This window comes from Panthera uncia, chromosome D1, assembly GCF_023721935.1.
Source record: "Panthera uncia isolate 11264 chromosome D1, Puncia_PCG_1.0, whole genome shotgun sequence".
Taxonomy (NCBI): Eukaryota; Metazoa; Chordata; class Mammalia; order Carnivora; family Felidae; genus Panthera; species Panthera uncia.
Window position 1 is genome coordinate 9,942,011 of NC_064808.1, and position 71,184 is coordinate 10,013,194.

General features: G+C 39.8%; 4 protein-coding genes, 2 long non-coding RNA genes and 1 pseudogene across 11 annotated transcripts in view; 4 read left to right on the top strand and 3 right to left on the bottom strand.

Moving 5' to 3' along the window:
* Positions 1-5,284: 5,284 nt before the first annotated feature.
* LOC125917382 (uncharacterized) lies at positions 5,285-5,397 on the top strand (annotated as a pseudogene).
* Positions 5,398-6,150: 753 nt separating this feature from the next.
* On the top strand, positions 6,151-10,137 carry LOC125933072 (uncharacterized). 2 transcript variants are annotated; one of them, XR_007460866.1, is made up of 3 exons: positions 6,151-9,331; positions 9,672-9,806; positions 9,987-10,137. It is a non-coding gene; the product is annotated as an uncharacterized LOC125933072 (long non-coding RNA). The 2 variants fall into 2 exon arrangements; XR_007460865.1 differs by having other exon boundaries at positions 6,151-6,475; positions 9,162-9,331; positions 9,672-10,137.
* Positions 10,138-10,179: 42 nt separating this feature from the next.
* On the top strand, positions 10,180-12,526 carry LOC125933032 (membrane-spanning 4-domains subfamily A member 4D-like). The gene is made up of 3 exons (XM_049645892.1): positions 10,180-10,759; positions 11,793-11,894; positions 12,357-12,526. The coding sequence occupies exons 1-3, from the start codon at positions 10,520-10,522 to the stop codon at positions 12,444-12,446; spliced, it is 432 nt and encodes a 143-aa protein (XP_049501849.1). The 5' UTR covers positions 10,180-10,519; the 3' UTR covers positions 12,447-12,526.
* A 7,245-nt stretch (positions 12,527-19,771) lies between these two features.
* LOC125933079 (uncharacterized) lies at positions 19,772-27,904 on the top strand. The gene is made up of 3 exons (XR_007460867.1): positions 19,772-20,758; positions 22,128-22,229; positions 26,557-27,904. It is a non-coding gene; the product is annotated as an uncharacterized LOC125933079 (long non-coding RNA).
* Positions 27,905-31,125: 3,221 nt separating this feature from the next.
* Positions 31,126-37,391, bottom strand: LOC125932998 (membrane-spanning 4-domains subfamily A member 4A-like). 5 transcript variants are annotated; one of them, XM_049645835.1, is made up of 7 exons: positions 37,116-37,391; positions 34,098-34,207; positions 33,243-33,491; positions 33,091-33,147; positions 32,588-32,704; positions 31,708-31,809; positions 31,126-31,327 (listed from the first exon to the last, which is right to left on the bottom strand). In XM_049645835.1, exons 1-7 carry the CDS (start codon positions 37,231-37,233, stop codon positions 31,241-31,243), a joined length of 840 nt encoding a protein of 279 aa, XP_049501792.1. In that variant the 5' UTR covers positions 37,234-37,391; the 3' UTR covers positions 31,126-31,240. The 5 variants fall into 5 exon arrangements, with proteins under 5 accessions (XP_049501792.1, XP_049501801.1, XP_049501783.1 ...); XM_049645844.1 differs by having other exon boundaries at positions 34,098-34,236; XM_049645826.1 differs by lacking the exon at positions 37,116-37,391 and having other exon boundaries at positions 34,098-34,499.
* An 11,799-nt stretch (positions 37,392-49,190) lies between these two features.
* Positions 49,191-57,105, bottom strand: MS4A2 (membrane spanning 4-domains A2). Its single transcript, XM_049645873.1, has 7 exons — positions 56,941-57,105; positions 55,763-55,886; positions 55,093-55,227; positions 53,008-53,064; positions 51,900-52,055; positions 51,456-51,554; positions 49,191-50,593 (listed from the first exon to the last, which is right to left on the bottom strand). Exons 1-7 carry the CDS (start codon positions 57,000-57,002, stop codon positions 50,495-50,497), a joined length of 732 nt encoding a protein of 243 aa, XP_049501830.1. The 5' UTR covers positions 57,003-57,105; the 3' UTR covers positions 49,191-50,494.
* Positions 57,106-62,813: 5,708 nt separating this feature from the next.
* The window catches only part of MS4A3 (membrane spanning 4-domains A3), a 15,705-nt gene continuing 7,334 nt past the window's right edge, over positions 62,814-71,184 (bottom strand). Inside the window, exons 4-8 of the mRNA XM_049645886.1 lie at positions 70,895-71,029; positions 68,381-68,437; positions 66,310-66,468; positions 63,974-64,075; positions 62,814-63,350 (exon numbers count right to left, since the gene is read on the bottom strand). Coding sequence (XP_049501843.1) covers positions 63,321-63,350; positions 63,974-64,075; positions 66,310-66,468; positions 68,381-68,437; positions 70,895-71,029 — 483 coding nt within the window. The 3' untranslated portion in view covers positions 62,814-63,320. The remainder of the gene's footprint in view (positions 63,351-63,973; positions 64,076-66,309; positions 66,469-68,380; positions 68,438-70,894; positions 71,030-71,184) is intronic.

A 71,184-nucleotide genomic window follows, 5' to 3' on the forward strand; every position in this document is an offset into this window, starting at 1 on the left:
TAAAGCCAGAAAATCATGGGATAATTCTTATCAGATTATTAGCCTGCATTAGACACAATGCCACCTGGGTCCTTTTACAAATTCAGTATCTAGGGACACCTGGGTGGCTCAGTGGGTTAAGCAGCCGACTTCAGCTCAGGTCATGATCTCCCAGTCCGTGGGTTCAAGCCCTGCATCAGGCTCTGTGCTGACAGCTAGAGCCTGGAGCCTGCTTCGAATTCTGTGTCTCCCTGTCTCTCAGCACCTCCTTTGTTCACGCTCTGTCTCTCCCTCTCAAAAATTAATAAACATAAAAAAGTAAAAAAAAAACCACCACAACAAATTCAGCATCTAAATACTAACTTCTATGTGTTTATGCCTTGTCTTTCCTACTTATTCTTCTCATTGAAAATAACAACAGTGATTTTTTTTTCCCCCTTGGATATTCTCCTGGAAAAAAAAAAAAGACATTAAATTTCTATAAAAGGATGAATAGGTTTTACAGGATGTAACTGAGTCAGAAAAAATATTTCTGTTTTCCTTTATTGTTTCTAGGTATTTTCTTCATATAGCATGCTTCACAAAATTTTTATAGTGCACTCTAGAACTGGAGTTGGAGCTCCAGTAAAAACATCTTTGTGGGGCAGGAACACCAAAACTAATGGCTAATGTGTCATTTCAGCCTCATTGATGGGGTTCAACATATTTTAAGGCAAAGTATCCAAATGGAGCAAGCTTGCAGGCTAGGACCTTCTGTTTCCTCTCAGAGTGATTTGACGTTACTTATTACGTTACGTACTAGCCTTTCTAACTCGCCTTAATAAGACAGAGGTCACAACGTTCTTCAGTAGCCAAGACACAATGTTAAACGCTTATTAATATCATGTCTTTCCTGGTCAAGGTTTAAAACAGTTCCATTGTCTAATGTCTTTCATTTGGCATAGCGCCCATGTTTTACTTTGAAGCTTTATGGGTGGGAATTGCCTATGGAATCATAAAGATTCGTCCTTCTACCTGATCTTCCTGGCCAACACACCCTCTGTCAGCAAGGGAAGTGCCAGGTTGTAAAGAACAATAGTATCAGGGGACACAACTATGGATGTTCAAGGAGGAAATCCAGACACCTACCAGGGCCAGTCGGGGCCAATGCCTTTCCCTCAGGAGGCACAGACCAATCTGCAGAACTTCCTACGGGGGAGCCAGTCGTCCTGGGGTGGTTCATGTTCCCCTAAATTAGCTGTAGGTCAAAGTTACAGGAAGACCTAAGAGAAGAGTGTGGAGTGATCACAGTCATTCCCGTATCCAGAGGACAATGGGGGCGTCATCAATAAGAGGCTGCGTGTACCATTTAGTCCAGTCTCCAAAATGTCCTGGATTTGAGAGCTCTGAATTTAAAATTTAGACGCTTACACAAAAGTTTCTCCAAATTATAAGGAGCTCCTTCAAACAGGAGGCAATTAATTTGCAAAGAGTAAAGTTTATTTCTCCTCAGAGGCACTTTCTCATTTGCTGGTTGAGCCAAATCATGATTGGCTTGATGATCATTTGCATGTGCATTATGGCCAAAGCCTCCTTTTCTGTGTTCTGCCTCTATGCCTGCAATTGAAAATTCCTCCATTTTCCTTGGGGAACCAATCTTTGTAATCACTTCGATTTTTCTAGCAGTTAGACTATGTACATGTTCTTAATATCTGTTTCATGTGTTGTTTTTGAGCACAGAATTTGGGGAAGCCTATTGAGAATTAAGAACCATTCAATGCTAGGAGAGAAGACTACAGATATATTCATAGGCTGACTCGCTTCACTCTATTCTTATATGAAGTTAATTATATCTAGAACTCTGTCTAATATGTCGGGAAAGAAAATTACAAAAAAAAAAAAAGAAAAAGAAAAAGAAGATGACTAGTTCCTCTATGGTTTTGGAAAATTAAGAGTCACAGAATAGGTCAATCTATGTTTCCAAAAAGACCAAGCTGTCTCAACTTCTCAGGTGTCTCTTTGCACTGAGTTGAGGTTCCGGAATGATTCTTTCCCCCCAAACTCCCTAGAATTCTTTTCTGCCTTATACAGGAAAAATTCCATAGTGGAAGATAGCAAATTCTTCCACAACTTTTCAGAATGTCAATTCACGGTGCTTAGTTCTATTTTAAATGTAGGGCACACATGTGTAATCATTTGTCAGTTTAAAGAATGTGAAGTAAGAACGTGCTTTCGGAATCTCTTTCAGATATATGTCAGCCTAGGATGAACACTGTGAATGCCATATTAACAGGAGTATGGCTCATAGTCTTTGCTGCCAGTTTGGGCAGATTCATTTATGACATGCAAAACATATTAGATGATTTGTTCATTGTTATAAGGATTTCCTGGTCCAGTGAAATAATTTCCTGGTATTTTTCCACATACACAAAATGACTTCCAGAATGTATTCTCAATACAGGTGGCAGAAATGCACAGATTATCACTGAAAGGCCACTTGAAGTAAAAAAATCAGGGCCTTGACCCTGAATGAATAAATTTCTCTGTGCTCTAAGTTATTGTCATGCGAAGGCATGCGTACCAGGTAAAGCTAACTAAAACCTTTTTTTTAGGCGAGAGCAGAATGAATGTCAATGAATTCATTCAGTGAATTTGATGCTTGTCCCTGGAAGGTAAACAATGAAAAGTCTAGATGTTTTGTTCCTTTCAGAACGATGATAGACAAAGCCCACGATTCTCTCTACAGACATCACATGGAGCCTATGCTGCCCTGATACACTGAGGACATAGTCAAGATTACTATGAAGTTCAAAAGCGTTGTTAAGATACCCCAAATTACATAAGCTTCAATAAAGCAATCTTTGCAAATCAACAGGCTTTCTTTCATGTTAGTGATGTCAGGAAAAACACGTAATAGGAGCTCGTGTCACTGTGTGAGTGTAACTACAAATTTGAGTGTCTGTATGATATAGTAGTTAATTATGCTGCATAGTCACTTAAGTTTGCTCTGTAGAGGAAGTCAGGGTGGGACATTTTATCACTGATGAGAGTAGGTCAATCATTTATGAATGAGAGCAAGCACGGTCAATGGCAAAGCTCATTTTGCTCAATCCTGTAAACTTTTTCTTCTTTTTAATGTTTTTTTTTTAATTTATTTATTTTGAAAGACAGAGCACGAGCAGGGGAGGGGTGGGGAGAGAGGGAGAGAGAGAGAATCCCAAGCAGGCTCCACGCCGTCAGCACAGAGCCCAATGCGGGGCTCACACTCGTGAACCGTGAGATCATGACCTGAGCCGAAATCAAGAGTTGGACACTCAGCCGACTGAGCAACCCAGGTGCCCCCCGTAACCTTTTTCTATGCAGGATTTTAATTGGCAGGGGATTATTATTCTAAGGCTCATCTCCTTTGTGCTTGAACTTGCCATCTGGGGGCCTCTGCATCTAGTTACCAGGGCTGTCGCTATGATGTGACCTCAGTGAAGGTCTGTGGTCCAGAGACTTGGAATGTTTTCTGGGACATTCTCTGCCATTTTTATATTTACCTCGTTGTTGTTAGCCATATAAAGCATATTAAAGTCCTGAGCCCCTGTGTCGTGTTACACATCTGTGTGAGAAGCCCCTCGTGTTCAGTTTTGCCCCTAGGATCCACGTGCATAAGATTAGACTGGGTACACATTGAGGAAGTGTCTAGGTAGGTGTAGGTGTTTGTATCAGAACAAGACAAAAGTAACCCCAAGAAGGATCCACAGGACATTGGGAGACCTAAGGCCACGGGCAAAAGACATACCATATGCTCCTCTGTTGTATGTCTTGATTTCTCCACAGATGGCAGTTGACTTGTCCTCCAGTGAGCGTGGACCCTCTATAACATCTCCATATCATGATTATGATGATGTGGCTTCCCAACCCACTTAAGTTGTTTCATTTATCTCTTCAATGAACAAGTCTTGGATTTGTTCTAGTTTGTGTTCTTGAAAATATATCCACATCTCCATAGCAAAGAGGGCCTAAAGTGTCCTCAGAAATATGGGGGGTCACAGGTTTTTTAAAGCTGACTTTGTTACAGTCGCCTACTCTTTCCATCAGTGGATGACCATTGAACATAAAAAATTAAGTATACAATGCTTATGCCATCAGGACTGTCATCATGTCAGAGCCTTCTTAACAAGAAGAAAGAGACTGTTGGAAGTCTGTTGGAGATTTAAGACGCTGGTCTGCTCCTGCAGAGCATGTCTCAGGACCACTGATCCGTACAATTTCTGGAAAGTCATTCACTTCAGACCACACTGTGATGCTATTTGGAATTATGCAATAGGCCATCTGTGCCACAGTGTGATTTTTCTGATGCTTTCTCCACAGAATATAAATAGCAATGAACTATAAATAATTAAAAATAAACCCTGTCCTTAACATCTTACCTTGTAGTAGGCTCCCCAGTTTCCTGGGTCTTTGGACTTGGACCCAAATTATACATTGGCTCTCTGGGCTCCAATTGGCCGATTGTGGAACTTGGGACTTCTCAGCTTCCATAATCACCCATGCCAAACCTTTGTAATAAATGCCATTGCCATATCAGTGCATCCTATTGGTTCTGCTTCTCTAGAGAACCCCGATTAATACAAATAGGTCTGTATCATGAAAAGAAACTGAATTCGTAATTGAAAGGCTTGTCACACAGAGAAGACTGGGGGGAGATGGCTTTGCTCCTGAATTCTATCAAACGTTCAATGAAGAAATAATACCAATATTACACAAATCCTTTCTGAAAACAGAAGAGGAAGAAAACCAATAGAGCTTTTTAAAAAATGTTTATTTTTCAGAGGGAGAGAGAGCACACAAGTGGGGGAGTGGCAGAGAGGGGTGGGGGGACAGAGTATCTGAAACAGATTCTGTGCTGACAGCCCGATGTAGGGCTTGAACCCACAGACCATGAGATCGTGACCTTAGCCGAAGGCAGGCACTTTAGAGGTTATTTTTGAGGCAAGCAGTAACCAGCTCTCCCACCCCCCCCAAAAGGATTTAAAATATCATAGGAAAATAAAATATGGATATATTTACATGAGCTTAGACCCATATATCCTTACCAATATTAATAAATTAATCCCAGAAATATGTATAAAAAAAGATACTTCATAACCAAACTGGTTTATGCCAGGTGCATAAGATAGTTTTACACCTTTGAATACAGCATAAAGGAGAGAAACCGTATGGTCATTACAATAGGTGGAAAAAAAGCTGTTGAAAGAGGTGAACTCCTTTCATAATAGAGCTTTTCAGCAAATTAAGAATATATTGAAAAATCTTCAGGTTAAGAAAAGGCAGAGCAGGGCTCACTTCAGCAGCACAGGTACTAAAATTGAAACCATTTACAGAAGATTAGCATGACCACTGCGCAAGAATGACATGCAAATTCACGAAGAAAAGGCAGAGCATTCCTTTTGATGGATTCAAAACAAAAGCTAACAAGAACAGTGACACTTAACTCTTTTATACAGCTGTTGCCAGACCCAAGGATGGGAAAAGAGCATCTTTTCTTCCCCTTAGAAGCTTTACCTCAAATGCTTATGCCTTGCAGGAAGGGGGGTGGTGGTGAGGAACAGTGAGATTCTCCATCATTCATGATGGGAACCCATGGGCAAGTCCCATGCAAGAACCCAGAGAAACCATAGAGTCAAAAGGATGCCATATTTCTTCTTTCTTTCTAAGTTAAAGGATAATTTAGCCAAGGCTATAGAATATGCAAAATCTCCCTTATATTTTTTGGATAATATAATTCCAGAGATATGGGCAAATAGCACATTACTCCCATCTCTGGGTTTCCTGGCTTAGGCTCTATAAATATTGAGTGCTATTTTCCCATAATGATTTGTCAGGCAGTAGAAATGGGAGTAAGAAAGCTAAAGTGACTATAGAAGAACTATCATTGTTAACCAAACATACAAAGTATAATCTGGAAGCAAAGAGGGTAAAAATCCCATATTTATGTAAAAATCTCATATTTTTTATCCAAGGTGAGGACTTCTATGGACAAATTAAGATTTAATTGTAAATCAAAATATCGCCCCAAACAGAGAGCACATGCTTCTTTCAAAAGGTCTTTGGGAGGGGGTGGGTAAATACGGATTGAGATTTGCCCTCACAATGAGAAAAGAGTGTGCAAAGCTTTGGCACTCAAAACTGTGGCTATCTGAACAGCAGAGATAAAGGATTATCTCTGTCAACATGATGCAATTTACCCCATCAGAGAAACCCATCTGCAAAAAATACAGCACAGAAAGACGCCTTTTAGGGTGAGGCTTCATTATCTCTTCATACAACAGGGAGTTATGTCTTGTTGAGGAAAACCTACGTATACCAAATTCCCACAGCTTGTAGTCCCTGATAGGGACACAGATCATATACTGCTTGATGCTCTGGGGAACTTCCTTGGAAAGACTCTGAAAATGACTCTTTGGACTGATGTTTCCAGGTCCTGTACGGATATCTAGTTAAGACGCAATGCAGTTTGGGGACAGAGGTATGTATTTCTCTTTTATTCTTATTTTAGTGGCTATTCCATTGGCCTGTAAGGGGGCACTAGTTATCTGAGAAGGACATAAATGTCTAAGGGGATTTTTTTCCCATAAAAAAAAAAAAAATGCTTGACTTTCTAGTAGCAAACTTAATGGTACAATTTTATTTTTAATTTTTTTAATGTTTATTTTTGAGAGAGAGAGCACAAGGGCATGTGAGGGGGAGGGGCAGAGAGAGAGGGGACAGAGGATCCAAAGCAGGTTCTGTGCTGAAAGCACAGAGCCTGATGTGGGAATCGAACTCACAAACCATGAGATCGTGACCTTGAGCTGAAGTCAGACACTTAACCGACTGAGCCACCCGGGGGTTCCTTAATGTTATAATTTTAAAGACCCATAGAACCTTTTCAGATTGTGCTTTGAAATTATCTCAGCCATGTAATCATTTTCAAAAGAGAGAAAACAAGTGGTCTAAAAATCATATTCTATCTAGAATTTGCAACACAGACTACTTTTCCAGTGTTCCCCAAGTCTAGCTAGCTAGTTCTTTTCATGCTGCATTATCCAATTTTTTGTTACAAATGATTACTTTTGATATTTTTGGTGAATAAAAGAACTTTGATCCAAAAAGGAGATATTCTTGATCTGGAATGATCTTATAATCTTTACTCTTGCTGAGAAGAAGTATATGGCATTGAGTGGGCAATCAGTTCTAAAGACTGCTTTGTAAATCAGGAATCATTGAAAAAATATTTTTAAAAATGTTGACTTTACCATCATGAACAGTGAGTCACAGTCTGTTCAGAGAAACATGATATTTTTGCTTCAGATATGATTAATAATAAGGAACAGGATTAAAGCTTTTGTAAAAAGCAAATTAGTGAAGACAGTATCATACTATTTATAATGTTACAAGATGTAAGAAAAAATACACATTTATTTCCATACTTAACATAGATACTCTGTTGGTAATAACAACAGAGATGATCAGTGTGAGAAGACAGTGTTCAGTAACTATCATTGAAACAAGGGTAGGAATAAAGTCAGAATATCATGGAACAATTCTATATAAAAGATTATTGGTCTGCATTAAACACAAATACTTCTATTTCCACTTGGATCCTTAGGCAAATCTAGTGTCTAAATACTAGTTTTCTTTGTGCGTGGCTTTTCCCCATCCATTTTCCATTTGAAAGTAATTATTCAGGATGCCCCCCAATAGTAGAAAATCTCCCCAAACTCAACTGTTTAAAGCCTAGTGTTGAATGGAAGCCTTACCAATAACATAAACAGTCAATTAACAAATATATTTTATGTTACATGTACTACGTACTACATTCTTACAGTAAACTAAGGGAAATGTTACTAAGAAAATCGTAAGGGATAGAAAATACACTTACAGTACTGTACTGTAAAAATCCACATTTAAGTGGATCTGTGTGGCTCAAAACTGTGCCATTCAAGAGTCAACTTTATAGTGTTTTTTTTTTTTCTTGGTCAATCTCCTAAGAATAAAAGGCATTAATTTCTGTAAAAGAACCATCAGATTTTATAGAACTTAATAAAGGTAGGTAGAAGAAATATCAGTTTTATCACTACTGTTTTAATATATTTTCCTGATAAGTCTGAACATACCTGTACACCATGCAGCTAAAACTTTTTATAGTGAATTCTAGAGGTGACGTGAAATTGTGGCTGCATGGACCATATATCAAGATTCCCATGATCTCATTTCGAAAAGATCTGTACACAAGACAGAGTATCCATTGCCGTCATGATGAAGATAGCAAAGATGATACTATTTTTTGTTTATACTCAGGATGGTCCCTGTGTTCAAATAAAGAAAGATTTCTTGGTGTCAGAGAAGGAAAGCCTTCCGAACGTGAGCATTTTTGCTTAACATTTCTGTAAGCAGATCACGGGTGAAAAAGTGAGGATTTGGGCTTAGGCAGACACTGTTCCAAGCCACCTAGCTGGCTATGCCAGTGCGGAGCCATATGGTCCCTTCCGGACTTTCTGTGAGTTGTGCCTAGTTTGTATGGTGACTTAGAGGTAGGAAGAGGAAGCAAACTCGGAGTCTAAGAACACGCATGCTGCATTGTGGCTTCTTGAGTCAAATGCCGTTTGTTCTCAAACTTCAGAAAGAACTTCCTGAACCCAGAGACCAGGCAATAATAGCTCTGTCAGATACTACCTAGGAACAGAGGTGTAAATGAAAGAATTCTGCACAGCAAAATAAGGAATCAAAGTAACAAATATCGTCTCTCCATGGGGCCGGAACACCAGGACTAGTGGGCGATATGTATTTTCAGCTTCAGGGCTGAGACGGCCAACATTGTTTCAAGACAGAGGACCCATAAGACACACGCACCCAAGCTAAGATTCTCAGCTTCCTATAACGTAAGCGTACATTACTTACACAGCCTTCCTGAAACTCAATATAATAGAGAGTATGTCAATCTGAACCGCCTGAGGTACATCGTTAAATACTTAATAAGTGTCAGATTTCCCACCCTTGAGAACTGAAAAAATTACAAGTGTCCTAATTTCTTACATTTAGCACCGTACCTGTCTTTTACTTTAAAATATTTATGTGCGTTAACTATCGCATGGAATCAAAGAGACTAATCCTTTTACCTGATCTTTCTGGCCAACACATGCTCCACTTGTGTTGTGACTCAACACCCCCAGCGGGGTGAGCAACAGGGTTGTGAAGAACAACGGTACCAAGGGACACAACTATGGATCTTCAACGAAGAGATCCAGCCATCTACCTGGGCCAGTCGGGGCCAATGCGTCTCCCTCAGGAGGCACAGAGCAATGTGCAGAATTTCCTAAAGGGGGAGCCAGTTATTCTTGGGGTAAGTACAATGAAGGTCATCTAAGGATTCTGAGGTGGCTCACATTCTCCTAAATTCGCTCTGGGCCAAAGCCACATGATTACTTAAAAGTGTGGAGTGGTCACAGTGATTCCTATAACGAGAGGGCTATGGGACTTTTAAATAAGGGACCGCATATACCATTTAGCCAAATCACCAAAGTGTTTTATATTTGGGAACACTGAATGTAAATTTAGGTACTGATCATGGAATCCCCAAATGAAAGTAGTCCTGAGTCATTTACAACCTCCAAATGCGGGGCAAGTAATTCAAAGAGTAAAGCAAATTCCTCCTAACTCGAAGGTACTTTCTCACTTTCTAGGTGAGCCAGATCATGATTGGCCTAATGAATATTTGCCTGTGGATCATGGTAAAGGTCTTTCTTTCATTCCACAAACTACATCTATTCCTAGAGAACACGGTATATACCTTCATTTTCCTTTTGGGACCAATCTTTGTAAGTAAATTGGAATCACTTTGATTTCTGTATTAGTTAGAGCTTACGTAAAATCCTTAATAGTTATCTATCAGCACAAAATTTAGGGGAAAGTATTGAGAAATATTTGGTGTTAGGAAAAAATACTATAGAATGAGAATACATTCACAGACTAACTCATTGAACTTTATCTTTGTACAGTTAATTATATCTGGAACTATGTCTATTGCGTCTGGAAAGAAAACAACAAAAAAAATGGTGCGTTTACCTACAATTTCAGAAAATCAAAAGAGGCATAGCATAAATCAGCCTTCATTTCCTGGGGTGCCTAGGTAGGTCAGTTGGTTAAGCATCCAACTTCAGCTCAGGTCATGATCTCAGGTTTGTGATTTTGAGCCCTGCATTGGGCTCTGTGCTGACAGCTCAGACAGAGCCTGGAGCCTGCTGCAGGGAGATTCTGTGTCTCCCTCTCTCTCTGCTCCTCCCACTCTCTCTGCCCCTCCCCTTCTCTGCTGATGCTCTCTTTCTCTCATTAATAAATAAACATTAAAAAAATGTTAAATCAACCTTTGTTTCCAGAATGATCAAGCTGTCTCAGACTCCCAGGTTTTTCTTTGCCTTGAGTTAAGATTCCAGAATGATTCCTTCCCTATTCCCCCATAGGTCATGCTGTCTCTGTCTGGCTCAGATGAGAAATTATCCAATAGTGGGTAACAACCCTGGGCATAATTTTGATGAATTCCAACTTTACTTACATTTTAAATATAATGCATACATATGTACAATCATTTGCCAGAGTCAAGAGGGTAAGAACAGGGACTCCGTTTCTGATTCTCTTTCAGATCTGTAGCAGCCTTGGAACGAACACGCTGGCTGCCATATTGGCTGGAGTGTCGCTAATAATCCTTGCAATCAGAACGGAAGTCTCCAGTCACTTCTTATCAGAAACAGTCTTAGCTCGTTATTTCTTAATTGTAAGTATTGAAAGACCTAGTGGAAAAAATATCTCCTGATATCTATCCACATATATAAAATTCCTTGCAGATGTCATTTTCATCCCAAGGGAGCAAGGGGGGGAGGGGCGTGTGACGCCTGGGTGGCTCAGTCAGTTAAGTGTCTGACTTTGGCTCAGGTCATGATCCTATGGGTCGTGGGTTCCAGTCCCACGTTGGGTTCCTCACTGACAGTGTGTACCTGCTTGGAATTCTCTCTCTCTCTCTCTCTCTCTCCCTCTCTCTCTGGCCCTCCCCAACTCATGCTCTTTCTCTCAAAATAAATAATAAAATAAGCTTAACAAAATTTTGAAAACAAAACCAAAAAACACAAGTGGGTAATAGGGCATAGCTTAAAACTGACAAATCACCTGAAGAAAGATGGTCAGGGCCTTGACCCTGAGTGAATAAATATCTCTGTACTACACATTATTGGTGATGTTAGGATCTAAGTACATCAGGTGAAGCTAAGTAAAACCCTTAGTTTAGATAAAACCAGAATGGGTGCCAATGAATTCAGTCAATGATTGTGATTGCTGTCTTCATCAAGGTAAAGAGGAGTCTAGTTGTTGAGTCCATTCAGCACAATGACAGACAAAGTCCAGGATCCTTTCAAGAAAATACGTTCAACAAAACCGACACTGATCTACTGATCATATGATGAAAATCACTATGAGCTACAAAGGGATCTTAAACCATTCCAATTTGTAGACACCTCAAGAAAGCATGGTTTGCAAATGAGCAGGCTTTTTATCAGTGGGTTATGTCGAGGAAGAAAGTGGATAACGGGATCTCACTTCATCTGTGTGAAAATTATAAAGGAATGAAATTGCAAATTTAGGAGTCTGTAAATTAGAGTCATTACGGGTATCTCTGCCCAGATTTTATCTGAAGGTGGGGCCAGACTGGGATATTTTCCTACCCTGGGTTATGAAGGAGAGTGTGCAGGGTCCACGGCAGGCCTTCTCTTTCTCAGGCCTTTAATCTTTTCTCTCCGCATGATTTTAATTTGCAGGGGATTATGATTATGAAACTGATCCTCATAATCCTGGGACTCATCGTCTCGGTGTTGCTGTCTGCATTTGGATGCAGTGCTGTCTGCTGTGATGTGACCTCAGTGAGTTTCTGTTATCCCGAGGACTCAGAATGTGTTTTAGGGTATTCTCCGCCATTTGTACATTTACCTCTTTAAGTTTTACTGAACAGTTCAAACCGTAAAAAACTCTTAAGCCCCTCTTTCATGTTCAGAGCCCCTTGCACTCTGTTTTGCCACTAAGAGCCGCCAGCGTTAAGATTGACCCAACACCTATACTGACAGGGCGGAGCTTGCCTGGGATTTTCATTCTGTCCCTCTCTCTCTCTCAAGATAAATGAATAAACTTAAAAAAAAGAAGAAGAAGAAGTAGATTGGACCAGGCATTAGTGGAAGGTTGCTTGGCTGGACGTAGACGTTCATGTCAGAAAGAGTGGCCCCAAAGAAGGTCTGCACGTTAGGAGAACTAGGACCAGGGACAAGTGAAATGTCATATCATATCATGAAATGCCATCTACTGTGTTGTTTTTTTTTTCTCCTCCACAGGTGGTTGTCGACTTATCCTCGAATGACTGTGGAGTTGCCGTAGCCTCTCTTTATCATTATTATGATGACGTGGCTTTCCAACATGCTTAGTTGTTGGAGATATCAACTTTTGAACCATTCCTGGACTTCCTCTAATTGTATCATTAAAAGTAAATCAGTAATCAGGTAGTAAATAGAGTCTTAAGTGTCTGGGGTGGGGCGGGGGGGGGGGGATCCAAGGTCATAGATTTGCTGATGTTGACTCTGCTGGAGCCCCCTACTCTATCCTCAATTATGATTCCATTTGGACGTGATCAATGAAGTACGTGATCCCTCCGCATCGGCACTGGCATCGTCTCATACCGTTGGCGGTATGAAGAAAAGGAACACACCAGAAAGGTTGTAGGTATTTGGGGATTCTGGTCTGGCCTTGGAGGATGTGTGCCAGAACAGCTGATCCCCACAATTTCTGAGAAGCCCTTCACTTTGGACTATAATGCTAATGCTATACTGGGAGCTGTGCAATAGGCCAGCTAGGTAGATCATGTGCTTCCTGACACTTTCCCTAAAATGTACAATTTTCTATGACATAAATGAATTAAAATAAACCCTGCTTTTATCCTTTAACCTTGAAGTAGCCATAATTTTCCTTTATTTTCCATTTTGGTGTTCTCTGTCCCATTACGATTATACATCATGAAGTCAGTGATGGCCTTTTCAATTCAGGGTCCTGTAAAAGCAACCCAATGAGTAAAGTGTGACTGATGTTTGAAAATAGGGAAATACACACACTTTCTGCACACAGGTTCTGCTTTTTCAGTGATTGAGCCCCTGCAGGTCCTTATTCTCCTTTGCGTCGTGGATCCTGACTCAGCCTGAAGTAACCCACACACTGTGTGGCAAGGGAATAGTGATCATCACATTTCGACTTTTTGGAAAGGCCTGGAACACTATCAGTTTGTAATCTATAGTCAAAAGACACATGTGGCCTCTCTTAATATATGGCTAATCACAATTTAAGGAAGTGCTAGCAGATGGCTTAATGCAATTCTGCCTGTACCGCCTATAATAAGATCAGAAACTGGCAACTCGCTGTGTGATTCTGGCTGAGCTGTTGCCACAGTCTGATAGCATTTCGTCAACTACAATATCTTACTGGCACTCAACACTGTCTTAAACACTAGACTAAGTCTATGGAAACAAACAAAAAAATGTAGAAAAAACATCCAAAGCAAACCTTATCTCTTCTTTTAATGCTTTTTCACAGGAAGGAAAGTCTGCTATACTCATTTACTAGTTCTAGATTTTTTAAAAGATTCTATAGGATTTTCTACATAAACAACAATGTCTTCAATAGGGACATTTATATTTCTTACTTTCCGAACTTTAGGTCTTTCTTTTCTTGCCATATGACCCTGGCTATGACTTCCAGTAGATGTTGAACAGGAGTGGTGAGCACATATACGCTAGTATTGGGGAATAAGTAGTCAGTATCTCACTGCTGGGTATGTTGTAACTGTAGGTTTTTGTATATGACTTTTTCCAGATAATGGGAATCCACATCTTTTCCTAGTTTTTTGAGAGTTTTTTCTTTATCATGAATAAATAAATTTCGTCAGACACGTTTCCTGTATATTGAGAAGATCATGTGAGTTTTTGTATTTATTCTGTCAATATGATGAATTTTACGCATTGATTTTTTTGTTAAACCACTGTTGCCTTCCTGAAATAAACTCTGTTGGCTGTGGTGTGGTATCTTTTGATATACTTTTGGATTTGATGTGATAACATTTTGCTGTGGATTTCTGGACCTATGTTGAGAGTTATTGCCACATAGTTCTTATATCTTTGTCTCGTTATGGTATTGGAGCAATGTTGACCTCGTAACATAGAAGGGATTACGTCCAACTTTTTTTCCCTTAAATATTTGGTAGAATTAGCGATATATGATGGAGTTGGTTTTGTTATTGTTGTTGTTGTAATGGTTTTTGTCTATTCACTCAATTGTTTAATAGATATTAAACTAAGGAGATCATCTATTACTGAGTCAATGTTCATAATTTATGTCTTTCATGTAATTATTCCATTTCCTTCAAGATGTCAAATTTACTTCCTAAATTTATTCACGGTATTTCTTTATTATCCTTTGAATATCTCTGGATTCTGCAGGGATGTCCCTTCTTTTATTCCTTACATTGATAATTTTTGTCTTCTCTCTTTTTCCCTTGGTCAAGCTGAAGAAAGTTTAATAATTTTTATTGATTTTTACTGTAATGTTACTGTAATACAGTTATATATTAATACTTTGCTTGGTATACTTGAGCCTGGCCATTGAAATAGATGATAGATAGGTAGATAGATAGATAGATAGATAGATATAGCTAGCTAGATATAAATTTAAGTGTCATTGGAAATATAATTATTTTTTGTTTTTGCTCATGTTTATGTTTATTTTATTTTAGTGAAGTTAGAGTTAATAAGGTGCTAACACAAAGACCAAGAAAAGTTTGTTGAAAATATGAATTTCCTAGAAATTTCTCCAAAGGAAAGAAGTTTATTTAGTAAGTTAAAAGAAAAAATATAGTCTTTGTCAGATTAATGGAAAGAAATGCGAAGAAAGTGAGCACAAAAAAAAAGTATAAATTGGTATTGAGGATTACAGTGCTAATGCTTGTAAAAAAATTTATTTATTTTTGAGAGAGAGACAGAACACGAGGAGGGGAGGGAAGGAGAGAGAGGGAGACACAGAATCTGAAGCAGGCTCCAGGCTCTGAGCTGTCAGCACAGAGCCCAACATGGGGCTCAAACCCATGAACTGTGAGATCATGACCAGAGCCAAAGTCAGACACTTAATTGACTGGGCCACCAGGCACCCCACAGTGATAATGCTTCTAATTTTGAGCAACAAAACATGATTTATATCGATTTTATTGATGTACATCAAAACTGCTTATCTAGAGTTCTAGGTGTGGAAATATAGCAAATGAGGAAACACAGAGATCTGAGCATAGATTTCTCTCCCCTACATGTTGGCACAGTCTTTGATACACATACAAGACACATAAGCTTAAGAAGAGGACAGGCTCCCACATTTGTGTGGTGGAACAACACTAGGTAGGTAGAACTTTTTTTTCCCCCATTATCCAGAGCACCAGAAAGTACTTTTGTCTATGTTCTGAGAGGGAAAGCCGTGGAACCTGACAGAGACTGAACAGAATGTGGGCTCAAGGCAGAGACAGTTTTTCCTTTCTTTCCACTGGTAGATATTCAACGTCATATATTTTAGGAAATTTTTAAAGATAATGCAGAAAGTTTCAGTGACGTAGACACATCTGATCTTGTCTACATTCCTGCTTTCTGACTTTCTGATTATGCAAACAACTTTACCCATCAGCGGGTAGATAGTAAGGCTTAGCTTACCAAGGAAGTTTGTCTCCAGCCCTATTTTCTAGAAGACCCAATGTAAGATACAGGGGAATAATTTGGTTAGAATTGTGACGCAGAAACTTTTCTGTCTACGATCTGCAAATGAAATTCAGAACATCAAGAATGGACATGGGTGAGTCAGCTAAGTTCATAATAATATTTTTAGAATCATGAGAGTTTTATAACTAATCTGGTAGAGACACGACGAGGAGGATTAGGTAGGTCTGAAGCTATATTAACACATAAAGTGTCATTGGGCTTTGAAGTCAATACTTAAGGTGAGGACATCGTGGTAAACAAGGCTAATTTTTGTATTGTTGAGTAACCAAGAAATACTGCAACGTCATTCTCTAAGTAGGCAACAGAGGTGGAGAGCAGCATTCGTTAGAAAGAGGACGGCTGTAAATGTGAAAGTCCTACTCAAAATACTGACCGTTTGGATGGTAGCTTCAAGGAGCACTAACAGGTTCAACTACAGGCTTACAATTTGATAGAATATTACAGATGATAATCACATAGCTGCAATAAAATATCATTAAAGGCATTAGTGAATAAAAATGTGCCCGGTATTATGGTCAGCATTTTTAATCTAAAAATACATACTTGTTGAGTGAATGGATGAATACATAGTGACATTTGCAGTGAGGCGTGATAGGGGATACTTTGGGGGGTCAATAGTGTGTTTCCCCCCCCCCAAAAAAAGTTACGTTGGGAGCAATGGCTCCCTCAAACACTCAAACCTGTTACGTGTGGGCTTCGGGAGGCTAAAAAAAGGATGTGTTAGTTTGAGGCAGGCTTCGCCTAAAGAGCGGATTTTTACTTATCAGACCCATAGCTCTTTGGTCCCACATCTATAAATATGTCTGAATTTGGGCAAGTTATTCACCATCTTTAGATATAAGGGTCACATTTTAAAAACATAGAACAACTGATTGATGAGATCCTCTCTATTTATGAAATATTAATGAACGAGATTCATCCACCAAAGAAATTGAAAAAAAAATCTCTCTCGTTTGCACTTCCAGTGTGATCATACAAAATAAATTCCTTGTTTCAGCTCTTTAATGAAAAGCAACTACTGGGAATAGAAACATCGAATACTTATGATTAATCTTAAGTGTCCCATAGGAGTTCCATGTCATGATATCTTAATCTTTTCATGGAGACTGCAAAGAAATTTACACACTCAAAGAGTGTTGGAACTGATATACACTAACTCTTTGTTTTTTTTTTAAAGACATTGAGCATGGATCTCAAGAGCCAGAAACTATGTTTCCACTTTGATTCAGGAAATCTAAACATAAATAGCTATATAAAGGGTCTAATCCCATATCATTAGCATAATAAGAGGAGAAAACATAAGAAGGAATTGTACAAATTGTAAGCAAAGCTAAACTGAAACCTAATAGGGAGAGTGATAGCATCACAAATACCAACGTAATAAGGAACAAAGTCTGCCCCTATTTCCCCAACTTAATTTAATGGTACAAAATAGTCCTAAAATTGATAGAGTAAATGATGACATAGAAATAAAAAGCGAATATTTGGTAAAAAAAAAAAAAAAAAAGGTTCAAAATGAGTTAGTTTATGAAGGAAACCCCTCTTGGGTTTGTTCTACAATGGAAATCCATCATTGTTTTTGACGAGTACCAAAGCACACCCTACCTTCTTGAGAAGATAATACTAGAATTTATGCAACGTTACATCTCTGATGATACTAAAAAAATTGGATACATCATTTCCAGTGTCACACCTATGAAGCATAAGCATGATTATATTTTATGTTGACAAACCTAGGGTTTCAACTAAATACACCTCTCATTGCCACACAGTGATCAAAGTTAAGGTGGCTTTTACATAGTGTATCCCCAGGTCTCTCCTATAATTATGGATACCACTCCTATTCTCTTTCATTCCTAAGATTATCTTGGATGATAAGTTACATGATATATTTAATTCAATTAAAGGGAAATGTCTTTCATTCAAAACTCTTTGCGTTTAAATCTCAGGTGATTTTTACTCCACCAGGGATAAGGCTAAATAGATATATCACCATTCCCATTGGGGGTTCTTTATACAAGTCTGTGGCCACATGCAATGTTAAAAAGAAAAAAAAATCTTGGAGGCTATCTTACAGTTACATAGGATTTGGTATTTCTCAACCTCTGTCATGTCTCTCCATGCTGACCACATCAGTGATATCAGAGTCAGCAGCATGGACACATAAGTATCACTTGGCCAATGCCTTCCCTTCATACGATAAAGACTTCAGATAAAAGAAGCCCACTATCTACTTCCATTATAATAGCATTAACAGTATTGGGCATATGACGGTGCATATCTGATGCCATCTATTACAGAATGAGCAAAACTTCGGATTCTGATGGGAAGACTGTGGACATTCCTCCAAACCCAAACCAAAGTACCCCATTAGGAAAGACTGAAAAGCCTGGTACCCTGAAACATTTGCTCAACAAGCTGCAGAAATTCCTGAAGGGGAATCTAAAAGCTCTGGGGGTAAGTAAGTAAACACTATAGAGAATTTTGAACCAGAAGCTGGGGCATATCCTGAGGGTAGAGGGTTATTCTGGCTAATTATCCTGACATAGAGGCATCAGGTTATTATCCCTGTCGACCATTCTGTGGTGTGGAAGAAAGACACTTCAATTAAAAGCAAAGGACCACATTTGTAGGAGGATGGGAGGGATGCATTAAGAGGAGACCATAGAAGTCCTAATCTCTTAGATGAGCCTAATAGTGACTATATCTTATTGGAGCAAGGTTGACCCCCACGGGCAGACCTCCGGGAAAAAAGAAAAAGCAGACTTTCCAGGAACTGACTCTTCTTAGTAGATCTTTTCATAATATTCAAGGGATTCAAACCTTGAAAATGGGTGACCGTGATGTTTGGACCGAGGGCTTCTCTCTCTCCTGAGAAATGCTCACCATTGTCTTTAAGACATTGTTTTTGTTTTGTTAATTTGAATGGTTGGTAATTTGGTTTGTTTTGTCTCTTACCCAGGTGGCTCAGATTATGATTGGTGTGAAATGCATCTTTTATGGGATAATTGGATATTTTGCTTTTGATTCTGAAATGTACCCAACTATTTTCTTCTCAATTTACACAGGCTTCCCTTTATGGGGGGCATTGTCTGTGAGTATCTCACTTATATCTCAAATTATTATTATTTAATCCGTTATTCATTCATTCATCAACTCAACACACAATTTTTGTGACAACTTGCCAATTCTAGAGTACTTGCAATGACACTTAGTTAAGATTTAACTTTCAACCTGAACTTTATTTTACATTTTTTTATTTTTGAGAGAGAGAGAGAGAGAAACAAAGTGTGAGCAGGGGAGGGGCAGAGAGAGAAGGAGACACAGAATCTGAAGCAGGCTCCAGGCTCTGAGCTGTCAGCACAGAGCCTGTTGGGGGCGGGGGGGGGGGGGGGTGCGCCAACTTGAAGACTTGACTGTGAGATCATGACCAGAGCTGAAGCCCGATGCTTAACTGACTGAGTCACCCAGGCGCCCCTCCCAACCTGAACTTTAATATATATTCTAATATAATAATACCCTTAAGTTCTATTCATTGCTGTATAGCCTGAAGCTATTCAGTAACGATCTTGCCATTTTGCTGAGAAGAAAATCCTGGGTTTGACACATGGGAGAAGCATCTCTGAAATGTAATAATATTTGGATTAGGGAATTTGCTGGGTGGGAAGGGTAAGCAGGTGTTACTCTTCTTAAGTCATCACCCTTCTTGGCCAAACACATTGAGAAAAGCGCCATGTAATTTGAGTTCACATGTTCCCTTTTCTGCACCCCAAAGTGTGTCTTTGGGTTATATTTATTTATTTTGTTCTCTCCACATTGAATAAGTCATTTCACCCTGTGGTTTTTACGTCCCCTTCTCTGATTTAGCTAAGGGAATTTTACTGGTCAGAAGAATAAATTATAACTGTGGTACTTTAATTGTGTGGTGCACACACTTTAATCATCTGCTTTCCTCTGAGTTCTGAAGGGATGGCCCTGGCAGGTGGGGGGTAGAGGGGGGAGGTACTAGATATGAAGAAAGATATGCATCTGGCAACAGGGTGGAAAGGCGACTTGGAAGAAGCCACTGCTCTGTAGATACCTTTCTTATCTTCTAAACAGTTTATCGTGTCTGGATCTCTGACTGTTGTGTCTGCCAAGAAGCAAACAAAATCACTGGTAAGCTAACAACCTTCCCCTTCGTCATTCAGGGAGAAAATGAGCACTTATAACACTCTGAGTTTCCCACGTGAAGCCCAGTCACCCTGGGGATTCATTATTTTGTAGTACATTTCATCGTGTAACTGTCCCTTTGGCCCAATGAATCACGTGACCATCCTATGTCTAGACACAGACAGGCTGGATCTCCCTGGATTTTAGAATTCTGATCCCCATATCTCGTCACCATAAGAAGAGTGAGTAAAGATTTATGTAGCTATTCAAGCCTCGTTATGGTAATGGGGTGGGGTGACGTTTAATAAAGAGAAAAACATGGCTTAGGCTTGAGCAAGGCAGATTTTTATCTTTGGTGGAGGGAGGAGCTAATAGGAGGAGAAAACAAGAGATGCTGACAAAAACGCACGTAATATTTTTATCCTATCCACGGTATGTGTTCATGAAAAATCAATCTTATCTAACTCTTCTTCTCGCAATTGTGATTTATCATTGAACCAAATTGGCACTATAAGGATGATGAATGCCTGTAGATCTCATGGATAAGTCAATGAAATCAGAATTCTCTCCCCAACATGTAGGGTCTAGAAACCCTTGGTCCTTAACTTATAAGCTAGTTATGTCTTTTTTTTTTTTTCCAGCTGAGGAAGAATATAGGTGCTAACACTCTTAGCACATTAGTCTCGATTGTTGGGATCTGTATTCTGTCATATAATTTAACAAAAAATTTCTGCTATGATTGCAAGAAGGAAACTCTCTGTTTGGGCATCAAATCAATTGCAATTGTAAGTATTATCCCCCTGAATTTGGAGAAGACTGAACGCTTATCTGAGCATGATGAAGATGAAACCTGATCATTGGTATATTTCAAGAACATGACAAAAATTCTTGCTTCCAGAGTCCTTCCAAATGCCTCTCTACAGGTGCAACAATTAGAAAGAGAAAAAAACTATTTCTTTTCAATGGCAGAGAGCCCCAATTCTGTGGTCTAAATTTTATTTTTTCTGGAAAAACTAGAATGATATTAAAATCTGAGTCAAAGATTGGGGAAATTTTTACTTTATCCTTTATTTTTAAAAATTATTTTCTATTATAATATTCATTACTGCTAGGATTTTAAAAATAAGTTATTACCCAAAGCTACCTGGAGAATGAATGTTTATTCCGACTTGCCACTATTTGAGCATAATCCTTTTTTTTTTTTTTTTTTTTTTGCAATAAAGCCATGTGAAAGAAATGCAGACGAATGGTCTGAAATAGAGGAGAAAGAAATCAGGAAGAAAGCGGTAAAAGAAACCAGGAACACTGGAGTGTGGGAAGACACATTTTACTTATGAGGACAATGACAAAAATTTTCACAACTGTTATTTAATTTTTACCCTAAAGCGTGTTCCAAATTTAGGAGACATTCTGGGGTTTTTTTTTTTAATTTTTTTTAATGTTTATTTCTTATTGAGAGACAGAGAGACACAAAGCATGAGCAGGGGAGGGGTAGAGAGAGGGGGAGACACAGAATCTGAAGTAGGCTCCAGGCTCTGAGCTGTCAGCACAGAGCGCAACGCAGGGCTTGAATTCACAAACTGTGAGATCATGACCTGAGCCAAAGTCAGTCACCTAACCAACTGAGCCACCCAGGCACCCCGGAGACATTCTGGTTTTAATTAGAATTGAGTCCAGTGGAAAACTGGGAAATTTTAGTATTTCACTGGGGAGATCTTAACCCTTACCATTTCTGCCCTGTTTATTGAGAAAAGTCAGCTTTGCAAGCCTTGGCAACATTTCTGATCTCCATGACTGAGTAACAATAACTTCAATAGTAATATTACTAATAACCTACCCTACCACCAATAATAATAATAATAATAATGATTTTAATAAAAATCAAAAGTGGAGTAGTTATTGTGAATTCTGTAATGTCATCAAGTTTTACTTCCCATCTTGTATTAGTATGTTCAAGAATGTTTAATATCATCCCTAACTCTTGCTTTTCTGTAACAGCACATAGATTTGTGGGTTCAGACCCAACTTCATTGCACCATTTTTATAATGTGATGTGTCCCCTTTTGATGGCCTGATGTGGGGCTCTGACATAAAACTTTCTAAACTATCATCAAAGTGGAAGGTAATGCATGACATTTTATTTTCTTTTAACAGGGACTTGTGATTGTCCTAATGATCCTAACTTGTCTGCAAATTTTAATTTCACTCCCTCTCTCCATGCTCGTCTATAATGTGGATGACAGGAATATTCACTGGGTATGTACAATTCTTAGAAGAAAGAGGATGATTTCAACTGTTTCGTTAAACAATGTGGTCGATGACTCTTTTCACCATTGGTAAAATGAACAAAAGCATAAACTAGAAGTGATTCTGTGGACAACCTGGAAGCTACTAGCTGTGTGTTGAGCACACTTGGAATACACAGTGTGCAATTCTCTTTTCCGTACAGAAACTCTCACCCATGGGTATCTATCCATGACTTCAAACATCTGTCCATCCATCCATCCATCCATCTATTAATTTACTATATGAAGTACACTCTTTAGTGTGATGAATATGCAACGTATATATCATCCAAAAATAATAAAATCAAGGTATAACTAATTTAAAAGCCTGAAAGAGATGAAATATATTATTGCAGGTATATAAAGTTGACAATACAGCTGACTGGAAACACAGATATAGTTAGAATTTTATGTTTTATTATTACAGGTAACAGATGTAGGTAAGAGCTAGCAGCATATTTTTCTCAACTTCATTACCTGGTTCTTTTTTGTGTGTTGAAATTATTGCCACAACTGTGTGTCAATTAGGGTTAATTCAGACAGAAAATGGAAAGGTTTCTGGTATTGAAATCCCCCTCATTTCAAGCGTATAACATTATCACAAGCAATTGGATTACATGAGTCTAAGGGCTGGTAAGCAAGTCTGAATTCCTCAGGGCAGGCAGTCAAGAAAGGAAGGCAATGGATGGGATGGACCCATGGGCACGGCAAAGGTAGATCAGAAGTCCCGGTGGACCTGAGTGGATTCTTTACTCAGAATCCAGTCATCTCATAAGGCTGAAGTCCATGTACTGGATGCCTGGACTCCCAGAAAGTCTGGGGATGGTCTGATAGTTCTCTGCTGTTGTTGGCAGAATCCAGCGGCCTGTGTTATGGAACTGGGATTGTTGGCCAGGAGTCATTCATGCTCAGCTCCTAGAAGCTGCTCTTGGATCTGTTCAAGAGGTTCCCTCCATTTCAGTAACAGAGAGCTTCCTCTTTGTCAAACAGTTCTCATGCTTTGAATCACTCTGACTTCCTTTTCTACCATCCAGAGAGCACTCTGCCTTGAAAGGACTCCTGTACTTAGATTAGGCTCATCCGGATAACGTTTTGTTTTGTTTTGTTTTTCTGCCATATGATATAACACAATCACGGAAATGACACCATAATATTCTTCCCACCACAGAATACTTGTGCAGCACCCAATGAGAAAAGACACAGAGAAGGGGAAGACATATTTATTCTTGTAAGGCCATGGGTCTGAAGGAAAATGCGGATCTTCTCTCACATTACACTGGACAACATGTGTTGCATGACCACACTGAGCTGTAATGGAGGCCACAGAGTTCCATTAGGCTCAAATCTAGCTCAAATATACAGAATTTCTATTCTTAAAGGAAGATGAGGAACATTCCCAATCACATTCTTCTCTATAGGCACCAAATAGGCACATCTACCTTCTTCCCCACACCTAAAATACAACTCACCAGCTCACGAAGGACAATAATCCAAACCATTTGTTGCTCTGGAGTTACTGTATCTTTGTCGTTCTCTACAACAAAAACAGAAGTAGTTCATTGCAGTGAGGGCCGAAAGACAAATTATTTGCCCTATTTCTACTTACATTATATAAATGTGGACTTGACCAAAGACAATGATAAAACTTCAACCTGGAGATAAAAAGAGAAATGTGAAATCACTGATCTATGGCAATTACAATATGTTCTAAGGCAGGAATTATGGAGACACCCTGCCCCCCAAAAGCCATAAAATACTTAAGTTATGTCATAGTTCCCTTCTCGGGGAGGTATTAACTTATCCATTTTCCTCTCTGGCTCTTTGTATGCTAATTTTCATGGCCCTCGCTAGAGTAGACATTGGAGAGTATGCTCTTTTTAGGTATTCTTAGATATTTCTCAGTATTTGCATCTACTCTCTACTGGTATACATGGCTTTTATATGTCAAATATTCTCTGGCTACTGTAAGTCAGGTTTTTGCCTTCTATGACAACATAGTTGCACCAAAAACAGGGATGGAAAGGTAGATTCTTTATTGCCAAAATGTGGCTTTCACCTCTGGATCCACGAAGGGCCTCCTGCTGTGACATCCACATCCCAATCAGCAGAAAGGAAAAGGGAAATGAGAATACATACCCTTCTTCTTAAGTGTGTAACTCCAAAGTGAGATTTACTACTTACTCTCACGTTTTGTCGGCTAGTACTTAAATATTTTCCCATACTTAGCCGCAAGAGAGCCTAGGAAATATAGTCCCAATTTTATCTCCATTTTCCAGTTTAGAAACATGTTATATTGTTAAGAGAAGAAGGGAAATGTCAGCAACAGCTCTATGGGTTAAGCATTAGTTAAAAATTATGAAAACACAATAACCATCCTTTATTTATAAAACCTTACATTATTTTCTCTCATCAAATAATCGTTCATTATAAGAGACAGACATCAAATCACAAATACAAAATACAAAAATACTTAAAATTTTCTATGCGTAATCACACAAAACATGTTCAGACACTCAAAAACTTATGTTCTATTAGCAACTCATTATTTTCCAGCCCATCAGCAATGCATCACATGTAATGTCCCAATATTAGCTGGGTTGGCATTCTTCATACCAAAATGATTAAAGAAGTCCCTACTATCTCTCCCTATTTCTGTTGTTCAAGAATGATTTTAATGGATATGTTTATAGTTTCCTTTATCTTCCTCAAAACTAAATACTAGTAACCCAAGTAGATTGATACTCACCTGGCTTAATATCTGGAAAAAATTAACCATTGGGTAGGGTTTTTTTTCAAGTTTCATTTAAATTATAGTTCATTAATGTACAGTGTAATATCAGCTTCAGGTTAAAATATACAGTGATTCATTGGTAACATACAACACTCAGTGATCATCATGACAAGTACATTCCTTAATCCCCATCAACTATTCCACCCATCCTCCTTCGACCTTCCCTCTAGTAACCCTCAGTTTGTTCTCTATAGTTAAGAGTCTGTTCCTTGGTTTGCCTCTCTCTCTTTTTCCTTTGCTCATTTGTTTTGTTTCTTAAATTCCACATGTGAGTGAAATCATATGGTATTTGTCTTTCTCAGACTAACTTATTTCACTTAGCAAAATACTCTCCAGCTCCACCCACGTTTTTGCAAATGGCAAGATTCCATTCTTTTTTATGGCTGAGTAATATTCCATTGTGTATATATACCATACCTCCTTTATCCATTCATCAGTGGGTGGACACTTGAGCTGTTTCCACAATTTAGCTATTGCAGATAGTGCTGTTATAAACATTGGAATGCATGTGTCCCTTTGAATTCGTATTTTTGTATCCTGTGAGTAAATACCTACTAGTGCAACTGCTGGATTGTAAGGTGGTTCTATTTTTAACTTTTTGAGGAAACTCCATACTGTTTTGCAGAGTTACTGCACCAGTTTGCATTTCCACCAACAGTGCAGGAGGGTTCCTCTTTCTCCCCATCCTCATCAACACCTGTTGTTTCTTGTGTTGTTGATTTTAGCCATTCTGACTGGGGTAAGGTGATATCTCATTGTAGTTTTGATTTGCATTTCCCTGATGATCAGTGATGTTGAGCATCTTTTCATGTGTCTGTTGGCCATCTGGACACCTTCTTTGGAAAAATGCCTATTCAAGACTTCTTCCCATTTTTTAATTAGATTATTTATTTTTCGAGTGTTGAGTTTGATAAATTATAGATTTTGGATACTAACTCTTTATCAGATATGTCGTTTGCAAGTATCTTCTCCCATTCCATAGATTGCTTTTTAGTTTTGTTGATTGTTTCCTTCACTCAGAAGCTTTTTATTTTAGTAAAGTCCCAATAGTTTATTTTTGCTTTTGTTTCTCTTGCCTCAGGAGAAATATTTAGAAACAAATTGCTACAGACGATGTCAAAGAAGTTACTGCCTGTGTTCTCCTCCAGGATTTTTATGGTTTCATGCCTCATATTTAGGTCTTTTATCCATTTTGAATTTATTTTTGTGTGTGGTATAAGAAAGTGGTCCAGGTTCATTCTTCTGCATGTTGATGTCCAGTTTTCCCAACACCATTTGTTGAATCATTGGGTAGTTTTAGTCATGATTGAAACTGAACTCACCCTCTACCTTTTTTGGAGAGCAGCCATTAAGTTACTCTGGCCCCAAATCCACACAATTAATCTTTAGAGTAAGAGAGCATATATTTGGAGACAAATCATTGAGGACTTAGATTATATTATTCTTTATGGCTTATTTTACAGACTTTACAGATTATTTTATGGATTATTCTTTGACTTCTTTACAGATTTCTGTATTTTTTTGCTGGAAATCACCTTCTGAAAGTCCTTATCAAGACTTGTTGCCTCAAACTTCAATCTATCAAGAACTTGAATGTAAATAAGAAACACCTTCATGTTATCCCACAGATACTAGTAAACAAATATGGAGCTATACTTCTGTATTTTGGATCCACAGTGATAGCAAGAAGATCATACTGTGACCACTGAGTCATAAATATACACGTGTGAGAATACAACTGTGTGGTTCAAAGTCATAAAGAGAGCAACTAGCATCTATAGCATCAAGAATTTGGTTGTCACTATTCTTTTGGTTGGATGTTATCACAGGCTAGGTGTATGCTCTGTAACAAAACTTAACTTTGAAATATTGGTGGCTTAACACATCAGAAGTTCATTTACTGCATACTTTACATGTTCATTGTTAGTTGGCTGTTTAGACCCACACTGATATGGATTCTACAAAATAGAATAATATCTCAAAAAGTTTTTTTTATTTTGCCGAGGTAGGGAAAAAAAAAGTTAGAAGTTGGACCTCTGGCAATGAGATACTGTGGTCGAGAAGCATGTGTCATTCTGGCCACAGCTCATTAAATGGTGACCTTCCCAGTGCTGTGTGGGAGACAGGAAATGTAGAGGGACAGAAAATATCAGTGAATAATATTATCTCCACCCCAGTGTTCTTCATCAGCTAGGATATATTTTCTGAGATCACAATTCATTTTCCTTATTCATTCATTACTACATGTTAGAAAAAAATCTCAATTCCTCCAACTCTCAAATGTATGAACATAAAGCTCCATTCCTTTCTTAAAGCTCTGAAGTTTAACCTTTCTTTGATGAAGCACAGTGAAGTCAATGGAGACTTTCCTGGACCAGTCGTGAACATTTTGCATGAAGTCTTTGGTCCGTCATTTTTACACTCTGTGACTTTGGATGTGTTTCTTTCCTGACTAAAGATCAGTTTTCTTATCTTTCAAATGGCCTCACTTGTGCTTACTCAGTTCCGATTGGGATATACATCAAGGAAAAGAGTAAATATACGCAAAAAATACTTTTAATCATACAAAATACTATAGATTATACTATTTCATTGGTCTAGTGTTAGGTTAATTAATTATATTGCATCATTCAGAGTACATTAGGCTTTTGTGATGATATTTTACATATGTAAGCTTATATATAAAAGCTTGGGTTGCTTCGTTGGCTCACTGACAATTAATCAAAGTGTTACCCATTCCCCTAGAATATACAACCAGAATGTTTCAAAGTCTAGTAAAATTAATAGTGTGTCCATGAGATCCAACAATTCCATTCCTGTTCTATACAGTATCATAGCTACTATACATGTATGGCAATTAAAATTTAAGTTCTTTAAAATGAAAAAAAGATTCAAAGCCTATTTTCTTAGCGTCACTATCCATGTTACAAGCATTCAATGTCCACTTGTAGCTAGTCCAAAATATATGAGGGAAAGGGCTGATAAAACTAAAAGGAGAAATCGACAAATATCCTATTATATTTGGAGACCTCAACCCCCTCTTTGACAGCTGATATATCACCCAGGTAGAGAAGCAGAAAGGATATAGATGACCTGAGCAGCAGTATCAATCAAGTTGACCTAATTGACATTTATAGACCTCTCCATCCAACAACAACAGAACATACATTGTTCTCCAATGTGCGTGGAATATTTGCCAATATTGGTCGCTTCATGTGTTAGGCAACACAGCTCAACAAATGTAAAACAATATAAATCATACAGTTGTCAGACAATAGCAGAATTGTGATAGGTGGAAAATTCAAAATTTTTGGAAATCAAACAGCATATTTCGAAACAGTCCGTGAGCCACAGGAAAGTTTTTAAAACAGGTAGAAATATGGGGTTTCTTTTGCTTTTGGGGGACAATTCTTGTGATTTTTTTTTCAAAGCCAGATGTGATACATCATATAATAGATGGCTAAAAATAGAAATATTTACAGATACGTGTATAAACATGGTGCAGTGGACTGTCTGTGTCTCCCCTTCCCAAATTCATATGTTGAAACTCTAGCCCTCAATATGATGGTATTTGGAGATGGGGCCTTTGGGAGGGAATGAGGTAGCAAGGGTGGATCTGTCGTGATGGAATTAGTACCTTATAAGAAACAACATGAGGGAACTTACTTCCTCTCTTTGCTCTCTACTATGTGAGGATACAATGAGAAAATGGCTATCTGGAAGCCAGGGGGGAAAACTGAGCATGCTGACATCTGGATCTCAGATGTCCACCCTCCAGAATTGTGAGAAATAAATATTTTCTAAGTTACCCACTATATAGTGTCTTGTTAGAATAGCTCAACTAAGACACATGAATTAGCAGACAGATGTATGTTTTCCTCTGTTAGCTAAGAGAACCTAAAAGAAATGACATCCCAATAGTAACAAGCACGCCTAGAGCCCAGATCTTTATTTCTAGTATGGTTCTCCAATAAGAAGAAATGGGCTGCGTGATGAAACGGCTGATTCTAAGACGTGGGCAAGAAGTATGTAAGATGAGGGGCGCCTGGGTGGCTCAGTCGGTTGAGCATCTGACTTCGGCTCAGGTTATGGTCTCACAGTTCGTGAGTTCGAGCCCTGCGTTGGGCTCTGTGCTGACAGCTCAGAGCCTGGAGCCTGCTTCAGATTCTGTGTCTCCCTCTCTCTGCCCCTTCCCTGCTCATGCTGTGTCTCTCTCTCTCTGTCTCTCAAAAATGAATAAATGTTAAAAAAAATTTAAAAAAAAAGATGTAAGATGAACCTGAGAACATGGTCATGTCATAAAAAGAAGCAAGTGCCCCAAATGAGACACAATGATAGGGTCCATCAAAGGGACACAGGAGCCACTGAACAATCTCCCAGTGATCAAAACAGAAACAATTTGAGCAATAAGATAAACTGGTATTAGATTAAAACCCCAAGAATGTATAAATATTCATAAATTCATACAAATACTTGAATGCATAAATAAGTGGGAGAAAATTGACAAAACCCCAGGGCAGAATATCAAATAACTTATGAGGTTACTCTACCCTCAAAGCAATAGATCTTAACTCCAAGACTCCTTGAGTATCCAGCCCAGCACACGGTGGCTGGATAGTGACAACCTTCTGAAGAGTACAGTATAAAAAGTCGGGGAAAAGCTAACTTTAGAGTGGAAAAAACTGAAAAACTGTACTCAGTGAGGTGATTAAAGCCAACGTCAACAGCGTAAGTCATGTTGATAATATGTACCCTTGATTGGATGTGATAAGGATCATATTGTACTTCTGACGTCTTCCTCCCCAAACCTCAAAACACTAGTCTGATCATGAGAAAAATATCAGATAAGTTCCAGGTGAGGGACATTCTGCAAAATACTTGATCAGTATTCCACAAAACTATCAAGGTCATCAAAAACAAAGGAAGTCTCAGAAATAGTCACAGCCAAGAGGAGGCTAAGAAAACATGGAAGCTAAGTCTAATGTCGTGTCTTGGGTGGGGATCTTGAAAGAGGAAAAGGGCACTAACTAAAAACTAAAGACATCTGAATAATAATAATGCTGTAGTTAATGATAATGTATCAATATTGGTTCATCCCATACTAAGGTAAGATGCCAACTGATTTGGGGTATATGGGAACTCTTTTAATATTTTCTCAATTTTTTAAAATAAATCTAAAGCTGTCGTAAAAAGAAATAGTATTCAAATTATTGCAATGTGATACAAAGACATCAAAATGGTTAGAATGAAAATCACATGATATCAGGGTACAGATGTACAATACCTGGAATTCAGGCATTGCTAGAAGGCAGGTGCATATGCCATATGCACTTTGGACACGGCCCAGCAGTTCCACAGCTATACGTAGACCCAATGGAATTTTACACACGCACGTACCAAAATATACGGATACATTTTGCACGCACGGCATGATTCGTCCCAAATCGAAGCATCCCAAATATTCATCAATATTTACATATGTAATAGATTGTCCTGCAAGTCTTACAATAGAATATCTTGCAGCGGTATGAACATAGTATTACCACTGGCAATGGCGGGAATGAAGTTCACAAACATGCTAGAAGAAAGGAGCCATAGCCAGTGCATATATTTCACAAGACTCCATTTTATGAAATTCAAAGATGCAACTCATATTGGTGGTAAAAGTCAAGACAGCAGTTAAGCTGGGGATCTTAGTGAGTGAAAAGGGGAATTCACCATTGTCTGAAACTGGTAGTGTTTACTCATGGATTCGGATGCTGCTTACACGAGGATGTCCACCTTCTATATAACTAAAAATTGGGGGCACCCGGCTGGCTCAGTCAGTAGAACATGTGACTCTTGATCCCTAGGTTGTAAATGTGAGCCCCATGTTGGGGGTAGAGATTACTCAAAAATTAAGATCTTAAAAAATATTAGGCAGCTGTTAACAACCATGATCTATTCAGTTTTCTGTATGTGTGGTATAGGGCCTTTACAAGTTATGAGAAATGACACTGTGCATCCTAGTCATTTGAGTGACAATAGGATGAAGTGGGAGATTGGGACTCAAAACCACAATCAGCAGCAATAGAGGAGAAAATGCACTTTATTTGGTTGTGTAATAACTATGCTCCTGTGCACAGATGAGAACACTTCCTGGCAGGCAAAGAGATACACAATGAATAATATTTTCAAAAGCAGGAATTATTCTATTCAAACTCCAGCTCCTCATAAATATGTTCATGGGGGGCTATTGCTGAAGACACCTTGTCATTGGTTGACTGGATAATCACCACCTGTGGATATTGAGAATAATATATACCATTATTCACATCGTCTTTCAGCTAGAGGGATTCGCATTTATCCTGGTGATGCCTACCTTTTTTGTGTATTCTAGGACCTGAAAATTAAATGTCCCTTCCTTCAGGGCCTTACATCCCTCACTCGATAAAAATTGATATCCCGCAAGACCTATGAGGTTCCTGGAAACATACACCATAGCTCTATCCGTGTATTCCTCTGTCTCCTTCAGTTTCAAGAATGACTCATGTACATAACTATCTTTCCATCACTCTGCTTCCTTACCCTTCTCATTGGTCCAGAGAGGAGGAGAGAGACAGTGAGAGAAACAAAAACGTGACAAATTTGAACCCTCCATCAGGTCCTCAACACTCACCTGAGTGACAAAGCAGGTCACCTTGCACCCAAATACAGAGAGAGAGATAGCGATGCTGACTTCCAGCAGGGAGAGGACTAATATCACAATCTCAAACATCCTCTAGAAAGGAGGAGCAGATTCCATGAGGAGACAGAAGAGGAAAAGGAAAGGAATATTAATAACAGATGGATACTTCCCCTGGCTCTGGATCCTCTGATTCCAATCTGACTCCTTCTCCCCTACGGAAACAGGTAAATTCCCTCTCATAACAAACCAAAAAAGAAAAATTGAAAAGCAAATCCTAAAATAGCGGAGGGGAGTTCTATTCTGGAACTTCATTAAGTGCAAGGAAATTCAGATGAAATCACATGTGTCTGCATAGTTTTCTGGGCTTAGCGATTCTCTGTGTTGTCCACTTCAGGTTATTTTCATCCCTGTATGAATTTATACCTTTTTCTCATCTAAAGAGCAGAGAACCTCCGGGTCTGTGAAAGCGATATCATTGCCCTTTCCTTGTACATATACACACCCCCAGAGGCTCTGAGCATCTTGGCCTGGTGTCCTGACTCTCCTCAACCCACCCACAAATGACACAAAGCCTGCTGAGCCAGCCCAGCGGTCCACCCCCATCGTAACTTGACCCTGGAGACTAAAGAAAGAGCCTAATGATCAATTCTCTAACATAACTGCATTCAGAGAAGAATGAGAGAAAAAAAGGTAACTGTCCTGGTAGGTCCTAGCAGCAAGGGGCTGAAAATTCTCCCCGTGAGCTCAAAGTCCCAGATCTTACTTATGGTGATAAGCCAGGATTAACTGGGAGACAGTCATCTCACACTAGTATGCATTTAGATAATATAAATATAATTGCAGAAAATAAAAGCAGCTCAGAAACACTTACAAGAATAAGACACTTTTTCTCCGGTGCAAATAGGACAGTCAGTTCTATTATTAACACGATTATCCCTATCACTCCTGCAACAGCACTGAGCAAGTTCACTCCCAGGCTGCCTTTGATCTGGAAGAGAATGATCAGTGTCCCCTACAACCCTCTGTTTCTTCTCCTTCCTCCCTTCAGAGAACACAAAAACATTCATTCATTTGGAAGGGGTTGAAGACACATTCTCAAATAATTTTCCTAAGTCTGAGGGAGAAAAGAGAATACTGCTGAAGCATTGGATTCTATATTCACAGATTAATCCCAAGGATGGAGTTTCAGACAGTAGGGGCAAAAAACAAAAACAAAAACAAAAAGGTAAGTCAAACCCCAGTTTCCTTATGGAAGAATTTGCCATGACCCCCATAGAGCCCAGATGATTCAGAGAATCAGAGAGCATTTCTTCTGCCTTGAGATACAGCACTTCTGATTTTACTTGTTGCTTCTGGGCCCAGGGACATACTTACCAGGTTCAATGTCATTTTTCTTCCAGCTGCAATAGACACAGCTCCAGATAAGAAGAACTGAAAATGGAAGAAACCGCTCAGCCTGGTGAGCCCACACCTGTCCTTCCCCCTACCCTGGAGGTCATCAGAACCCCAGTCTTTAGGCCACATACTTTGCTCGAAGAAGTAAAATCCCAGGTCACATCATTGGTTTGTAAGAGGGAAGGCTGGAAGGAATGTTTGTGAATTCTACCGCGGAGGAAGCTGAGATATTCCAACATACTCACAAATAAGGATCCCCATACAGGATATCCTGAGACCATGGTAAGAGGATAACACCAGTAGGGAAAGTCAGAAGAATAAAAACACAGACCTATAACAAACAGGCACACTTTCATCAGACCAATCAGGATCTGAGTCACCTGGGGAGTGAAAAAGAAGATACGTTCAGAGTATGAAGCATGCGGGCTTCTAGGAAGACGATTTTGTGGTCTCTACACAGAACTCCCATCCCCTGGTTTTGAAAGGGTTCCCGGAATGAAATCCTTAGGAATCCATGGCGTTTTCTCAAGTTCAAGACTGTTTAGAAAGGTTTTATGGTGCGGTGCCTGGGTGGCTCAGTCAGTTAAGCATACAACTTCAGCTCAGGTCATGATCTCACTGTGAGTGAGTTCTGACAGCTCAGAGCCTGGAGCCTGCTTCGGGTTCTGTGTTTCCCTCTCTATCTGCCACTCACAGTCTGTCTGTCTGTCTGTCTGTCTCTCTCTCAAAAATAAATAAACATAATAATAATTAAAAAAAAAACTAAAGGTCTTATGGTAACCTTCTTCCCCACCCCCCTCACTAGGGAAACACATTTTCCTTTCAGATTCTGGATCTCTAGTTTTGAAAAAATCTATTTCCTGCCACTAGGAAGGTCAGTTTATGACACAGCTAATCACACCTCAGGAGCCACAAGGGACAACTCTTCCCCTCTCTGGAAATGGCTATTTCCCCAAATGCGACGCTTGGAGGTCAAGCTCACTCACCCCCAGTATTTGGGGCTCCCCCTTCAAGAAGATCTTCAGGTTGTCTGTCTGGTGTACTTGGATGATGTTGTCTTTCTGGAGAGGATTTGGGCCAAACCCTCCAGTTGTTCCTTTGGGTGTATCAACATAGTCTTTAGTGCTGTAAAATGTAAATATTTTACAGAGAACAGATCCACTCTCCAACCCCTTTATTCTAGGTATGAAGAACAGCCTTTGGAAAAATGGTATCATAAGGCAAGTTTGGTGTGAAATTAAGTTATAATTTCACTCACACACTGTGTAAACTTGGGCAAGTCTTTTTTTACCATCTCCGTGCCCTAGGCTTGGAAACTATAAAAACGGTGTGCATGGGGTACCCACCTCCTGTTGTTTGCCATACATCCATATGATTTCAAAAGATTCGTACATATACGATTAGAATTGGTATATTCTAATATTTATTTATTTTTGAGAGACAGAGAGAGACAGAGCGCGAGCAGGGGAGGGGCACAGAGAGGAAGACACAGAATCCAAAGCAGGCTCCAGGCCCTGAGCTGTCAGCACAGAGCCCGTTGCAAGACTTGAACTCATGAACCGCGAGATCATGACATGAGCTGAAGTCGACACTTAACCAGCTGAGCCACCCAGGTGCCCCAGAACTGGTATATTCTAAATAATTAACAGCGTCATTATTTTTCATGTATTATTATTAAATTTTAATGTAAACATTCATGCAGGATGCTTAAATTTATATCCTCGAGAAAAAAAAATGACTGATGGAAAGTGAATCAATTGTTATAGAGAGTCCTGAAAGGGTTATGTGTTATGCTTTTTGTTCACAAGCATACTATCTATTCATTCAGTCAGCAAATATTGATGAAATGTCTATCAATGAAATGTGCCAGACCCTGTTACAGGTTTTGTTGCTTAGGACCATAGCGACGAATAAAACACACACAATTCCTGTCCGTTGGAAGCCTACGATACAGTAAAAGAAAATAAGTATTTAATTTATATCATGAATTTATAAGTGCGTGTGAATAGAAACTACGTAAAATGAGAACCTTCACTTTCCATGTAAGAAAACTTAGTTTTAAGGGATTATATCACTTCTTCAATGTCAGTCAGCATTTCTGTGTTTGAAGCAAATGAGAATTCAATTTCCCTAGCACACTGGCCTTTGCTAATGTTCCCCTATACCACAAGCATAGTGCTGATCAACAAAAAGCTCTGATGAGCCAGAGCTGAGTCAACATGGTTTTCGGAGGTCCTTTTTTTTTTTTAATGTTTCTGTAATGTTTTTATTGATTTTTGAGACAGAGACAGAACATGAGCAGGGGAGGGGCAGAGAGAGAGGGAGACACAGAATCCAAAGCAGGTTCCAGGCTCTGAGCTGTCAGCACAGAGCCCAACGCGGGGCTCAAACTCACAGACTGTGAGATCATGACCTGAGCCGAAGTCGGACGCTCAACCGACTGAGCCACCCAGGCGCCGCTCAGAGGTCCTTTTAATTGTCTTATACTCCCCTTGCAAATAGATTTGTTGCAGCGATAGCCCTTATTCTTTACCCTTCTCTGCATTCCTACAAGTGCCACATGACTTTACTGTCATATAAATATAGCTACTATCAAATAAATGTATTTCCTTCTCCCCTTAATTCTGATTTCAGCCATGTGACTCACTTTGGCCAGTGAGATATCAGCAAATGTTTTAAAAGCACAGGCTCTTGAACTCATGCCATGGCTAAGAAAACATAGCTGAGTCACCTTGCTTGAGGATACAAGACACTGAAAATGCAAGATGTCCTAATATTCATGTTGGCTGAAGTCATCCTCAATCAGATGGCAATTATTGACCTTCATTCTTATGAGTGATCCCAGAGGATTTCAGAAGAACCATGCACACCCATGTGCAGACTTTTCAGCAATATACACGTTTATTGCTTTAAGCCATTAAGTTTCAGGAGGGTGTTTGTTATGCACCAGTGTGGTTTCTTTATATTTCCCAGAAACCAGTGTGGTTTCTTTATATTTCCCAGTTTCTTTCTCATTCTTTAGCCTTAAAGAAAAAAAGATTGGTCATTCCTGAATAGTCTCCCACAGGAACAGAGATAATTATAAATAGACTTGAGCAGTAACTTCACTACCTCTGTTGAGAAAAAAGATCACTGACAGAGCTTTGACAGCTCTCTGTTCAGGGATCAGGATCCAGGTCTAAGCAAAACATCCTGAAGACAAAACTTAAACTTGTGACCTTAGATGACATCAGCTCCCAGATCGTTTTTGTGTGTGATTAAGGCTCATAAATACGAGGCAATATCACAACAGGCTATTATATGATCTTATGTGTCTCAAAAAAGAATAATAGCTTTTTAAATTTTTTTAAGTTATTTATTTATTTTGAGAAAGAGGGACAGCACAAGCGGAGGAGGGACAGAGAGAAAGAGAGACAGAATCCCAAGCAGGCTAAGCACCATCAATGCAGAGCCCAGTGTGGGGCTTGAACTCACGAACTGTGAGATCATGACCTCAGAAAGAGTAATCTTTCTATCACAAGACAGAGAATAAAGAATGGACCACAAAAGTTTCCTTAGATGATCAACTTTCAGAGTTTCCCTCTCAAATCAGGTCAGGGAGAAGCCAGGGTGTGTTGAACTACCTTCTGCACATGAATATACACAACAGAGCCATTTACTAGGAAAGGAGGGCTCTGTCTGATACCTTCAGTCAGCCACTTCTTCCTTTTCCCTTCCTTCAATTTCTCTGGCTCAGATTCCATTTATTCTGGAAGTTAGTTGATGTTTTCCCTTTGAAGAAGATGTTGAAGGGGGCAAAATTCTGCAGCCTGAACATTCACTCCCACATAGATGAGAGCCTAGCCTTCTAAAGCCAGGTCAAGAGCAGGCTAACTTGTCCCAAAGTTCATTCACACCTCATCCTGTGCTAGATACTTTTGACCCACATTCCTACATATCACCTGCAAACAGCTCAACCCAGAACTCTTCCTAGAAGCTGAGAACAGAAGATGGGCTCTTCCTACCTTTGCATCCCTCTAGAACTGCACGAAGTGGGAGGCGCGAGCTCCTCCGGGCCATCATTCCGTAACACCATTTCCACTGAGGAGTCTGATCTGATCCGAAGAGTAATTGGGCAATCATCTTCGACTCTGTGTAGTCACCGTTATTTCCTGTGGGTCATCCTACCCAGCCCACCACAGTGAATAAACTGTGCTTGCATGAGATAGTGAAGCCACGGACAAACTAACAACAGAACTTGCTTTTAGATCTTGATGGCACTCCCAGGCTGTTTTCTTAAGTACCGTATTTAAGGCTTTTCATAGCAAAACCTCAGTCACAGGAGAACACGTGATTCTGACTTTTATCCAAGGGCCAAATAGCAGCTAAGAATAAACTTGAATTTGTGCAAATTAACATTTTGCTAACAAACATCAGGACAAAAATCACTAACCGCTACAATTGAGTATACTAATCATAGGTACCAACCAACCCTTTTGATAGCCCTTTTCTCTTGGCTACACTGGAAAACTCTTCCCCCTCTACCTTTATTGATTATGATTATGATTATGATCATGATTATGATTATGATTTTTCTTGAGATATAACACATGATGTTCTACCCTGGTCTTCCAAGATGGGTTTTCAAAAATTTACCCACAGCCCCTAGGTCCCATCAGTTGGTCTACAAAATCAGGAAAGGTATTCCATTTATTTTATGGCTTGCTAATTACTTGATTTTTTTTTTAAATCAGAGAACCAATTGCTGCAGAAGATCAAGAGGTAGAAATCAGACCCCAAAAAATTGGTTTTTTACTGATACTATTTTTTTCTACAATATATAACATAAATAAAAATTATATTCTTCCCACATTGATTTTCCATGCCCTGCCCTTTGCATGTTTCACTGGATCTGAAAGTCTGCGAAAGGGAGGGCATTCTGTTAGGGTATGGGCAGACAAAAGTAGAGTTGTGCTGACAGTTCAGAACCTGGAGCCTGGTTCGAATTCTATATCTCCCTCTCTCTCTACCCCTCTTCTGCTTGTGCTCTGTCTCTCAAAAATAAAAGGGGGAAAAAAAGAGATTAGAGTGGAAGAGAGCCAAAGCATAAGAGATTCTTAAAAATTGAGAACAAACTGAGGGTTGATGGGGGGTGGGAAGGAGGGGAGGGTGGGTGATGGGTATTGAGGAGGGCACCTTTTGGGATGAGCACTGGGTGTTGTATGGAAACCAATTTGACAATAAACTTCATATATTGAAAAAAAATAAAAGAAATAATAATTTAAAAAAATAAATAAATACATGTAAAAAAATTAAAAAACAAACAAACAAGAAACATAGTGATAGATTCTCTCTCTGTCTCTCTCCCTCTGCATCTCCCCCATGCATGTGCACATGTTCTCTCTCTCTCTCAAAATAAATAAATAAAAATTAAAAAAAAAATTTAAACCAGTATTCAGTACCTAGAAAAGAATCATGCAGATGAAAAATAAAGGCCACCTACTTGGAGGTAATATTTGCAAGATATATAAATTGCACAAGATTAACACACACTAAAGGCTAAATGTTTGTGTACCCTCCCAAAAAGATGGCTAAACGTTTCAGCCTCCTGTGCTTTCAGCTGATGGTTCTGGGAGGTGTTTTACACAATTTTTCAAAGGTATTTGGGTAATCGAATCCCACTTTTGCAAAATGGTGGACCTAACCATCGTGTTTTGGCTTTCCTTCTCCCTTCCTGTCTACTCTCCCCACCCCTTCTCACAACTTTCTGAGCTGACCATCCAATAAACCCTCTGCACTCAAATCCTTGCTGCTTTTAGGGGAAGTGAGTAGAATAGAACCGGAAGTGGCTCTAGGAAGAAAATTTATTAGATTTTGGAAGTAAGTGTCTACACAATCAGATAATCATAAAGATTCCATATTAGGGGGAATTATAACGATGATCTCTAGCATGCTGTAACATCACTACTGAGACTCCAGACTGCAGTAGGTAGGAGTGAGGTCAGTGTAGAAGAGAAAGCTTTGAGTTAAGCAGTTTTAGTGCTTTGAACAATATGGGATAAGGATTGTGGCCGTGGCTGGTGATATTAACTGCATTAGAAATCTAGAGGAAAAGGAATAAAATTCTTAGGTCAGTTAAATATCAATGCAATACACACTATGGAAGTCATGAGGCTTCCCTTAAAACACTTATAAATATATATATTCTGCAGCCATAGAGCAGACTGTGTAAAAAACCAAGCACAAATTAAAAAATTTAAAGATAATACAACTGCAAAGGGCACCAGACACCTGTCTTTAATAAGGCTTTTATTGTATTGTCAGGGACCTCAGTTTTAGGGGAGCTGTGTGGCCACTGGTGGGGTTTTCTGCGACTTCCTACCATGGACAGCAGCAACCACATCTTAGTTTACTGGAAACAACTGTTATTTTCCAACTACGTCCCTTTCGTGCCCTTTGATACTCTTATCTGTCTCTTTTCTGATCTCCTCCATACCCCCACTCATGAAGCCTCAAAATTCAGGGTGCTACAGGAGAGAGGCAGTATCTTCCAAAATGATTGAATCCTTTTATGTTCCAGTTTCCCCACAATGATGCCAGCACTTGGTATGGCCAGTCTTTTTCATTCTACCACACTAACAGATGTGAAGTAATCTCATTGTGATTTTAACTTGTGTTTTGAGCTCTTTTCATATCATCCTTTGTTTATTTGGTCAAGTGTCTGTTCAAATCTTTTGTCTCCTTTTAAACTGAATTGCTTTTTTTCTGGTTATTGAGTGAAATCTTTGTATATTCTGCATGCAAGACCTTTATCTGAAATATGATTTAAAACTCTTTACTCCCCGCCTTTTCTCATCTTTTCATTCTACATCAACATCTTTCAAAGAACAGATGTTTTTAATTTGAATTCCAATTTGTATTTTTTTAAAGTGGATCATGCTTGCACTTCTCCAAGTTCATCAGCAAGAGCAAGAGAGATTTTTCTCTCTAGCAAGAAAGCCTCTGCCAGTTTACAGGGTAAAGGAAAACCTGGAAATTCAAATTTTTGAGTTTTCATGACCGTATCCCAATTCCAAAATCTCATCACCCCATTGTTTTTCACTGGGGTCCCTAACAATACAACTTGGCAGTTTCTTAAATGTAAAACATCTTTCGTAGGACTGAGGCTTTCCACTTCTAGGTGTTCACCTAAGGGAAATTAAAGCTTGCATCCATATAAAGTCTTGAACACGAATGTTCGCAGTAGCTTAATTTGTCATATACCAACCTGGACACAGTCCAAATGCTCATCGATAGGCAAATTGATAAACAAACTGTGGTAAATCCATACGATGGAATGCTACTGTGTACACGCAAAAGCATGGATGACCACCAGTAGAAGGTTGCTGAGTAAAAGAAGCCCAACATAAAAGAGCACATGGTTGTCAAAAGAGATTACATATCTTATCACATTATGACTGGGAAAGGAAGAGAGGCAAGAAAGATAACGTTGTTTTTCAAAGAGGTTCCTCTTTCTGGAATAATCTACAAGGTCACCTTTTCCCACACAGGAAATGGAATTATCTTCAACACCATCACTGGGCACATTCATGTCACAATAACCACAAGGAAAGATTTTATATTTAGTGAGTGAATTTACCCTCCAAGATGCAAAGGTTGGGCCACACATTATGCACCGCAATACAGACCCATAACCATGGTTGAACATTTTTACAGAGACATGGGAGAAAGACTGTCTTGAACCTATAGCTTACAGTCCTCACTTCCACACATACCAAAAACCCTCAGAGTTAGTAATGGCGAGTCATCTCTGGCAACAGACACCCGTGTCCATCCTGGCATCCCGTTCCATCCTAAATTTCTCTCTTCCTGGTAGAAAATGTAAATTAACCCATACAGGAAAGGGAATATGCAAATAGGTCAACATCCAGCATTTGGTAAGATTATCTTGAATATGTATGTTGGATTTTTATAATGGAAACCGGTGGTGGCGGTGGGGGGCGCTTCTCATCCCATATCCTACTTTGTGTAAAAGGGGCTGGAAGACTGGGGTCAATACTTCCCAGATACCTTAGCTAGTGTTATAGAGGCAATTTATACTCTGCCCATGATACATGCTAGAAGAAGATCTGGTAGGAGAAAGAGAGAAGTTACGTACTTTTTTCTAAAATGGCAGGAAAAGGGGTGGATGCATGTTTCAGCAAGCACGAGGTTTACCAGCAACATTGGTTTTCCTATCGGTCACTTGCCTCAGTGTTTTAGGGTAGCTGTCTGGCCACTGGTGGGGCTTTCTGCAACTTCCTTCCTATCATGGAACTTCCTATCATCCTATCATCTTAATATACTGGAAACAGCTGTAATTTTTTAAAAGGATAGGCAATGGCAGTGTCTTCCTGAATCTGGCTCCCCAATAATTTCCAACATTTTAAAAAATTTTTAATTATGGTAAAAAAAACACAACCAAAAATTTGCTATTTTAACCCTTTTTAAGTACAGTTTCAGCACTGTTAAATATATTCAGATACATGTGCAACAGCACTTAGAACTATCTCTTGTTGGGGCGCCTGGGTGGCTCAGTCAGTTGAGCATCTGACTTCGGCTCAAGTCATGATCTCACAGTTCGTGGGTTCGAGCCCCGCATCGGGCTCTGTGCTGACAGCTCGGAGCCTGGAGTCTGCTTTGGATTCTACATCTCCCTCTCCCTCTGTTCCTCCTCTGCTCTCACTCTGTCTCTCTCTCTCTCAAAAATAAATAAAGATTAAAAAAATTGAAAAATAACTATGTCTTGTTGCAAAACTGAAACTATACCCACTGAACAACTCATTTCCTACCCCAATCCCTGGCAGCCACAAGTCTACTTTCTGTGTCTAAGAATCTGACTTCCTTAGATCCTTATAACAGTGGAATCAGAATCATACACCATTTGTTTTTTGTGATTGGCTTACATTACTTAGCATAATGTCCTCAAGGCTCAGCCATGGTGTACATTTGACAGGATTTCCTTCTCTTTTGAGGCTTAAAAACATTCCACTGTGTGTGTAGACCACGTTTTCTTTATTCATTGTTCTGTTGATGAACATGTGGGTTGTTTCCACCTCTTCTGTTATTGTGAGTAATGCTGCAGTGGGTGTGGGTGTGCAAATATTTTTTCCAGATCCTGCTCTCCATGTATCCCCCGAAGTGGAATTCCCAGATCAAATGGTAGTTCTATTTTTTCACTTTTTGACGAACCCCGTACTGGTTTCCGTAATGGCCGTACCCATTTACATTCCCACCAACAGAGTGAAAGGGGGCTCTTTTCCTCACATCGTTCCCAATCCTTATTATTTATTGTTTTTGTTTGTTTTGAAAATGGCCATCCTAATCTACTACAGGGTTTTTGCTCTTTGGTTACGATGAGGCTTAGATGAAACATAGACAAACAGGTCATTTTAAGCTGATGGCAACTTAACTTTAATGGCATACCAAAGCTCCCCCCATTAACTACCCTTTACCCTTTTGATGTCACAATTTACCTTCTTGACATGCTGTATTCATTAATAAGTTATTGTGGCTATTGTGATTTTTAACACTATTTTTCTTAACATTTATACTATAGTTATTAGGTGGCTAACATGCCAACCCGTTACAGAATCGGTCTTCTAAACCCAAAGGCACATTGACCTTTACCAGTGTGTTGTGTACTTCCATGTCCTTAACTAACATCTTTTTATTCCAGCCCGAAGGTCTGCTTTCAGAGATTCTTGCCGGGCAGGTCTAATGGTGATCAACTCCTTCAGCTTTTGTTTGTCTGGAAAGATCTGTATTTCAGCTTCATGTCTGAAATAACTTTGCTGTATACAGTATTCTTGGTGGGCAATTTTTTTCTTTCAGCACTTTGAATGTGTCATTCCACTATCTCTTGGACTGTAGGGTTTCTGCGGAGAAATCTATTAGCCTGATGGTTGTGTAGGGTTTCTTTGTAGGGTGGGCTTCCTGCTGGGGTCCTAAAAGCAGTCAGCAGGAACTACATCCCTTTCATGTTCTCTGGTACTCTTATCTGGCTCTTTCTTGATCTCCTCCATACTCCCAGTCATGGAGCCACAAAACTCAGGGTGTTACCAGAGAGAGACAGGTTTCTCCAGCAGTGAGCCGCACAGCTGTGGCAGCTGGGAATTCATGCGTTGCTCTCACTTTTCCCTGAGAGAGGTCACCGCCAACCACTTCAGCCCCCATGCTGTGGCTCCTCAAGGAAAGGGCACCACCGGAAGTTCCTCTAACACTCTCCAATGTGTCCAAACTTGGCATTTGTTTTGGTTTTGCTTTGTTCAGAGTGCTAGAGTCTTTCCTTGGCAAGATTGGACTTCTACAAAGTCTCTCTTGCCTATGAGTGTCTGCCCAGGTGAGCCCTCTCCTGGTTTTCCCCTACTGGAGGCCAAGGGGTCTGGGACCAGGTAGCAAGCTCCCACGGGTTCTGCAGCCCCTCCTGACATCGGTCTGCCTGACTCCAGATGCACAAGTCAGCAAAACTCTTCCTAGGTCCCTTGGTGTTTGGCGCTGAACCCCATAGCTCTTGTAGAGGTGCTTTTGTTCACAGATGGAAGAGTCAATGTTTAGTAAGGGGAACAAAGAAGAGAGATATCTTATGCTTCGTGATGTTGATGTCATTTCAATGCTCCAAGTTTTCCACATCAGGAACAAATGAACAATCACTTAGAAGATGATAGAACTCATCTATTCTACACGTCTCATTACCAAGAGAGGTGGCAGAACCAAGTGGAAACAACATGGCTATTAAATCAAGCTGGCTTGGGTTTAAATCCCAACTCTGGAATCTACTGGCTAAATGGCCTTCGGTGAATTATTTTTATACTTGTGTAAAGAACCTTGCAGATTTTAAAGAGAGATATTGTTTACCTCTAAGTTTGTTTTAGGGATTAAAAGTGAACTAAAACAAGGCTTCCAGCAGAAGGCTAGAGACCTAGTGGAAATTCAATTAACTTTCACTTTATTCCCTTGGGAGTTAGAATTCCAGTTCAGCTTTTTGAAATTTAGTTGATTTCCTATGGTAACTTCCCTGCTAAGGATATTGTTCCTCTTTGTTCTAATAGTGTCTCTATTCACCCAAATGAATCTTTCTTTTTCTCTCTCCCTATTTGAATATAAACTTCTGAAGGACAGGATTTGTAGCATATTTCTTACCTTCTGTGACAGAGTAAAGTATCTGGAATTCAACATGAGATCAGCCATCATTCTGTTCTATTGTCATATCCATAGAATCCCATTAGATAAAATATCTATGTTATTTACGAGTGGCAAAAATGTGGCCAGAGGCTGGAAGTGATAGTTGTCTATCCTACGATACTTGTTTCTTGAAACAAAAAAATATTGAAAACTACTACACCATGTAAAAGATGTTCCTAACTTTCTTACATAGACTAATTGCCAACACTCCTTCTGACTGGCTTAAATCTATCCTTGTGACCAAGTCCTTACAGAAGCATGGGCCAGAATCCAACCCAAAATGTTATCTGAGGCCACCAAAGAACAAGAACAGGAAATGAGCTGTTCTATCTGGGCACCTTTTTGCCACAGCTGAATGTTAGAGCCCAGAATCTCCCTTGATTATCCATCCCTCTCTTCCCTGTGTTTGTTTCAGATTGAGGCTTTTGCACTGTTTTCCTAGGAGTTCGTTCCTAATAGGTTAATAGTATGTGTTAAGATATTTCTCATCACCCAAGAGAAATGTTTTTATAAGTGGCCCTCCCAAGGCTCATCTGAAAGCATTTTTTTCTCTATAGCATCTCCCCACCTACTTCTCTGATGGTTTAGGGCTAAGACAATATCATCCTCTAATGTACATTTCATGCATTTCAATTTAGTTAGAAATATTCTATGTGAAGGCTGCTAATAATTACCTTCCCTGGTCCCTTCCAGGATCCCACACCCACTTTCTCCCACTAGAAATGACAAGGTATAGGTGAATTTTGTGAAGGACTTCTGAGAAGTTGGGATGGTGTGTCTCTTTTTGGGTTCAAGATTAGGCATCAATCTTTATGAATGCAGTATATCCTATTCACCATTCCAGGCACTTGGCTACATGATCTTTGGGCATGCATAATGAATTTGAAATAGTTATATTTCATATACCCATTTAAGAAATAAGAAAAATAACCTAAGATAAAATTCCCCAAGGTCAGAGAGTTGGTATCTAATGCAGCTACTGCAATTTGTTTCTGATTGTATTATATTCCCAAGTTCACATTCTAAACAATTCCTGTTCCTCGATATCATTCACCAAAACCCTAGGCAGGGCATCCCAGAGAGAAGCTGTTTGAGAGACATAAACTGAGCCCACTTGACCATTTGTGGAGTGAGTAGAGGTCTTCCGGGGCGGGGGGGGAAATACTCATGAAACATAGCAACTATCAATGGACTTTCACACTCTTGCATATATAAATTCACCTCAACACTCTACATAAATCTGAAATTATGGATACAGTACCTTATTTTATCAGTGTTTTTTGTAGGTAAACCCAACCCTCATAGAATTGAATAATCTGGGAAATTTTATTTCTAAGACAATTTTCAGAAAGAAACCTTAGGTGAGCTTTTTGTCAGAAGAGTTGAGAACAAATATTATTGTTGCAGACACCTTGCTAGGACACACGTTAAATAGCATCAGATAGCACTGATTGCTTCTGCCATCCCAACTACAAACTTAATAATTGTGATTTACCAAAAGCACAGAAATATCAGTTAGAAATCTTTTGTCACCTCTTCAACAATTTTCTGATCATTTTAGATGGAGAGCCCGAAGTCCACAAAAGGAAAAGACTGTTCCCAGTTCACATTGCATAGCAAATAAATAAGAGTCAGGACCAACTTGTAACACGAGATTCATTTTTTTTTAATGCTTATCTTTCAGAGAGAGAGAGACAGAGTGTGAGCGGGGCAGGGGCAGAGAGAGAAGGAGACACAGAATTTGAAGCAGGCTCCAAGCTCTGAGCTGTCAGCACAGAGCCCGATGCGGGGATCGATCTCATGAACTGCCAGATCATGACCTGAACCAAAGTTGGATGCCTAACCGACTGAGCCACCGAGGCGCCCCAAAATGAGGTTCATGATAACAATTTCTTTAACCCTTTATCCCACCATTTATTGACAAGACATGGCTGACAATTGTTCTTACAACTGTTTTCTGTCAATAGGGTATTTATAGATTGTTCCATTTGATAAAACATTGATTAAAAAAAGAGGACTCCACACCCTGTTCTTGGTCCCAGGCAACTGAATTGGTGCTTTGATTCTCTGTCATCCTTGGTCAGACCCTCACCCTCAAACACAAATACAAACACAGATAAGAAATCAACTGAAATTATTTCAATTTATTGCACAAATACTAGTAATTGAGGATACATCAGGAAGATCACAAGTACACTAACAATTATTGATCACATACCACATCACAGGGTAAAGTGGTTATGAAGCAAAAAATGAAGGCTGGATGAATAGGTGTGCATTAGGCAGTCTTCATGGAGTAGATGACCTTCAAGTTGAAATTCTTAGAAAGATAATTTGAAGCAATGAATGTGTGAAGAAGGCCAGTTGCGTGCTCAGGGTATGCCTGAAGTGGGCATATGATAAAAGGCAGGCAGGGGGCAGGACAACTATCAGAATGGTCTTGAGACAAAAATTGTGTCATATACACAGGAAAGATATAGTCAATAACATGGTTAAAATATGAATTGAGTTAGAGAAAGAATGATAATGTACAATTGTAAAGGATCCATTTCTCTTTTTTTTCATTTTTTTTCATTTTTTAAGTTTATTTTCATTTATTTTGAGAAGTAGAGAGCAAACAGGGGCAGGGCAGAGAGAGAGAGAGAGAGAGAGAGAGAGAAAATCACAAGCAGGCTCCACACTGTCAGCACAGAGCCTGACACAGAGCTTGAACTCATGAACCATGAGATCATGACCTGAGTCAAAATCAAGAGTCAGATGCTTAACCGAGTGAGCCACTCAGGCGCCCCGGACTGAATCCATTTCTAGGGGTCCTGGTAGACCAGGCTTTGGAGTTTGGATGGGAATATATATGCCATGGAAGCGATGTGATCAAGAATGGTGATACAATGTAACAAGCAACACAGTGAAAGGGTATATTTTCATGTTGCTATCAAATTTTGAGAAACACAATTTTATTTCAGAAAAATGAAAGTAGAAAACCCGAGGTCCTAAGGCTAGATTAAGCATACCAAGTGTGTGGTTATGTGATCACTTTTATGGCCTGGGGAAATTAATCTCTCCCTGTCACTTTTTAATTTTGGCAAAGTATATAAAACATAACTATTTTATTAATGACTTGTGAATAATGCCCCAAGATGACTCTTCTGACCCTCCACAGGACTCATCTGCTTAGGCTAAAGATGTGAATTATTTTTTCCTCCTCTTACTAACAAAAACATCCACAGCAATGTAATCATTTTGCTTATTTTTCTTTGTGATTTTTGATTCGCAATCTATTCTCTTACTTCTCATATCACATACACCTGCATTGTCTCTTTCTAAATGCTTCTGCAGATGTTCTGTTCACTTACTCACCACCAGCCCCTGGTTCAAATTTCTCTGCACCTCTGGCATTAATTCACCATTGCTACTTTCTCTCCCCATCTCTGTGCCTCACCTGGAGGCAGACTTCTCTCTTGCCTACCACACCCAGGACAAGACGTCTCTTGTAGACTTCTCTCTCACCCTGCCAGCAGATGCTGTCTGAGCTGGTGAGTTATTCTCTCTTTATCTGACCTCTCTCTACTTTGAACTACCTGCTGTCTACTGTTCCACAATGCACTTTTCTGACTAATTCTTGTATCTTCTACCCTAGAATTTTGTCCTTCCCATCACCCCTGTGATTATAGGCATGTGAAAGTTAACTTGGCTTCCCTTTTATCTCAAAATAATTCCCCCAGAGTATTAATCTGCTTCACTAATGATCTCTCCAATAATGACACCAAATTTCATTTTGACCAAAACTCTGTATTAGATGCCATCAGGCTCTCTCTACTGCATTTCTTTTTTGTCTCCTAAAAATAAAAGCCTAAGACTGAGCCTAATTTATGTCTATAGGTGCTCCTCCCTCATCAATGCATACTTTTTTTGTGTGACAGGGAGAGAGAGAGAGAAAGCATAAGTGGGGGAGGGGCAGAGGGCAAGGGAGAGAGAATTCTAAGCAGGCTCCTCCAGTGAGGAGCCCAACTCGTGGCTCAATCTCACAACCATGAGATCATGACTTGAGCCAAAATCAAAAGTCAAACACTTAACTGACTAAGCCACCCAGGCACCCCTCATCAATTCATATTTCTGACTTCCTACATCAGATTCATCAATTCATATTTCTGACAATCCATGTTTCACACACACTTACCAGGTATTCTCCTTTGACCTTAGACCCAGTGACGGAATGTGTTTATCAACCAATCGCTTATCAAATCTTGTCTTTTAATTCAACTTGTTAACAACGTCTACCAATTTCTCTTTCACTCCATGTTTTAGGTATGACCATTTCTCTCCATCCCCACTGACTCCATTTAATCTCAAGTCCTCATTCATTTATTCTTCTTTCATTTCAAATTCCTCATTAAATGATCTTTCCATTTATGGTTTTCCTGTTTTTTTACCCATCCATGTCACCAGATACTGAGTAACCTAGTAAAACTCCCCACTGTTCACTCATCATTCTGCAAACATTATTGAACAAAATTGTGTCTGTGAATGTGAAATATGAATGATTCAGAAAATATACAGATTTTTGTGAGACTTTGTGTCTTTGAAAAAAATGTATGATCATTAAGGGGATGTAAAGTATTTGCATATGGAGGGGCACCTGGGTGGTGGCTCAGTCAGTTAAGCATCTGACTCTTGATTTCTGCTCAGATTCATGAGTTTGAGCCCCATGTTGGGCTCTGTGCTGACAATGCAGAGCCTGCCTGGGATTCTCTCTCTCCCTCTCTCTATACTCCTTCCACTCTCTCTCTCTCTCACTCCCTCTCTCCCCAAAATAAATAAATAACCATTAAAAATATTTGGAATATTTTTAATAAAATAAAACCAATAAAAAAATGTGGAAGTTGTATATAGTGTAAGGTGTGTGTGTGTGAGTATTTGGTTTGAAAAAAAAATTACCATTTAGAGAAAAGAACAATTTTGACTGGAAAACCTTAAAGAATGAGGAGGGACTTAAAGTAGGGATTGAAGAAAGAAGAAATTCAAGCAAGCACAGAAGAGATGACAGAACATTTCAAGTTGGGGTGCTGATGCGAGATGGTCAAACAGTGTATTTAAGAGAGAAAATTGAAGTGGAATTAGAGAGTGGGGCCATTTGAGTTAGTTTTAAGTGTGTGTGTGTGTGTGTGTTCCCACAATAGACCTTTAATCCTGGCAGGTAAATTATTCCTAATGTCTTAATTTTACATATGAGAAAAACCAGATTAAGTAAAAAAAAAAATTAAATAACTTCCCACACCCACTCAACTAATAAGCAATAGGCCTCGGATTCCAATGCATTTTCTAAGATCTGTGATCCTTCTAAGATTCCATGTTGGACTCTCCACATAAGATCAAACATAAGCAGGAAGCATCCATTGCTAAGCTGATGTGATAAACATCCACCAAAATGATTAATAGAATAGAATTCTTTTCAAATTTCCATCTGACTATATTCCTATTGCTAATTATCTGCCAATTGGCCTCCTTCTCACCTCCAAATTCACCTTAAAGTAATTTCTTTCTTCTTCGCAACTCAACCTGGCACCTGACCCAGTGGTATATCTTCTCCGAATGTTCCCCCATCCACTCCATAAATACACTTTGAGCTCCCGTGATATAGGAAACTGGGAAACATGAAGCGAAAGAGACAAGTGTGGAAAACTTAGAACACTTATTTGGTCCTCAGTATACATTTGCTGAATGGGCTTTGTCCTTTAGGTGCTTACAGTCCAGTAGGGGGACATATATCACGCACATCTGTAGCCCTTACGAACTCTGAAAAGGGCTAAGAACCAAACATGACCGAACTGTCAAAGTTTAACTCATCTCTCAACCAGACTTCCTCTTGTTTCCTCTATTTGCACCATTATAGGCACAGAGTAAATGCTAACTGATTATTTGTTGACTTCCCACAAAAGTAGGTACGAGACAGCAATAGAAAACAAGAAAAATAGGAGTCAATCATATCTAAAAATGGGTGAGGCAGGGGGAGTCTAGGTGAGCAGAAACAACAGATAGAGTATTACCATCTGGAGAATAAATCTTAATGTAAAACTGGCAGACCATAGAGAGAATTGAAATTTTGTCGGTAGCCCCTTAAACAAAGATCTTGGTTTTTTCTAGACCTTTTGCTGTGAGTCAGAATGTTCTGAACACATAATTCTTATGAATCAGCAGGAGAAGATGTCTCCCCTTTGTCTTCCAACTCACTGTAAATTGGCGAATATATGTTTAATTCTTCATAAAGACGATCTTCTGGAATCTGATGAGGGAAAAATGATTTAATATTAATCACCAGGAATTTTCCACCACTAGACGACTTGTTCGAGAGATCTATCTCATCTCTTTTGACTTTCTGAGTGTCACTCTCTTTCTCATTACACTGTAATTATTACTTCCATCTCCAATAAACCAAGCCAGACTGGCTGGCCAAGTGGGCCCAGGAGAAATTACATCAGTCGATAACAAGCTGGTGAGACTACTGTGTCTGAACTTTGGTATATCTGCTGTCTTATTTATCTTTGGAGGCAAGTGATCAAAACAAAAAAAGGCCACCAGACTTGAATGCTTTGGCAAATGGACAGATGAAGGGAGTGTGTATCATCTGGAAGATTTGAGTCAGTGCTTGTGCAAGTATTGGTGAGTTCTTTTCATACATCAAAGGTATACTGGATGGGTAAGGCAAGCAGAAATGTAGTTGGTAATCATGAATTAGGAAGGAAAGAAAATTGAGCCTTCAGAGCAAGTAAGAAGGTGAAAGCCAAGAAAAAAGAGAGAGTAGGAACACATATGAGGGACCTATTCTGGAAGAGAAAATAAGCCCAGATACCTGGGAGGTTCCATCACAGGCTACTTTCACATTTGTCTCTCATGCTCAACCCACAGCCTTTTCTAAAATTATGAAAACTCTACTTTCCTCATGCTCAGTCATGAGGATATACCCGGAGATTGGGGCTTTTACAAGTAGAAAAATGTGATTTAAAATACGAGATTTGGGAACCAAAATACTGAAACATGAAGAAATAATTTTCTAGAAGAAATGTTCCCAGAGATCCAGGCCGTACTTTTAAGATGAAGCTCAAATTCTTCAGTTTGTCATTCAGGATTATCAGGCCTCTACCTACCTTCTTTTTCTGGAATACTTCTCCAAGGCCATAGATCATGAGTGACACAGCACTACAAAACCCCAGGACAGTGAGAAACAGGATCATTGCCACAATCTCCTGTTGAACAATAACCAACAAGACAAGTGGAGTCACAAGGTAGGTGCCCTGAAAATGTGCTCCATTATAGCAGCCCCTGATTTCATCACCCCGTCAACGTGATCAGTCCCAATGAAGTGACATACGCTTGGGGACACCACACGATGGTCGTCCAGGCAGGTGACTCCAACCTCACAGAATTCAGCTGGGAAGGGGTCGGCAGCCAGCATCTCCATACATGCACCCCCAGAACACTACATTATGTGATAGAGGTTACAGCAGAGGATGGGGTTCACGGAAAAGGGAAAGAGAGCTCTTACTTGGATTGGGAGTCAGAATCTTAGCACTTCCACAAGAAATACATACGGTGGAAAACCAAGCCACAAAGCAGAAGTCATCTCCATGAGTTTCCTGGCAGTTGTAGATATGAGGCCAGCAACTCTTCAAGTTGATGGTCAGGATGAAGATTCCTATTCCTGCAACAATGCTGCTGACGGTGTTTGCTCCCAGGCTTCCCCACACCTGATGGTGAAGGACAACACTCAGACCTGGGCTTCCATCTGCCAGCGCATTCAGTAGACCTCCCTGCATTCTTACGGCTGGTTGCATCCAGTAAATTCTGCCTTGGTTCCAAATGTAAATTGAAAAAGGAATGGCAGATCCTCTTTGCCATTCTTCTCCTAGTCTTCATGAGGAGATGCTTCTCTCCACTCAACCGGGCCCCATGTTGCCTCCTCATCTACCAGGTTTTTCATGCCTCATGAATCCAAGTGGGGAAACTGTTCATACACCCAAATACTCTGGCTCAGAGTAGAGCCAGTTCTACTCTGGTTGATGTACTCATTGTTTACTAAGCATCTATAACCTTCTTGCTAGGACTGTAGTCAGGAAGGCCCTTGTGGACACACATCATCTCTCCTCAAGCAGTCTCCTTAATCAGAAACAAATCAGGGGCGCCTGGGTGGCTCAGTCAGTTGAGCCCCCGACTTCGGCTCAGGTCACGATCTCGCAGTTCGTGAGTTCGAGCCCCGCGTCGGGCTCTGTGCTGACGGCTCAGAGTCAGGAGCCTGCATCTGATTCTGTGTCTCCTTCCCTCTCGGCCCCTCCCCTGTTCACTCTCTGTCTCTTAATAATAAATAAACGTTAAAAAAAAAAAAAAGGAAATAAAAAAAAAGAAACAAATCATCCATTTGATCATATGACTGTACTCACAAGGACAAGGCCCAGTGTGGGGATATTTCTTAAAACAAGTGTCAAGGTACTGATGCTTTACTGTCTTTTTAAGAAGACGATTGATATTGTAATGGTTATATTTTTAATGATTATATCCAACACAAAGTAGATTGGATAAAAAAAAAAACCACATCCACATTCACTCATTATAGGGGAGATGATGGCACATCTCCCTCAAGACTCCTAAAATTCCATTTTTCTTATTTTCTCACAGATGGATAAAGACAGAATTGCAACTCACCAGATATATGGCATATTTCTTTTCAGACAGAATTGGAAAAAATCCGGAAATAGCAAACTGTTCAAAAGGAAGGAAGGGAGAAATAAAGTGAGTCTCTGTCTGTCTTTACTTCCCCTTTCTCCCCTATCCTCCAAATGTAAGGTTAAGTTGTGGGTACTCTATAAAGCTATGTATTAATATTTCCCATAAGCTCATCATTGTTGAGTTCTTATGTCCTATAGGGTGCTTCTCAAAATTAAGTGTGCATATGAATCATGTGACAGTCTTGTTAAAATACAGATTATTATTTTTTAATGTTTATTTATTTCTGAGAGAGAGAAAGAGCAGGGAAGGGGCAAAGAGAGGGGGACAGAGGATCTGAAGTGGGTTCTGTGCTAACAATGGGACTCTAACCCATGGACCACGAGATTATGACCTGAGGCGAAGCTGGACATTTAACTGACTGAGCCACCCAGGCATTCCCAGATTACTTTTTTTAATTGAAGTATATGTGACACACACACAATGATACATTAGTTTCAGGCATACAACATAGTGATTCGACAAGTCAATCCATTACGCTCTGGTCACCACAGGTATAGCTACCATCTGTCCCCGTACAACGCTATTACAATACCACTGACTATACTCCCTGTGCTGTGCCTTTTATTCCCATGACTGATTCCTTCCATAACTGGAAGTCTTTATTGCCCACTCCCTTTCACTCATTTTGACCATCCTCCAACACCCCTCCCCTCTGGCAACCTCCAGTTTGTTGTCCGTATTTATGGGTCTGTTGCAAAATGCAGACTTTTATCCAGTAGGTCCTGGAGGGGGCGTAAGATTCTTCATTTCTACCAGGCTCCTGAGTGATGCTTATCCTGACAATCCATGAGTTACTGTTGGAGTAGCAAGGTCCAGCAGACCTGGTACATGACTGTTGTAAAATGGCTCTCATTTTGTTGTAATTATCTGTTTGTATGAGCATCTTGTGTGTTAGAGTGTCAGCCCCTTTGGGCAAGAAGCATGTGTTTGTGGCATGCATATCTTGGGTCTCACGTAGGTCATGTAGACACAAAGTAATTATGAAGATGTACATGGGTAAAGATTTCTTGAAAATATAAATCAATAGCACAAATTAAAAACAATTTCAAAGGTTCAGAGTGTATGATGGGTAGAGAGACACCTAATAAGCAAAGTGTATGGGATGAAGGACAGTAGAGAGACGTGTCAAAATATGGCAAAGGTTCAAAAAGAGTCATGGAAGCGTGCCTGGGTGGCTCAGTCGGTTGAGCATCTGACTCTTGATGTTGGCTCAGGTCATGCACGATCCCAGGGTCATGAGCATGGAGCCTGCTTCAGATTCTCTCTCTTACTCTCTCTGTCCCTCTCCCCCACTTGTGCTCTCTATCTCTAAATAAATAAATAAATATTTTTTTAAAAGGAGATACAATGAGAAAGCACCTAAAAGAGTTTCCAGGACATAGTATGAGTTTATCAGATGCCCTTGGCCTTGTTTGACCTTGTCCTCCTCACCTCCTCAGTCTCTTCCTCCTGCCGTCACGAAGATAACTTGACTGACAGTGTGAGGGATATTTTTCTGGAATTGGATTCTGAACGTTTATTTATTTATTTATTTATTTTGATGTTGATCTCTATTTTTGAGAGAGAGAGGAGACAAGAGGGAAAGGGGCAGAGAGAGATTGGGAGACACAATCTGAATCAGGCTCCAGGCTCAGAGGTGTCTACGCAGAGCCCGATGCGGGGCTCAAACCCAGGAACCATGAGATCACGAGCTGAGCAGAAATCGTACGCTTAACCAACTGAGCCACCCAGGCGCCCCTGGATTCTGAAAGTTTCGATTCATTTTTTATTAGCTAAATGTCCCTTGGGCAATTCATTTCGCTTTTATGAATCTCAGGTTTCTCATCTGATAAAAGAGTACTAATGTGCTTACCCCAAGTGCTTTGTAAACTGCAATACATATATATATATATATATATATATACTCTAAATACTAGAATAAATAGTTGGTTAGATCTGATGTGGGCAAGAGAAAAGCTACATGCAGTGTTATCTCAGAGGCAATTGTAGATGTTTACTCACAAACATTGCTCCCCAGAATGGGTAGCCTGCTTTAAATGATGAAAAAAAATCTTCCTTAAATTCGGAAACATTGATCGCAAAGCAGACGATCATTCCAAAACAAAGACATATCAAAGCAATCAGAATTTGTGTTACCTGTAGAAAAAGATGCATATGTTTTGTAAAATAAGAAGATATTTTTTCAAGACTGCATCAAAGTCCTTATGATGAAGGCCAAACATGAGAAATTGCTTGGGTGTCTTAAGCCATCCTGAGACAGAATTCAAATGCAATATTTTCTAGAATCATCAGGCCCCTCTAAGAATGGATACAGGCATGATCTGATGCAGGGATGGCCAATGTATTTCTCGTGTGCCTCTATTTACATAGTCATGGTAGACATCAATAATTGTTCTTTCCATCGAGGTGCAGACAACAATTATTAATTTGATATTCATGATATTAACCCACCAGCAACGGACCAGTGTCGGCAGATCCTCTTTGCCATTCTTCTCCTAGTCTTCATGAGGAGATGCTTCTCTCCACTCAACCGGGCCCCATGTTGCCTCCTCATCTACCAGGTTTTTCATGCCTCATGAATCCAAGTGGGGAAACTGTTCATACACCCAAATACTCTGGCTCAGAGTAGAGCCAGTTCTACTCTGGTTGATGCGGGAAGATGTTCACTCACCCCCAGGAATTCCAGCTCCCTCCTCAAAAACCTCAGCCAGGTACGGCTTGGTGGGGCTGAGGCAGCCTCCTCCCGTAAGGCGTTATCATGGAGAGATACTTCCGAAAGTTCGATCTGGGGCACGCTGTATAGTTTAAGCAGAAATTCGGCCGTGAGAAAATTCTCTCTCTGTGAAGTTCTCAACTGACAGGAATGGGGGGGCGGGGATTGACTATTTTTTCAAAGACAATCTTTCAGTGAAAGTCTTCATTATAATGTATAAGAAACTGAGTCAAAGTTAGTGGCCAAGATCACTGTCTGGCAAGTGATTAGATGAACAAAATGGAACAAAAAATGAGCCAAGTCTTCTTATTCTTGGTGTGGGGTCACTACCAACTTCTTTCTCAGTGATCTACGCTGATAAATAAACATAAAAGCAAACAGACGCGTTTACCTATGTGTCTCTCAGTCTTTTTAACCCAGAAATGGACCTGAATATATTTTGCCAACGACACACTCACCTTCATGTGCACAAAGGAATGGCTTTTAAGGGTTGGTTAAATCTCTATTCTTGTTTTCAGCCTCAGAGGAGGCTAACCAGAGCTACTGTCCCTTCTAAAACTTTGGAATATACTTAACATTTTGCAATAATATTCAGTCCAATATTGATTCCCAAAGCTCTGTCATCAGCCTCTCCTAAAATCTTTAAAAGGAAAGTCTTAATAACATACCCATCTTCAGTATTCAAAGGAAAACTGAATTATGCACCTTCCCCGCCACCCCCTGTTTTCTCTCTAAACAGTGGGACAGGATTCCGTGGAAGGAGATTCACAAAGATTAAACCAGGGATGAGCCCAGGGTTGTTTTGAAAACTTTATCTCCCTGAACACACCTCAGATGCAGAGGCAAGAAATCTCAATCTTCGTTAGTACGAAACTCCCCTACCTCAACCCCACAATATAAAGTCCTTCTGTGAGGAAGTTCACATTATTCCCAGTTCCCAAGCTGAGCGAAAACCTTCCTCCCCATCACCCAGAGAGAACGAACTACTGGCAAAGTATAGCAGATAGCTTCTTTATACTCGATGTATTCATTAAACCAGATGGGTCTGTGCCTAAATCCATGAATTGGCGTCTCCCCGGCACTGTCACTATCACTGGCCCACTGGGAACAGAAAGAAAACAGTAGCCTGTACCTACCTGGAGGGGCTTTGTGGCATTGGGAAAGCAAGACCTTCCCTGCTACTACTTTCTGTGTCCATTTTCTCATGAGCTGAGCGAGCCACCCGTGAAGAGTGCTGTTACGATGAGCCTTGGTGGGCTTCCTCTCGCCGTGTGCTCCAGATGGTCAGTGAGGATGGGTTGTCTCATGACCTTGATGACTATCTTCATACTCAAGGCATGTGTCCCACAGATAAGCTTCCCAGCTGATAAAGAGCAGTAGGTTTGTTTGTGGTTTTGTTATATCGAAGAACAAAACTGAGGGACTGAACAGGGACAAGTATGGAATGAGGAAATTTGAGACTCCTGGAGAATAGACCCGCCTGTGACCCGGACCATTTACAGAACCAGAAAGAACAAAAAACAAAAACAGTTGAGTGGAGACTGAGAAGGTGAGAGAGAACCACAGGACAGAAAGAGATGTTCTTCTCTTCTGGAGCTTTCTCTACTTGGCCGTTTCTGTGCCAGAAGTTTTCCAAAGGTACCCTTGAGAAGCCTGTGTTCCCTGTTTATTTTTTTTAATTTTTTAAATGTTTATTTTTGAGAGAGAGAGAGAGAGAGACAGAGAGGGGAGGGGCAGAGAGAGGAGACACAGAATCCGAAGCAGTACCCAGGCTCTGAGCTGTCAGCACAGAGCCCGACGCGGGGCTTGAACCCACAGGCTGTGAGATCACGACCTGAGCCAAAGTCAGGCACTTAACCCACTGAGCCACCCAGGCACCCCGTCTTCCCTGTTTAAAGTGTACTTGCCTTCACGCACAATCAAAGGCTGAAACACTGTCTGCAAGTGTGTCTTAGCCTCTGGATCTCTGAATTGGTCTCTGACTTCAATATTTATTGTCTTTCTCTCTCTTCCTGACTTTTGGACACTATATGTATGAGTCTGCAGCAGACAGGCTCCAAGACTGGACAGGAAGAATGCTGTGGGCCTTTCCTGATAGAGTGTGGCAGCTAAGTGTTCACACGAAAGACTCCACGAGCTGCTAAATGTTACACTGACTCTGCTGCTTTGATTTCTGTGATGGTGAGGATGCAGCCATGGAGAAATGAGGGGCGTGAACTTGGTAATAAATCTTATAGGCCGATCGAAGCAGCATCGGACCGAGCAAGGTATCTAAATTAGGGTCCCAGCTGAATGAAGGTGCTCATTTTAATAGCATAACTAGCTAGACAAATGAATGCACAGGTTAAGATTCACAGATCTGGGATTGTTTCATTTGAGTTTAACTACAGACATAACCCAGAGTGGCTCTTCCTTAAACCATGAGATACTACAAATTGCACCTCTAGTCAGTCACCTGCAAAGTGTCTCTGAGATGTGATAAAATCCCCCCTCATTCTCCAGGAAACTGAGATATGTGTGTGAACAGAGGACATTACATGATATACAAGCATAACTTTCATGACAGAAATTTACTAACCCATGTGCCATCTTCCCACTGTGCCTCTGGGAACCTGTGGACCTAACCAATGTCTTATTGGAATTAAGAAATAACACTCCTTCCATGTACCCCAATGTTTATAGCAGCACTTTCAACAATAGCCAAATTATGGAAAGAGCCTAAATGTCCATCAACTGAAGAATGGATAAAGAAGATGTGGTTTATATATACAATGGAATACTACTTGGCAATGAGAAAGAATGAAATCCTGCCATTTGCAGCAACATGGATGGAACTGAAAGGCATTATGCTGAGTGAAATAAGTCAATCGGAGAAGGACAGATATCATGTTTTCACTCATATGTGGATCTTGAGAAACTCAACAGAAGACCATGGGGGAAGGGAAGGGGAAAAAAATAGTTACAAGCAGAGAGGGAGGGAGGCAAACCACAAGAGACTCTTAAATACAGAGAACAAACTGAGGGGGGAGGGGGGGGGGAGAAGGGAAAGTGGGTGATGGGCATTGAGGAGGGCACCTGTTGGGATGAGCACTGGGTGTTGTATGTAAGCCAATTTGACAATAAATTATATTCATAATAAAATTAAATTAAATTAAATTAAATTAAATTAAAATAATAAATCTTTTGCAAATGGAAAGAGAAAGAAAGAAAGAAAGAAAGAAAGAAAAGAAAGAACACTCGTTTACTTACATATTTATCCAAAAAGGACATCAGGCTCTGAGTCAGGCACTGCTCTGTCACCGAGCATGCAGGGGTGGATACCATGGTCCCAGCACTGGCCCCACTCACCCTCACAAGCTAGCAGAGTAGGACGTAGATAAATGAGATCAGGTCTCCAATATGTCAGATGCCGCTGGAAACACAGGAGATTGTAACAACTCTACCTGATAAGGGCTACGCAGCGTTCAAGGAAGAGATTCCCTGAGCCAAGTATCATTTGAGCCAGGATTTAAAATTGCTTGCCTCTCCCTCAGTGAAATGAGACCACATCTGCTGGCAAATTGCCTGAAGAAATGCCTGTTGATGGTGTTTCCTGGGAGCCCGGAATAGTGCATGAGGCATGCAGCAAAAAATTAGAGACTAGGCTTGAGATTTAGACGGGAAATAAATGGAGGATGGTCTGTGGTGTTCGGACAGGATACTCGTTTGCAAGAATTTTCAATAGCAAAGTGCAGATCAGAAACGGAAGACATATCTTCAGGCTTCCAGACTGTTTCATATGTGGGTTTCACCAGCCCCCTCTTCCCACCGTTCTTGAGAGGCCTACCCTCTCCTGGACCCACATGTGGGTCTTTTCAGCACGCACTGTTGTCTTTCACAATCGTGAACATTGAAACCTAGGCCAACATGACTTTCCTGTTTTGGTGGAGGCAAAATCGTCCAGATGAGTTTTAATCATGCCTCTGCCTGAAAGGAAGAGATAATAGTTAAAGGTTTCCCGCAGGCCGTGCATTTCCTCCTCCGGGCAGTGTATTTGCAGGCACTTTCCATCCATGCGACATCTTTTCCACGAGCGAAGCTTCTTCTCCAGGTACACACTACACACTGGATTTGTCTTTCCAAACTCAGAAGAAATTTGCTTTCAGATCCCATCTGAACAACTGTTTTCTCAAACTGAATGCTCAGTTTCCTTGAGATAAGTAGGCACCAGTTTGCATGTTACAAATGGAAAGTTGCTATCTCTTAGCGGATATTTTCTGATACTCCCAAAGGAATTATTACAGCCTTATTCTCTCTGTCTCCCCCTACCCACCCTCTGGTTTCTACAACCCAGAGTATGGGTTCAAAAAATACAACAGAGGGATGCCTGGGTGGCTCAATAGGTTAAGCATCCAGCTTCGGGTCAGGTCATGATCTCGTGGTTCGTGGGTTTGAGCCCCGTGTCGGACTCTGTGCTGACAGCTCAGAGCCCGGAACCTGCTTCAGATTCTGTGTCTCCCTCTCTCTCTGCCCCTCCCCCACTCATGCTCGGTCTCTCTCTCTCTCTTTCTCTCAAAAATAAACATTAAAAAAAAAAATTTTAAATAAATAAATAAATAAGGATGAGAGGCCCAGAGAGGCCACAACTGACACCAAACTCCAGGATTCCCTGGGAAACTGGGAAGGAAAGGAAGGAAGGAAATAAGAAAATATTGTTCTTTTTAAATAAGAAAAACAGGCCAGGTGGCTCTAAAAAAAAAAGAAAACCTTTTTCTCTTCATTTACATGACTCCAGAAATGGGAAGAGAAAGATTGACACAGACTGCCTCAGGTGCTTAAAATCTCCTTGAACCCTTCTTTGAAATTGGAGCTTATCTGCCAGTCTGGGCCACTGAACTGCCAAGGTCCTGCACATGTTCATTCTTTATCTGCTCACACTCCTTCCAGCTCCCCAAATGGCACTTTCACAGGGAAAATCATACGCATGTAATATATTTGTTCTCTCGTGACCAAAAACATCTGCTTAGTGGGGAGAATATGAGACACCTAGAATCATGGGCAAGGGGCAGACATCAACTCGTATTCCTCGTATGGATGATGAGCTTGTGAGATTTCCTGAATCCTCTGCCTTTCCCGCTGCCCTCCTAAAATAACTATATTGGGATATTTGCTCAAATTCATTTTTTACTGTTTTCAGTATTATTCCAAACTTTTCACAATTTCCTATTCTTTATCGGCTTATTGGTGAAAATGTAATTTTTTTAATGTTTGTTTATTTTGAGGACAGGAGGGGCAGAGAGAGAGGGAGAGAGAGAGAATCCCAAAGCAGTTTCCGTGCTGTCAGTGCAGACCCCCACCTGGGGTTCAAGCTCATGACCCGGGAGATCATGACCTGAGCCAAAATCAAGAGTCGGATGCTTACCTGATGGAGCCACCCAGGTGCCCAGCAAACGTAATTTTATCTCCCAGTACCTTCCAAGTGTGGTATAAATTGCCTGTCAATCCTCTTTTTCCCATTGCTAACCCTGGAGAATAAGGTAGCACAGATTATTTCCTGGATCACCTGTCTGCCCTTGTTCCAGTCTGGACTGGTTGCCTCTAAGCATGTCCCACTGTGGCTTCTACCAATCTCTGAGGTGTAAATACTACCACCATAGCCAATTGTCAGCTACCAAAAATATGTTAACTTGCGGTCCCTGCAAATTTAAAATCAGCTCTCACAAGTCGATATAAGCCCGCTCGACACCACTGCAGAAATTTTCAACTGCTTCTGAAGACTCCTAGAGTTGCTCTGTCTTATGGTCTCCTGTGAAGTGTGTGCTTTTTCTCTCTCCAAAGTTTTATCTTGCCATCTTTCCCACACACATCAAAGTTAGATACACTAAACTCTCCTGTTAGTTCCTTGGATATCCCCAATTCTCTTCAGCTGAAAGACATTTGCATGAATCCCCCTTCATCGTGCAAATTCTAGTAATCGTTAAGACCTCATTTTAGAAGAAAAGTCTTCTAAAAAAATGATATCCCCTCTAACCCAGGTTAGAAATTCTCCCTATGTCTTCCCAAGATTCCTATATTTTTCCTACCACAGCCCTTATTACTGCATGTTGTAATTACACATTTCCATTGGGTCTAAATCCCCCACTATGAGCAACCTGAGAGCAGAGACTATATATCATTCTCTATTGCACATCAAACTTTTCACACAGCGCATGCACATAGTAGACATTCCCTAAATATTGCTGAATGGATTAAAAAACATAATATATATATATATATGTATATATATGATATATATAATATTGGTCCAGGGACCAATATTATATAATGAGTGTGTGTGTGTGTGTGTGTGTGTGTTCTGAAGAAGAGAGGCAACAATTAGTAGAGAAGCGTATGAAAGAATTTTTGCCCATGTGGTAAACATGATGCTAAGAATAGCCTATGGGTATGAACTTACAGACATTATGAATGACTCAGCTCAGTATCAAGAGAGGGGAATTAATTTCTAAATCTGAAACATAAGCGCTTCAGCAGAAGATAAATCGGGAACCAGATACATCAGGAGGAGACTTAACATCAAACTGCCACCTTAAAAAGACAGCCATTGATGTCACCAGGGGGATGGGAGGAGCCACAATGGAAGTGAGGGTTTCTGCCATCCTCCCTGCACATCTGACCACCGTCCCACCCCAGCCTTAACAGCAGTGGCGGCACCAACAACGGCCACTTAGGACTTGTGGTTCTACGTACCACTTACAAGGGCTGAAGCCTTATAACAACCGATGAGGTAGTCCATTGATATTACACCTATTTTATGGATGAGGAAAAACAGGTCAGGGAGCTTAAGTAACTTGCTCAACTTCACACAGGTAACAAGTGACGGTACCACAATTTAAACCCAGATCTGTAAGGATCTAAAGCCCTTATTCCTTCTCCGTTTTACAGTTTCTCGCCATCCTTTGAAGAACAAATGTTGATTGATATTGCTCTCAAAGTCCCCGATCGACACCATCGTTTACATATCAGGGCTTGTGGGAATCTCAGAAGCTGACCGAAATAAAACCTCTGAGACATGACCCTACCCCCCTCAAATGTGAGAAAAAAACGATCTTAACGATGATAATGATGATTTTTTTATTTGAGTTTTTACAATGCTGACGTCAGCTAAAGTCAAGAAGCATTTTTCTGCAATGCAAAAAACATCTGACTCGTTTTCCTTCTCAATGGGTGGTTGGGAGTTGGATTTAGAGAGAATTCATAAAACGGGAATTATTCTGCCTGCCTCCTTTAAACCTTGTAAGGCAATGGGGTAGGTGGGTAAGAAGAAAGAGCACCGATTATGGGAACAACTTTGGAGTGGTGAGCACAGAATTTACAAAAACAAAAAAGTTGAGTCAGAAATTCAAGTTTCTCTTGATTCGTGCCGTAAAGAGAGGAGGCTCCTGTCTTCCTGAGGTCTTTGATGAAGCTCTGACTCCTTGGAGAGTTGAGGTTGAACTTCCTTGCTCTCAGATTTAGTTTCATTAGGAGGCATTTCTGCTTACACAGAATTACCAGGTGAGGAAATCGCCTGGAAAATAAAACATCAGTTTCCAAGAAAAGGATCATCATCTCCCTCTCCTTCCATCCCTTCCTTAATCATCATGATTATCGTCAATAATATGTGTTCACTGATTACTACTATGCTAAAGTTTTATATACATAGTCCTCACAACAAATGTCAGAAGACAATGAAAATGTTTTCATCTTATAGGTGAGTTACCTAAAATCTAGAAAGAATTCATGGTTTTTCCTGGGTATACAGTTAGAAACTGACAGGTTACATGGAAATTATTGAACTTAATTATATCTGTATAAAAATATGTTAAATATTATTATTATATTATTATATTGTAGTAACTGTATTATTATTGATATTGTCATTTATTATCACACTAATTATATTACTATAAGATCATACTGTGATGTTATAAATGTATTGAATATTATTTTAAATATATTGTTTCCGGTTAGATTTTCACATCAGAATCCTTTTCCAGCCTTCATTCCATCCCTCACTTTCACACCGTCTCTAACTCCAGGAACCCCACAAATCCTTACTACATAAAAGTATATCTTTTCAACTCTGGAAGTCGGAGAGAACCTTAAACCTTAGCAGACCATGTGAATTATTAGTCATGGAAACAAACTCACCTCTCTGGAATTACATTTGTTTTCTGCACACCACATGGCTGAAACAGAGATGTTGATGCATAATTCCAGCAAGGTAAGGATGAGCATTAGAGACATGATGCCCTAGGAGATATGATGCCTCATATGACACATAGTACAAACATTCAGAGGGAAAACATGTCATCAAGAAACCAAATATAACATCTCCCTCCCTTAAAACAGAACAAAGTGAACCATAGATTAGGTTTAAGACACAGGCACACACCAACACTCTTTAAGAGACACCTCATCAACCTAAAAACATAGAAACTGGGGCCTGGGGGGCTCAGTTGGTTAAGTGTCTGACTCTTGATTTTGGCTCAGGTCATGATCTCACGGTTCATGGGATCAAGCCCCATGTTGGGCTCCCTGCTGACAGCATTGCCCTGGTTGGGATTCTCTCTCTCCCTCTCTCTCTCTGCCTTTCCCATGCGTACCCTCTCTCTCTCTCTCAAAATAAATAAATAAACTTTAAAAATAAGTAAATAATGGGGCGCCTGAGTGGCTCAGTCGGTTGAGCGTCTGACTTCGGCCCAGGTCATGATCTCGCGGTCTGTGGGTTCGAGCCCCACATCGGGCTCTGTGCTGACAGCTCAGAGCCCGGAGCCTGTTTCAGATTCTGTGTCTCCCTCTCTCTCTGACCCTCCCCTGTTCATGCTCTGTCTCTCTCTGTCTCAAAAATAAATGTTAAAAAAATTTTTTTAAAAATAAGTAAATAATAAATAGATAAATGGAAAAAATTTACCTGGAGAGAGAGATACATTGCATTTTTTATCAACCACGTGAAGTGGTCACAGCTGAAGAGGCTGTAAAGGCAAAATTCTGATATTCTTGCTAACGTTTAGGAATCTGAGTCATAGCCAACTAAAGAAACGAGTAGGTAGTTCAGAACAATGGACAAAAATGACCCCCCACCATTTCATTAATGGGATTTTATTAGAAGGTTTATGTGTCTATGCCATCCCTAGAAACTAAACACTAAACTGAAATATTAAACACAAAATTACTAGACTAGCGATCCTGCTATTATCACTGAGGCACCTCGAAGGAGAAGCAAACACAAGATTGTTCCAGAAGGAAAATACTACAAAACCCACCTGAAAAAAAAACAACAACAACAACAACAAAAAACCCAGACCCATAGAAATATAAACTTAGATAATTAACAATACATTTCAGAAAGAAAAAAAATGAGGCACAAACTTCTTTGCCAGCAAACAGGAGGACTGGGAGTCAGGCAGTAAAAATAGGTCATCAAATAGGTCATCACGGAAAAAAAAAGGCAAATTTAAAGGAAAACCTTAATTCTAAATTGACCTCAGAAGAGGGAGAATATCTAACGCAAACAACAACATCATTTGAAAAGTTTCTTAGGGAGCTTCCCTTTAAAAATAATATACCCCCAAAATTCCAACGTGAAGTACCACATTCCAAACTTCGGTGACTCATGATTCAAAACTCCCAGGTCACAGAGAACACTGTAAATCTCCCAAGTCAGTTTTATTAAGTAAGATATGAAATTTAAAAAATTTCATTTAATCTCTCTGGGGAGTGTAATAGTAGCAGCAGCAATAAATACTAATATTATAACACAATGTGCACTGGGTTTTTTTTTATTTTTTTTAATGTTTACTTATCTTTGAGAGAGAGAGACAGAGTGCGAGCAGGGGAGGGGCAGAGAGAGAAAGAGACACAGAATCCGAAGCAGGCTCCAGGCTCCGAGCTGTCAGCACAGAGCCCGATGTGGGGCTCGAACTCATGGACCGTGAGATCATGACCTGAGCCGAAGTCGGACGCTCAACCGACTGAGCCACCCAGGCGCCCCAAGGTGCACTGTCTTAATTGCTCATCAAATATGAACTTGTTTAACCCTCACATCAACCCTGTGAGATTGATACTATTACCATCCTCATATCAAAGATGAGCAAATTGGGGCGCCTGGGTGGCTCGGTCCGTTAAGCATCCGACTTCAGCTCGGGTCACGATCTCACAGTTTGTGGGTTCAAGCTCCGCATCCGGCTCTGTGCTGACAGCTCAGAGCCTGGAGCCTGCTTCAGATTCTGTGTCTCCCTCTCTCTCTGCTCCTCCCCTACTCATACTCTCTCTCTCTCTCTCTCTCTCTCAAAAACTAAAAAAAAAAAAAAAAAAAAAAAGATGAGCACATTGAAACACTATCTAATTTGCCCTTCATTGTAGAGCTAATAAGTGACAAAGCCCGGATTCAAATCAAGGTAGCATGATACCCGATATGATATTCTTCTGTACATTTGAGATCATTTGGAATATTTTATAATTAAACATAATTTTTGAAAACATACGTTTGATAAGACGCCCATGCAAATGCATAAGTCCAGTGACTGTGAAGACAGACATCCCTTGAGAGAATACTTATTAACTGCTAAATTGATCGAGACAAAAACAAACCCAACTAGAGCGATGGTAGCGCTGGCAATATTCATTCCAAAATTGTGTTCCACCTAAAAAAAGAACAGGAATTTTCAATTAATATAGGAAGCACATGCTTCCTTCCTTTGGTAGCAATTCATTTAAACCCCCATCTAAGACCTGCGGGTCTTAAGAAGAACTTTGGTTCTTACTCTGAGGAAAATATAGAGTCCCTAGAGGATTTTGAGCAAAGGGGCAATGCAGTTAGATTAATGGGAGCACTGAGGTCTCAAGCAGGACTAGTGTAGACAGGGCCAGCGGTAGAAGCAAGGAACCCGGATAAGAAAGATGGTGTCTGACTGGATGAGAAACAGTCAAAGTCAGATTTAGCTTGAACATACGGCCAACAGGATGTGTGAATCAATTGGATTCAAGATTGTCAAAGAAAGAGAAGTCAGGGATAATCCTCAGGGTTTGGGCCTGGGAATCTGGAAGGAGGGAGTGCCATCAGCTGATATGGGGAGGAAATGGAGGGAGAAGGTTGGAGGAGGAAGATTAGGATAGAGTTTGGGAGATTTTAGAACTCTTAAGTGGAAGCAATGAGATCCACCGGCCTGTTGCCCAGAGGGAGATCTAGGCTGGAAGTGTTTATTTCAGGGTTGTGGGCATGCAATGTCACTTGAAGCCAGGAGCATGGATGAGGTCACCAAAGGAGTGAGTAGGGCAGGTAACAAGGAATTGAGTTCTGGGGCACCCCAACTTTTGAAGGTCAGAGAGAAGCAAAGGAAAGGAGATTGAGAAGGGGACACTGAAAAGACAAGAGGAAACCAGCTAATGGAAGTGATCTAGAAGCTAAATGAAGAAATGATTGGAAGGAGGAATGAGTGATCCACTGCGTACTAAATGCTGCCCATGAATCAAGTTAGATGAGGACCGGGAATTGATCTCTGCGTTGCCAACAGAGAAATCAGTAGTGATCTTAAGGAGAGTGGTTACAAAGATGTAACAGGGAAGAAAATAAAGCCTTATTATAAAACAATGCCCTTCCTGGGTAGATTGGAAGTTCTTACTCGATAGGTAGGGAAGACAATAAAGCCTTATTGGAAAATAAAGCCCTTACTGGGTAGATTGGAACTGGAGACAGAGTGTAGATAATTCCTTTGAGGAGTTTAACTACAGAAGGAAAAGCAAATTGTGCCCATAGCTATCAGGAGAAAATAAGGTCAAGGTATTTTTTTTTCTGCTTAGATTAGTAACTGGATGCTGATAGGCTGATTGAAAAAATCTAGCAGAAAGACATTTGGAGTGATGCACTCAGGTGGGAAAAAAAGGAACAGAATCTAGTATTCAAATAGGGATGACAGCTTTGAAGAAAATCAGAGTCACCTACGGTAAGAAGTTAGAATGAAAAACGAATCGGTTCAGACCTTTCTGTGAAGTGGATGTTAGAGAGGGCATCTGAATGTTCTTTTCTAAGGGCTTGGGTTTCTCAGAATAGGGAGCAAGGTCATCAACAGAGAATAAAGGTAAAAGAAAAGGGATTGGTGTTCAAGGTGGCCATCCATGGAGAAGGCAGAGTGAATGAGCTAGGAAAGGCGTGTAGCTGGCAGAGAGATGATTTAGTGAGAACACATAACAGGGACTTATGAAGTGTATAAGGAATCACTAAAGGAATAGAACTTTTGGCTTTTGGGTGTGGACTTAGTGGTGGGAAAGGGTACACTCAAAGTAGTTAGAATTAGTCAAGTTTCACAACACACAAAAATCAAGAAGCCTTTTTCTGAGCTTCAGATTCATCAAATATTCAAAGTAACCATCCCAGGAATCATTCACAATCTCCATGATTTTCTGATAATTTACCATCTGAATGCCTTAGAATTTTCTTGTGCATTACACAAGACTCGGTGTCTCAGTTGAATTCACCAACCTCTACTCTCTTGTTATTAATGGGTAACTTATTTCTAGTTCCACAATCATAGGAATACAGGAAGAACTGCCACTTACCAACTTTCTTGTGGGTTTTCTCCCAGCTGCAACAGACAAGGATCCTGAAACAATAAACTGTTTAAACACAGGAAATGAAACAGATAAGAGAACATTAAGTCTCAACCATTTTCATTTTGTCCTCCGTCAATTAGTAGATATCTAGCAATGGTTGCATAAAATTTCTTTCTAAAATTCACACTCTATCACAGAGAATTATACTCGATGTTGCTCATCATTTCGTATGAATAAAATTTTAAATTAGTTAAAATTTTGAGCAAACATGTGATATTTTATTACATCTGTTTTTATACATTATATGAGCGTGCATACTTTAAAAACATAAGATAAAGACATATATGTAATGTGATATAATTATCTTTATGCTTATACTTATATTAAATGTAAATAATATTTATTTACATACACATGCATATATAACGTCATTCTCATATTCTGACTCAAGCTTCAGATGAGGGTTTGATTTATTGGATTAGATGTTCTGAAAGAACTTCAGCAAGTCTGTCTACATCACTATACCCACTCATTTTAAATGATTATTTTGATAAGCTATTATTTTCATGACTCTAATTTTATAAAGTGAATTCTCTACAAGTTGATGGCTTTCTCAAAATTTCATGCTGTTTTATACCCCACAAATTCTTACAATTTGCCGAGCCACGCCTATGGTTTGAGGGCAAAGTTGCCAAAATCATGGAGAGCAAGAGCTGGCTCCATAGATTCAATTCTCGAATATTCTGCCTGAACACAAAGGAACAGGCTTCGGATTCCACGTCAAATAACAAGATGGTTATCACGAGAAAGTTCAGGGTCACTAGAGCTTTATGGTCGAGAACATATGCACCCTGACCCTATCTTCAGCTTGTATTCATTCAGTCACCTAGGCTCAGTTTTTGCCTACTTTCTTTTTCTGTAAAATAGAGATGTGCATATCCCCATGTTAATATTACTGACCTTATAGCTATATGGGGATGGAATGAAATGATACTTGATGAGGTCTTGGAAATTGGCCCGGCACACCTAAAGCACTTGTATTATTAACAATAGCTAAGGTTTTTATGTATTTTTTCCCCATTTAAAAATGGCCCAAAAAGAGGGCCCCCATGTTATTTCTACTATCTTACTGAAGAAACTAAAGGGTAAGAACTTAGATATTTTTCTCAAAGGCCAATAAGGATGGGTAAGAGGAAGATTGGTTCATATAAGGAAGCACACGGTCAATAAACAGCAGGGCCCGTATACAGAGGGAAGGGGAGGGAGACAGGGGTGTAGTTGCAGGTAAGGCCAGATAATGTCGTGGATCTTAGACTTTACTCCATCAGCGATAGACAGAGCTGGGGCAAAGCTTCCAGCGATGGGAATCCAATGGTCAGATTTGAACCTTCATGCTGAGGACGCTTTCAAAGAATGAGCTCTGGCTTCCTGACCACATTTTCCCAACATACTGACCCCAGCTTTCTGAGAAAAGAAAACTCTTTCCTGATGGAATAACTGAAACACTTCACCATCCTCTCTTATACAATATGGAAGTTTTCCATTTAGATAGTCAGGATTCATTATGCAGAGAAAATGTGTACTTCAGGTTTTCTAGAAAAATTCAGACTCCAAGTATTTCATCAAAATGATAGTAGGAACTATCTAAAAATTTCAGAAATGTTAAATCCAAATTACGTGTTTTATACTGCATCCAGAAACTGAATGTCATCTTTTGTCAGCATATGAGATTGTTGCCAAATTATGAGCAATTTTGTTTTAAAGAAGATCTGAAGGTCGATGATTCTGAAAAACTAAACTCACGAATAAATTAGAGCCCAGATTTGCTATAAATTTATATCTTCTTCATTTGCCAATTACATGTTCCATTTACTATTTTCAACTAAACTTGCCCATCTTGGATTTCATGGTAGTCTGAGACCGAACACTTATAAATTCTCAAAGGTCTAACACCAGAATAGACAAGAAAAAACAAAGACAAAAAAATTAGTGTCTGGTTAGCAAATAGTTCCAACTAATTATCTTTTTAAAAAGAAAACATCAGGTAGTTGATAATCAAATAACAAATTTATTTATTCAAATAAATTTTAAAACCACCTAGAACCAAAGCCTATTTTATTGATTCCGTTTTGACTCAAATAGGGGAAATCAGTCTTCTGATTTCCAGACTGTAATCAGCAGGCAAATCTCTTATCTCCCAAACCAGGACTCTCTTGACTGCACAAGACAATTCACCAATACTCATTTTTCATTTGATTTTCTTAGCATCTATAAATGTAATAGCTGGATTTAATGCATGAATACATCAAGTTAATGTTTGAGACTTAATTTGTACTCAGCAAATGTGATTTCTCTTACTCAGGAAGGCACTTTGTTTTTAAAAGTTGTGTAAGGAATTACAAATCAAACCCACAGCATGCAATCTCCAAATAACCTAAAAACAACACTTTAATAATCTAACACATTTCTAGCAGTGGTATCTAAGAAATGATCTATGGTCAGGGGAACATGAATACGCACAAAAACAGCACCCCATAGTGGGTAGCCTGTGTAGAAGACCAAGAAAAACTGGCGGAAGGGACGAAATATGCTTTGTGAGGAACCTATAAAAACACCCAGAGCCAGAATTGTTGCTCCATTCAGGATCTGGACGGCCTATAAGAAGGAAAAAAGAAAAAAAAAAAAAGCATAATGGTCATGTACTAGTGTCCATGGAGAAGAGACCATTTGAATTTTCTTCAGAAAGGAGATATCAGTGCTGGAAATGATGACAATGTCAAGCTTAACTGGGCAAGGCCTTATTCTGGGAG

Coding starts and splice junctions, on each gene's coding strand:
- LOC125933032 (XM_049645892.1), top strand. CDS start 10,520: ATGAATTCCAACTTTACTTACATTTTAAATATAATGCATACATATGTA. Junction 10,760..11,792: donor TAGCTCGTTATTTCTTAATT/GTAAGTATTGAA, acceptor TTTAATTTGCAG/GGGATTATGATTATGAAACT. Junction 11,895..12,356: donor TCTGCTGTGATGTGACCTCA/GTGAGTTTCTGT, acceptor TCTCCTCCACAG/GTGGTTGTCGACTTATCCTC.
- LOC125932998 (XM_049645826.1), bottom strand. CDS start 34,328: ATGATACCATTTTTCCAAAGGCTGTTCTTCATACCTAGAATAAAGGGG. Junction 33,148..33,242: donor ATTTTACTTCTTCGAGCAAA/GTATGTGGCCTA, acceptor TTCCATTTTCAG/TTCTTCTTATCTGGAGCTGT. Junction 31,810..32,587: donor AGAAAAAGTGTCTTATTCTT/GTAAGTGTTTCT, acceptor CCTCCTTTCTAG/AGGATGTTTGAGATTGTGAT.
- MS4A2 (XM_049645873.1), bottom strand. CDS start 57,002: ATGGACACAGAAAGTAGTAGCAGGGAAGGTCTTGCTTTCCCAATGCCA. Junction 55,228..55,762: donor GGGAGCTGGAATTCCTGGGG/GTGAGTGAACAT, acceptor CTTTTTCTACAG/GTAACACAAATTCTGATTGC. Junction 52,056..53,007: donor AGAAATATGCCATATATCTG/GTGAGTTGCAAT, acceptor CTTCACCATCAG/GTGTGGGGAAGCCTGGGAGC.